We start from the raw sequence: 59215 nt of genomic DNA on the forward strand, positions 1-59215 counted from the left end.
ATTTTCTTAAATAAAGAAATTTCTGAAATTAAAGCTACAGAAATGCTGAATTTGAAATTAGCTCATGATGGCCCTTTTTCAAAAGCTCTGGGTCTTACATTCTACCCACCTTATAAAAATTTTTGTCCTCGAAAATTGATGCAAAACGAAAGAAATTTCATAACAGTTCACCCTTGAACACATTTAAGGAAGAAGCAAAAATATCTCAACATATAAACATATATACAGTTTTCAAATACTTGGATTATCTTATACATAAGGATACAAAGGTAGCAGTATGGTTGCAAAGCAAACATTACAAGATAGGCTCAATGCAAAAGGTGACATGGTTCAACATGTGGTAGAAGAGCAAGGCATCGAAGCCTATAAAAGAGGATGAGGTTACAACGACGTGCTAATCACCCGCACACTAATCTCGTACCAACCTCAAAGCTTCAACTTTCCAACTCCATCAAGCACCTTTCAATCCCAATATTCGATCATAAGCCTAGCAATCACAAACCCGTTCGCAAGGAACAAAACACCCATGACTCATAACGTTGCACACCTACCGCTTCAGCTTCCGCATACACATATCACGTCTTATAGAACTAACGCATCGCGTTACTACGTCTACAAGTTGCACGTGATATCAAAATAATTCTCGAGTCTACTCAGAAGGATACAAGATTTAGAAAGGAGAGACAATTGTCAAAGATAATACTCATACATTTGAGAGAATGTATCCAATTCCAGATAAACAAGGATGATCAAGCAAATGAAGTTTGCTAGAAGCCATTCAATTGACAACTTCAAAAATAACCCTTGAATCAAGGAAATCCAATAAGAAGAAAATCAGCACATTAGTTTGAACAAATCCAAGCTAAGTCGAAGAAGTATGAGGTTTATAGAGAAGAATTTCTCAAACCAAAGACAAAGCTCACAAAACTCAAGAGCACGATTAAAAATACTTCCAAATACATTGTTCATAAAAGAATCGAAAACTTGCAGGAGAAATCACTTCACACTCTAAAAGAAAAGTTAAGCAACAAGCCCTCTTCAAGAGAGGAATAAAAGCATGAACGTGGCTTTGCCTTAATACAATTTCATATTGGAGTAGATTATGTAGAGTTTTAAAAACAAAATGCACACAGGTTTGGATAAGAGCTAAAATATTTTCATCAAATATTTTAGAAAGTTAGTTAGGTGCATAATCTTAACCAAAAGTAGTCACAAAACTCAGAAGAGAAATCAAATACTTGTTCGAAAATTCCCAAAGTCCATATTTAAACAAGCGAGTATAAAAATTTTAGCAAGGACGAAAAGGAAAGTTAAACTCTATTTAGAAAAGAAAATCTGGGGTAAAAGTTTGCTTATAAATTGATAAAGGAAATAAGTGGTGCGTTACAAATGAACAGGTTTCCACTAAACAAGGAAGCTTCTCAAAACTTCAACTAAAATGGCGCATGCCAACTTCAAATTAACTTTGTCAAAATTGAACCATGGTTTCAATTAAAGTCAGGCAACAGAAAAGTAAATTTAGTTTAGAACTTCTTCAAAGAGAATTCAAAACTTCTTTAAACAAAGTTTGAAATAAGTCTTCAAAAGTATACTTGAAATCATCACCATCTCAAAAGGATATTCAAGAAAATTAGGATGTACTTAAAAAGAGTCAAGCCATACAAGAAAGCATCTTAAATCAAAGTAGTTCAAACAAGATCCACTAGGCATGAGACATTACACAAGCTTTCAATTGATCCAAAAGGATATAAAAGTCATAGGAACGAACAACTCAATCATTAGTAATTTCTGAAGGATAAATCTTTAACTAAAAACTCTGGTAGAGACAATGAGAACATAAACGATGCACGAATTGAAACAAATCAAGCTGACTCATGTAAGGATGAGATTCACAAGAGAAGAAAAACCAAGATCAATGGTAATGTTCATAAGATGTAAAAGATTAGGTGGAAACAAAGTCAAGCATGACATTCATGGAGATGGAAGGCTTAAGAGAGACTTTAGTCCATTCATAAGAAGCTATGAGTCCAACATTTTCAAAAGAAACAGCAATGGCATAAACAAGGTAGCATGCTAAACCAAACTCAAATTAAAATAAATTAAGTGAAGTTTATCAAATGAAACTCAATCGGAATAAAAGCGAAAAATCCTTCCTTTCCAGAATTTTGAAAAATACCCAAATACATGATCAAATGAAGATGTGCATTGGGACTATAGTAAAATTACTAGAAAGTCAAAATGTAATTTAAAGTAAATGCAGTTCCACAAAACTAGTAAAAGTACGAGCGAGGTATTAGAAATAAATAGTTGTTAAACTGTATAAGAAATCTTCAAAATTTCATATATAGATAAGTGTATATCTAGTCAACAGCAATTTTTATAAAAATCTCAAAATTGGCTGTAATCATTGTCAAATAAGAGGAAAACTGAATCAACAAGTTCTCTAAGAATGGACTCAGATTCAGGAGTTAAAATACACAGCGCACTAAGACAAGTTCAAAGCCATGTCAAAGAATACAGGAATCAGGAAAAACTCAAACAGAGAAAGATAGATGCAACAAGGATTGCAAACAAGCATATGCAATTAAGATCGAACAAGAATGCATATGCGTAGAGGAATAGAGTTGAAAAAAACCAAACTACTTTTCAAGAGGATTAGCAAACAAGAACTTCAAGATAGGATATGAAAGAATAGGGACACACAACTGAATAGCCTCGAGAAAAAGCTTATAACATTCCCGAAACCCGCGATTCGCTTTGCTCAAAACTCGTATATCATCTATGATAACCCATTAGTGCTTTCATGTACATAATTCACTAGTATTAAGCCAGCCAAACTTAATACCAAGAATTATGCAATGCAAGACTAACACCATTAATCAATAGACCGTCATGTGCATAAAGCTCTAATTCTCATCATTCGACAAGACCTAATACATGACAAATGCTCAGAGTATACAATTGAAGCATAGTCGGTCCATTCCTCAGGCTCTACAGGAAAGACCGCTCTGATACCATAGTGTAACACCCTAACTACCAAAGTACACGCTTCCGACTGCGCGACTCTGATAGATCGGACATTACGACGACTCTTATACTATTTATAATTTTATATACTAAAATATGAGCCTGTTTAAAACTTTAAACCGCAAAGCCGATCCAAAAATACTTTTACTATACAATGTACATCCATACATACAATACACTTACAATAACTCATAAAGAGTACACACGCACACACACACACACACACACACACACACACACACACACACACACACACACACACACACACACACACACACACACACACACAAACATATATATATATATATATATATACATATACATAAATAATATTACAAACATTAACCAATACAGTTCCTATCCCTCTTACAGAATATATCAAGATAAAGGCGAGGGTACAAAAAATTATCTAAAGCAATACAGAGCATTTCAACAACAGCTAAATAAACTCTTCGTGACTTCTGCTCCCATATCTTGAAGGGGAAAAAATGTAGGGGGGTGAGAACATCATCCTCAAAAGGGTTCTCAGTAGAGGGTTTTTGGAAATTACTATAATAGGATACGTGAAGATAAACCGTACCAGTGATTAATAACCGTCTTATCCCTCTTTTCAAAAATCATGGTTTACAACAAAAGTAAAGTCGGAAAATCTTTTCTGAAAGAGGAACTGTTCAATTCTCAAAAACTCAAAAACCTTTCAAAAAGGTTTATCTATGCTGAACCAAAATAGCCTTTCATACTTTTCCAAATCAGAAGCACGAAACCAAAACCAACCACCGGTCCATCTCATTTGAACCACGGCCCTAGGCCCAAACAATCCAACAGCGGCCAATTCACCACAATCCAACAGAGTCTCAGTCGCAAACACAAGTAGGAAGGTTCAAGCACAAACAACAGTTACAGCAAGTAGAACAATTAATAGTTAATCACAAGTAATCACAAAGGCAAACCAAGTATAATATACACACCCAAACAATGTCACATAGATGCATATGATGCATGCCTGTCCTAGTGGCTGATGATATCATCTGTCGGTTATAGAGCCAACCCGACAAGTCGTGGTAGCTAACCATTGGACTGTTCCTCTGTCGTGCATCCCCAACTTGAGTTATACTCAACATAAACTTGATCATAATCATGATCCATATCCAACACCCTCACTGGTGTATATCACGGGGGCGAGCTCATCTGGGGCTTTCACAGTGCCCGGCCACCCATATGACATAGGGTCAATAGAATCTCGAGTCTCCACCTGGAGCACGTGGTGGCTAACCACTGCTTTCTTCTAGGGAACTCGTGTCTCAGATAGTGGAAGTGCAAAATCACAATTATCAATAACTCAGCATATATGCATTCATTCTCAATTATGGATCAACATCCATCTTAGCCATCCGGCTTAAATTCATAATTCAGAGCCAGCCATACAGCTTATAACTCATTTGGCAATCAGCCATAATTCAATAGCATACACAGCCATTCCGGCTCATAACAAAATAGCACTTCCACCATTCAACATCATCAAATTCATAAAATCGGCATTTAAGCCGTAAATCACTTTTTCTCAATTCATTTCACTTTGAAATCAAGTTTTAACTTCTTTCAGCCTTGGCTTTAAAGTTCCCATTTCTCAAATCATCTCAGGCTCATAAGCCTCTTTTTCTCAAGGTAAGTACCCTTTTAAAACAAAGCCACTCTCGTCATCCTCTTTCCAAAACTTCCAAAACCATGGAAAGTTAAAGATTCATTTTGAAACATTCAAAATTGTCCATCCAACAACGGGATTTCGTATCAAAAGTTCCTCGACAGAGTCTCAAGTCTTTAGAGTAGAATAACATAACTCATTTCGTCAAATTCATTTAAAATCATGAAAACCTTGGCTTTCCAATTTGAGTGATAAAATAGGATCTAAGCCAAACCGAGTCATGTAATCAATTATTCCTTTCCAAGCCATTTCCTTTACTTAAACCAAACCAACTTCAATTCCATGATTAAATTCTAAAGCGTTTCAAAATACTAAGAGAATCATTCTTGGTTGTGTTAAACTAGAGTTCAAAGGATACTCTGAAGCTTATTTAAAACGTCAAAATAATGAGGTTCATCAATCGAAATCCAAATCCTTTTAAAATCACCAAAACTCTTCCAAAGGACAATCTGTATGTTTAATAGAAAAAAACATAAACCCATTTTACATTTTAAAACAGCCTCAAAGTAAAGTTATCTTTCGTTTGACTTGCACCCAAAGACATTCTATTTTTCTTGGAAAATAAGGAGAAATCATAATTCTCTTTTCAATAATTCTTTCAAAGCATAGCTTCATCACTTTCATAATTGTTCTAAATAGAGATAGTAAAAGAAGCCCTAATTTCACAATCCTCCAAGTAAATAGGAAGGCATCAAACTCATAATTTTCCCAAATAACATTTCAAATAAAGACTCGGATTTTATAGAAATTTCGACAGCACCTTCCCTAAAACTTGGACTTTGCCACCCGGTTCGGGTCCCAACTCAACCATTCCACAATCCTTCTCAACGGTTCAAATCCAGAAATTAGGTTGAAAGCAAACTAAATGCAACAGTCATCTCAATTTCATATCTCAAGGAACCTTTTAAAAATCAAATCGTTATCAAACAATTAAACTCATTTCCAAAGCTTTAAAGAATCGGTTTAGCAACAAATCATTTATCAAAACCAAATCAATTAAAGCAAACCAGGCTGAATTTCAAAAAGTATTCTATCTTTCACAATATCAAGAGAGTCAACTCAACTCAATTCAATTCCAAACGGATTAAACTCAAGTTTCAAATCTTTAAATAATCAACTTAAAAACATTCTATTTCACTAGCCGCACAACAATTTGGCCAAACAAATATTCATAATCATTCAAGACAATCAATAATACATAAGGCTGCTACAACCCCCAAATACACATTGTCTCATATTAGTATCCATATGTAATAACTCCATACATAAAATAGAGTTTTCGGAAAGTGCCCCTACCTCAAAATGTGAATCCATAATCCAAACGCCTCGCAGAGTCATTTTCGTCTCAACCCAAAACCGACTGCAGCCAATAACTCAGTTCCACTTGCTTTCTCAACGATCTCAGCGACTCTAGTCGTAACATACAACAACCGAAACTCAATCTTATAGCAATTAATGCCACAAACCTCAGCGTATGATAACAGAACGGTAACTAAAGGACTTTCAAAATCGAAAACGCTTACCGAAATAACAAAAAGAAGCACCTGCAAATTCCGAACCGACCCGGCAACAGCTCCGGTATCGGCCAGAAGCTCCGGTGGATCAACTATAATAATCACGCACATCAAAACCTCCTCGAAATCCAAAAGGATAGAAACCTCAATTAAACATCCTTACCGGTAGAATTTTCGGGCGACGGCAGCGGGGTTGACAGGTTTCGATACCCGTTCTATTCCCATAGCAGTCACAGTGGTGGCTCCGGGCAGCATCCGGCGAGTCCTCCTCCCCTAATGGTGACGCATGTGGATTCTTTCTCCGTCACATCACCCTACGCACGCCGTTTTCCCCCGGTTCTCTCTCTCCCAGACGCGTCTCCTTCTCCAGCATCGGTGAAACCCTACCTACTTCCAGTCTCAGGTGCGAGTTCTGCGACGGCACTGCAGCCCCTGTCGAGCCCGTTTTGCCATCTGAAGCACGCTTCTCTTCTAGACTCCCAGCAGCAGATCCGGCAGACACGGCTCCACTGATGGCACCAGGAAACAGGATGCTGACAGCGGCGACGGCGACGGCGATGGGCTGGTCGACGACGAGGAGAACGGCGAAGTCCCCACGCTCCGCGACAGTGGTAGGTGGCGAAGGCTTCCCGCGGTGGCTCCCTTTCGCTCGTCCTCTCTCTCCCTGTGCAAGAGTCCAGTGGCGGCGAGGCAGTGAGGCGCGCCGCTCATCTCCCTCCTCAGTCAGACGACGGCGCGATGGTGGCGGTGAGACTGGCACGCGTCTTCTTCCTCCCTTGCAATTTGTTGGCGCTGCCATCCTTGGCGCGAATAAGAACCGATGCAGATCGAGAATCAACGACGTCCACTCTCCTCCTCCCTTTTCTATTTCTTTCTTTCTTTCAGGGAACAAAAGAAAACTTTGCATGTGCCGCTGCTAAGTTTTATGGGGAGGGTTTCGACGGCTAGGTTTGGGAAGCATTAGGATTTCATTTTCAAAAGTTAGGGTTAGGGGCATTTTAGTAATTTCACATAAATTTGGGAATAATATAGTAATTGAAACCCAAATTAAATTCAACACTAATTGTAAATAGAAAATACCATTTTCACCTCAATTTTAGAATTTATTTTCAATAAAATGTCCAAATCAAATAATTAGAAATAGTATAATTAAATCCTTTATTTTTCCAAAACAGTAGTATCAATATATATTGATTGTTTAGTCCAAATCATATAAAAATCCTTATTATTTCACAACTACCAACTTTATAATTTGAATATAGAAAATAATCTGATAATTGTAAAATTGGATAATAAATCCTAATTTATTTCAATTTCAGTTAATCAAACTTGCTTTAATTTTCTTAAATAAAAAAATTTCTAAAATTAAAGCTACAAAAATACTGAATTTGAAATTAGTTCATGATGTCCCTTTTTCAAAAGCTCTGGGTCTTACATTAGACAAGCAAAATAGTGATTTGTGTTGAAAAGCATTAAATAGTAATTCAGGAATTAAAAAAGCAAACACTAAACGAGTTGTGAAGATTATATGGGAAAATAGTTAAGGTTTCAAAGATATTTATTTTTCCGGATTAACAATTCTTACTAACTACTTTAATCATGCAAGATTCAATTCATGGCAAACTTTAGTTGATTAAACCCTAATTCCTTAGTGATTTAATCTCCTTTTACCTAATCAACTGTCAATTCCTTAGTCACTTAATTTAGATTAAAGGTTTAGGCACAATTCTAGTTTATTAGCAACAAAAACCCTAATTACCCAAATATAAGATGATTATATGTCGTGTATCACCTTAAGTCCAAGTAATTAGTGGTTTCGGAGAAATTACTTTCAAGATGTTACTCAAGTGACTTTTTCCAAGATTCAACAAGAATTCATATAGAAAAAGAGTTATCTTCAAATATACTCAAATTCATAAGATGGAGAACGAAATTAATCCTTGAATTTAAATTACTGCATTAAATAAAAGTAGAATAGCAATAGTATTAATCCATAGAATAAACAGAGCTCCTAACCTTAACAGAGGAGGTTTAGCTGCTCATGACTTAGAGAAAATTAGGATTTTAAAAGTGTGTAGAGTGTGGAATGAAGAAGAGAGAGAAGAGAAGAACCTGAAGCGTTGAATCTCTTCCCCTTTTATATCTAACCAAATTGATTTGAATCTAAAATAAAATAATACTTACTAAAAGCCCAAAAGATTGTGTTTTGTTTTAACTAATAATGAAAAGAAAATAAACAATTAATTAAATCTTCGGCCACGAAGCCTTTCTTTGGAATCCATGTACGTACTACTGGCGCTAAATGCCAGGCTCGGCATTTAGCGCCGCTGAGGCTGAAAGGAATTGTAGGTTTGCTGTCTTCTTGACGCTAAATGCCCAACTTAACGTTTAGTGCCACTAGCATGTGGTTTTGGGCACAAATTACGGAAAACCTAGCATGGCATTTAACGCCAACCCAACAAAATCATTGCACGCATTACGGGGTGCCTGGCGCCAAACGCCCAGTAGCTACATTTAGTGCCAATTTGGCAGCATCAAATTTATTTCTTTTTCTTCTGCACGAACTCTGCCTAACTCGCTCGAATTTTTCCTGAAATAAATAAAACCACAATGCGCCTCAAAGTAGCATCCAAACAGGCTTCAAACACTAAAACCTAAACAAAACTCAACAAATTCATATAAAAAATAAGGAGAAAATATAGAAAAGATGCTCACGCATCATAACACCAAACTTGATTGTTGGTTGTCCTCAAGCAACTGAAAATAATATCAAACTAAGAGGTGGATGTGCCTAAGAATTGAGCTTTCAATTAAGCTTCTATCTATTCTCTGAGTGGGGTTAGTGACACTATGATCCTGAACAGTTTCGGTATCTCACAATCCTTTGAAGTTCAGGAATGTTAATATCCATCGGAACTAGAATCCAGATAACATTATGAATTCTATTTCTTTTTAACCTCTGATCAATCCTTGAACACAGCATTTTTTTTGTTCTTTTCTTTGGTGGTTTGCACCTTAAGTCTAACCGTGACTCTAAATATTTTGTCTCAAACTTTACTTGACACAAAAACACCACAGGCACTTAACTGGAAACTCTTTGAGCTCTAATTTTTCTTTTAAAATTTTCTTTGTAAGTGGTGCTTAGAGCTTTTGGCATACTCTTTAATTGCACTTGGCTTTGACTCTAAGTGCTTAGTCTCAAGCTTTACTTGACACCTTTACCCCACAAGCATATGGCTAGGAAAATAACTCTTTTGAGCTTTTGATCATACTTAACCTTCCTAGCCCTTGATGCTCAGAGCCTTGAGCCTTGAGCCTTGCTTTTTATTTTTATTCTTTTTCTTTTATTGTTGTTTCTTTTACTTCAAGAATTGATTTCTTGTTTAATTTAGGGAATTCATAATATTTTGCTAAATTCTTGTACTTCAAGAATTAACAACCTTAACTCCAATTTGAAATATACATTGTTCTTTTCATACATTCAAAACCACAAATAAATACCACCATATCAAAATGAATAAGATAATTCAGAATATATAAACTCAAGTTCTCATGTATTATACCACTTCTTTTCTTTTTCTTTTTTTTTCAAATTCAAGTTCAACGGCCGATACATGAAACAACTCTCTTTTTTTTAAACTAAAATAAAAATGCTAAAACAATTAACTAAAAATAGAAAAGCTAAAATCACTACTACTCATGAAAAGGATTGAAAACAATTAGTAGAAGATAGGAAAATAATAGCTGAAAACAAAAATAAGGAAATAACAATAAAGGAACTCAACCACCTCAATCGCCTTAGTGGCTGCCTCCTCCCAAAAATCCTCTCTAAGCTCCAAAGTCACGCCTCATCTGAGCCATCTGGTGCGGAATTTACAACCACAAACTAACCGACAAGTGCACCGGGTTGTACAAAGTAGTACCTCAAGTGAATGAGGGTCGATCCCACGAGGATTGATGGACTAAGCAACAATGGTTAAGTGATTTACTTAGTTAGACAAACAGAAAATGGTGTTCGAGAGTTCAAAAAGCATTAAACAGGAATCTCAGAATATCAGAAGAAAGGCAATAAATAAGTTGGGAATACAATATGGAAAAGGCAGTTAAGGCTTCAGAGTTATCTATTTTCCGGATTGACTTTTCTTATTCATTTATTTTAGTCATGTAATATTTAATTCCTGGCAAACTATATATGACTAAACCCTAATTCCTTAGACCTTTTTAGTCTCCTCTAAAATTTATCAACCGCCAATTCCATGGTCAATTAATTCCAATTAGAGGGTGAAGTTCAATTCTAGTTATATGCCACAGAAATCCTAATTACCCAAATATAAGGGGATTATATGTCACGTATCCCGTTAAATCCAGATAAATTAGAAATTTAGGAGAATATATTTTCAAGTTGTTGTTCAAGTAAAGAGCTTTTCCAAGTTATACAAGAACTCAATTAGAAAGAGGGTGATACTTCCGTTCCACCCAATTTTATAAAATAAAGAACGAAAATAATTCTTGAAATATAAATCAGTATATGAATTAAAATAGAAAAAACAAGAAACAGAATCAATCCATACAATAGACAGAGCTCCTAACCTTAACAGTGGAGGTTTAGTTGCTCATGGAAAAGAGTGAAAACTAGGATTCTGGTAAACTGTGAATTTTTGGGATGAGATTGAATATCCTAGAAGAGAAGTTTCTTTTCCCTTTTATATCTAATCCTAATAAATTTAAATTATATTTTTTAAACTAAATAATATCTTTTCCTATTTTTAAATAAAAATAAAGTTTAAATTAGAATCAATTAAAACAATCCGTGCGTCTTCAATTGATGAATGGGGACTACTTGCTTCGTAAGGAGACACACCTAACTTTGCATCAAGCCACGCCTTACTTGAGGTATGTAGTGATTGAAGCTACAAGGCTTGTGTTGCTGTGCCCTACTTGAGTGAAGCAAAATTAATGTGGTGTGCTTTTGTTGTGGCATGCGCCTAACTCAAGCTTTAGTGCGCCTTACTTGGAGCCACGCTCATTGTTGCGTGTTGTTGATTCTGTCTTGCGCCTAACTTGAAAAATCTCAAGTTAGGCGCAGCCTTGGCCGAATTGGTGGGAGAGAAGTGTGAACTATTATATATCATTGGAAAGCTCTGAAAGTCATCTTTTCAAAGCCACTGAAATCACGTCCATTGGACCTCTGTAACTCGAGTTATTCAGGTTTGAGTGCAGAGAGGTCAGGGTTGACAGCATCATTTGTCTTCTTCTCTTTTTCTGCGAAAACTCCGTCAAATCCAGCCAAATACTACCTAAAATAAACAGAATTACACACGACTCAAAGTAACATCTATAGTGGCTAAAAGATAACAAATTCTTGATTAAACTCAATAAATTAAATGCAAATTCACTAGGAAAAGATAGGGAAGATGCTCACGCATCACAACACCAAACTTGAATTGTTGCTTATCCTCAAGCAACCAAATTAATATAGGCTTAGGATGTGAATATGCATGAGAATGAGAGTTCGATTAAGCTCATGTCTCTTCTTATAGTGGGGTTTATAACTGCAATCATGAATAGGTTTGGCATCTCACTATCCTTTGAATCAGAAGAATGTTACTGTCATATGGAATTAGAATAAGAATAATATTATGAATTCTCTAGTCTTTTATACTTCAGTTTAATCCTTGAACACAAGAAATCTCCTTTTGATTCTCTTTTCTTTGGTGCTTTGCACCTTGAGCCTATCCATTACTTTAAATGTTTTGTCTCAAGCTTTACTTGACACAAAAATACCACAAGCACTTAACTGGAGAACTCTCTTTAAGTTCTAATTTTTCTTTCAGTTACTCCCAGACAGTGATACTCAAAGCCTTTGGCATACTCTGTTAAATGCATTTGATCTCAACTCTTAGTGTTCTGTCTCAAGGATTACTTGACACAATCACACCACAAGCATATGACTAGGGAAACAACTCTTTGAGCTTTTAATCATGTCTGACCTCCCTAGTCATTGATGCTCAAAGCCTTGGATCATGCTTTTATTTTTCTTTTGCTGTTTTTTTTCAAGGATTAACTTTCACTTATTGCAGAGAATTCATAATAGTTATCTAAATTCCTGTTCCTTGTAAATCAACATTCTTTGATACAAATTTAAATATGCATTGTTCATGTCATACATTTAGAGTCACAGAAAATACCACCACATTTGGATAAATAAGACTACTCTTAAAATTAAACTCACTTTCTCATGCACTACATCTTTTCTTCTTTCTTTTTGATTTCAAGCTCATTTGGCAATACATGAGGCACCTTTCAACATTAAAGCAAATAACAAAAAAATTCAAAATAGTAGAAATAAACTAGAACCTAGGAATTTATCTAATAAAGGATCATGCAATAAACGAGACAAAATAGAAGAAAACCAGAACATAACATAGTAAGAGCGGGAAGGAATATAGAATGAAAGGAATTCAACCACCTCAGTTATCCTAGTGGCCGTTTTATTCTTCAGGCTGTGCTGTTCCGTGAAGATGATTCGCCTCCCTTTGGTACCATAAAAATAAACAGAAAAGCCATCAGTGAAGCAAAAACACCAAACTTAAAGGTTTGCTTGTCCTCAAGCAAAGAATAACTGAAAACAGAGAGGGACATAAAAAGACACACATAAAAATAAAAACAAATAGTATGATAAAAGAAGAATAAAAAGATAAAAGAACAAAAGAGGTTAAAATAATTAAAATAAATAAATGATCTTTTTGTTTTTTTTTTTGTTTGTTTTTTTATTTATTATTTTTTTATTTATTTTTATTTTATATATATAGTATATAGTTATTGAATTATTTAAAAAATATATATATATATAAATATATATATATATATATATATATATATATATATATATATAGAGAGAGAGAGAGAAAGGGGGAACATATATGTATATAATGAGGGGGTAGGCGGGGGTGATTACGGGAATAAGGGGATGAAGAAGGGTGTTGTGGGACTAGCTTGCATGTTTTTTTTTTTTCAACTCACCTACGCTGAACTTGGAGATAGGCAAAAAATTTTCGAAGTGTTCGGTTTCTGTTCTAAAATAGTTGCATGATCAAAACACACGTAAAATAAAAGAAAAATAGTAAAAACTCAATAAAAATAAAATAAATAAGAAAACCACTACTACGAAAAATAACTAAGAATACGAAATTATCAGGTTGCCTCCCAACAAGCGCTTCTTTACCGTCACTAGCTTGACGGTAAGCTCCTCTAAGGAGGAGGATCATAGGGGCTCAGCTCTTCACCCCTTACTTTGAAATTCTTTCCTGTGTCTCCATAAAGTAGCTCAATATGCTCCAGAGAGAGGATTCTGTTTACTGTATAAATCCACACTGGATTGCTAGTCAACACCACTTTCATTCCTGGGGAGAAATCTTCAGTGGGGATCTTTTTGTTTCTCCATCCTCCGGGTACTTTCTTCTTTTTGGGAACCTCCTCCTTGGTGGATGATGCGTTTCTGACACCAAACTTAGGTTTGATGTCAGGAGAAATTTTATTGATTGTCACCAAAGGAGGTTTCAGCTGCAGATTCTGCTGTGCATCATCAGGGGGTTCTTGAAGGTTTGGATTAATGAGCTCAGTCTGCATGCACCTCTCTTCTTCACCTGCTGAATATATATCTTTGAAGACATGAAAGACCAGTTGCTCATTATGCACTCTAAGCACTAATTCACTGTCTTCCACATCAATTTGAGCTCTCCCAGTGGCTAGGAATGGTCTTTCTTGGATTATAAAGGCATTCTCATCCTTCCCCGTGTCAAGAATCACAAAATCTGCTGAGAGGAAGAACTTACCCACTTTGACCAAGATATTCTCCACTAATTCGTATGTAGGCTTTATAGATTTGTCTGCCATCTATAATGCTATCCTTGTGGGTTGTGCCTCTTGGATTTGCAGCTTCTTCATCACAAACAAAGGCATTAAATTGATGCTTACTCCCAGATCACATAACACTTTCTCAAAGGTTGTGCTTCCAATGGAGCATGGAATTTGAAAGCTCACTGGATCCAGCATCTTCCTTGGCAAGTTATTCTGAATTATGGCACTACATTCCTTAGTTAGGACCACTGTCTCATCTCCCTTTAAAGGCTTCTTCTTTTTGGTAATAACTCCTTCATGAATTTGACATAGAGAGGCATTTGCTCCAAAACCTCAGCAAAAGAAATATTGATTTGCAACTTTTTGAAGACTTCCAAGAACTTTGAAAACTGATTGTCCTTGGTCTCCTTTTGAAGTCTCTGAGGATATGGCATTTTAGGCTTGTACTCAGGAGCCTTTGGCAATATAGAATAAGTGTCAAGAGAGTCTGGGAATGGGTTGTACGCACGCTTTGGAAGGACGTGCTCTACTTCTTCCTTCTTCTCCTCTGGAACTTCTTTTTCAACTGGCTCCTTAGTAACTTGTACTTCCGTACTTGCCACTTGTCTACTTATCAAGGTGATAGCCTTGCATTCCTCTCTTGGATTCACCACTGTATCACCAGAAAACGTACTTGGAGGCCTTTCGGGTATTTTCTTGATCAGTTGGCCCATTCGCACCTCCAATTTTCTAATGGAAGCTCTGGTTTCCTGCATAAAACTCCTGATCATCTCCCAATTAGAATCTTATTGAGGTTGAGAATTTGCCTGCTGAGGTGGTTGTTGTTGATGAGACTGAAATTGGTGGTTATTATGATTGTTCTGTTGGAAACCGCCCTGAGAATCATTGTTGAAATTCTGAGATCTATGAGGTTGGTACCTCCACCCAAAATTTGGGTGATTTCTCCACCCCTGATTGTATGTATTAGAGTATGGATCATTATTGGGGTTTTTAGGACCACTCCCCATGTAATTTACCTGTTCAGAAGTAGATTGAGCATAATCATAATTTTCGTTTTGTATAACATTACCTGACATGTCGTAAGGGACCTCTTGAGGTGTATTCTGGGTGTTGATAGCTGAAACTTACATTCCACTCAACTGTTGAGTAATTAAATTCATCTGCTGACTCAAAATTTTATTCTGAGCAAGGATAGTATTAAGAGCTTCTACTTCCATAACACTTTTCTTCTGAGGAGCCTCAGAGTTCACAGGATTCTTGTTAGATGAGTATAAATATTGGTTGCTAGCAACCAACTCAATAAGCTCAATAGTTTCCTCCGGTGTCTTCTTCATGTGCAATGAACTACCCGCAGAATTATCTATGCACATCTTGGATATTTCACCCAAGCCTTCATAAAAGATATCTAGTTGGGTCCATTTGGAGAACATGTTCGGAGGGCATTGCCTAGTCAGTAGCTTGTATCTCTCCCAAGCTTCATAAAGAGTCTCACCATCCTTTTGTCTGAAGGTCTGAACCTCCACCCTAAGCTTAGTCAGCTTCTTAGGTGGGAAAAATTTAGTAAGAAATCCAGTAACAACCTTGTCTCAAGTATCCAAACTCTCTTTAGGTTAAGAATATAGCCATAGCTTTGCTCTATCCCTCAGAGCAAACGGGAAGAGCATGAGTTTGTACACCTCAGGGTTCACTCCATTTATCTTCACAATATCACAAATCTACAGAAAATTAGAAATAAATTGATTTAGGTCTTCTTGGAGAAGACCATGATACTGGCAGTTTTGTTACACCAGGGTGACCAATTGTGGCTTCAACTCAAAGTTGTTTGCAGCTATAGGAGGTACCACAATGCTTTTTCCATAAAGATCTGCAGTAGGAGCAGAGTAAGAGCCAAGCACTCTCCTTTGTTGCTCATTCCCATTCGAATTTGCCACATTGGCATTAGCAGCATTATTAGGATCCATAGTGGATTCTGCAGCCTTATAAAGTCTTGTTTGTTACAAGCGCCGCCTGAAAGTCCTTTCAGGTTCAGGATCAAAGTCTAAGAGAGGTTCCTTTTCTCTGTTCCTGCGCATAAATAGACAAGTGACAAGAAAAGATGGAACTCTCTACGTCAGAGTGTAGAAAAATTCCAGTAAGGTAACCTGTGTAAAGAGATAAAAAATATTGAATAAAATAAACACTAAAATTCGAAAATTACTAGTAAAATTAAGACTAAAAATTTTCGAAATTATTAGACAAATTAAATAAGAAAAATTAAAATAAGACTAACTAGGGAATACCAATCTTAATTTTAGAATTAAAAAGATATAGTTGAGCAAAATTTCGAAAATTAAAAGCTTAAAATTTAAATGAGACTAATTAAATAAGAACAATAAAAATAATAAAAGAAGATAACAAGGAAAAAATGAAAATGAACTAAAATAAATAAATAAAAAGAAACGAAAGAAGGTTGAAACACTCACAATGGAAGTTAAAGGAATATATAAAACAAATTAAACAAGATAGGGCTGGGTGAACGAAAAACGAAAAAAAATAAAGGAAAAAATTGAAAAATAAAAGTTAATTATACTAAAATAAAACTAATTAAAAGAAAAATTATCTAATTTAAGTAATCAAATAATGAATAGTTGTCAATCACAATCAATCCTCGACAACGGCGCCAAAAATTTGGTGCGGAATTTACAACCACAAACTAACCGGCAAGTGCACTGGGTCGTACCAAGTAGTACCTCAAGTGAATGAGGGTCGATCCCACGAGGATTGATGGACTAAGCAACAATGGTTAAGTGATTTACTTAGTTAGACAAACAGAAAATGGAGTTTGAGAGTTCAGAAAGCATTAAACAAGAATTTCATAATATCAGAAGAAAGGTAATAAATAAGTTGGGAATACAATATGGAGAAGGTAGTTAAGGTTTTAGAGTTATCTATTTTTCAGATTGACTTTTCTTATTAATTTATTTTAATCATGCAAGATTTAATTCCTGGCAAACTATATATGACTAAACCCTAATTCCTTAGACCTTTTTAGTCTTCTCTAATATTCATCAACCGCCAATTCCTTGGTCAATTAATTCCAATTAGAGGGTAAAATTCAATTCTAGTTATATGCCACAGAAATCCTAATTACCCAAATATAAGGGGATTATATGTCACGTATCCCGTTAAATCCAGATAAATTAGAAATTTAGGAGAATATATTTTCAAGCTGTTGTTCAAGTAAAGAGCTTTTCCAAGTTATACAAGAACTCAATTAGAAAGAGGGTCATACTTTCGTTCCACCCAATTTCATAAAATAAAGAACAAAAACAATTCTTGAAATATAAATCAGTACATGAATTAAAATAGAAAAAACAAGAAACAGAATCAATCCATACAATAGACAGAGCTCCTAACATTAACAGTGGAGGTTTAGTTGCTCATAGAAAAAAGTGAAAACTAGGATTCTGGTAAACTGTGAATTTTTGGATGAGATGGAATATCCCAGAAGAGAAGTTTCTTTTCCTTTTTATATCTAATCCTAATAAATTTAAATTATATTTTTTTTAAAACTAAATAATATCTTTTCCTATTTTTAAATAAAAATAAAGTTTAAATCAGAATTAATTAAAGCAATCCACGCATCTTCAATTGATGAATGGGGACCACTTGCTTTGTAGGGAGGCACACCTAACTTGGCATCAAGCCACGCCTTACTTGAGGTATGCAGTGATTGGAGCTACAAGGCTTGTGTTGTTGCACCCTGCTTGAGTGAAGCAAAATCAATGTGGCGTGCTTTTGTTGTGGCATGTGCCTAACTCAAGCTTTAGTGCGCCTTACTTGGAGTCACGCTCATTGTTGTGTGTTGTTGATGCTGTCTTGCGCCTAACTTGAGAAATCTCAAGTTAGGCGCAGCCTTGGCCGAATTGGTGGGGGAGAAGTGTAGACTATTATATATTGTTGGAAAGCTCTGAGAGTTAGCTTTTCAACGCCACTAGAATCACATCCATTGGACCTCTGTAGCTCAAGTTATTCAGGTTTGAGTGTAGAGAGGTCAGGATTGACAGCATCATTCGCCTTCTTCTCTTTTTCTGCGAAAACTCCATCAAATCCAGCCAAATGCTACCTAAAATAAACAGAATTGCACAGGACTCATAGTAACATCCATAATGGCTAAAAGATAATTAATTCTTGATTAAACTCAATAAATTAAATGCAAATTCACTAGGAAAAGATAGGGTAGATGCTTATGCATCACCATCTCCTGCCTTTGACTCTGCTGTTCCTCTAAAAGCTGCTGAAGGAGGGCAGAGTGGCCCTCATGATTCATTCTCAGCTACTCAATAGATGATGTCAGTTGTTCCCAATACTCTTGTGGAGAAAAATAGTGTCCTTGAGGCATCTCAGGCTGCTGTGGCTGAGGTGGGAGAGCCGACTCCTCTCTCAGGGCTCTAGCATACTCCCGAGCATACTCCATGGTCTTCCTGAAGATGGGAATCTCAATGGAAATGAGGATATCATGATCAATCCACACTCTAGCAAAATCACAGAGGTAGAAAATCAGGTGTGGGAACGCCAGCCTGGCACTGATTGAGGCATTCGTAGCCGCACTGTAAATCTCTTGTGGAAACACTCATTCTGCCTCCACCACTTTCCCGAGCATGATACAATGAGTTATCTCTGCTTAGTCTATGGTAACCTCAGAATGGTTGCTCGTCGAGATGATGGAGCACTAAATGAACTCCAACCATCCCCTAGCAACCTCCATTGGGCCCCCAGAAGGCATATGTTTGCAAGAATTTGCTCGGTCCTCCGGTCTTTGTTGACTCTCTCAGTATAGGACCCGCCATCATCCCCATTCTGTGGTAAGCAGAGTGTCTCCTTCATACTTTGTGGACCAAAATCAAGGACTCGTCTTCGGACCATGGTACGCCAGTTCTTGGGGCTAGAGTTTACACCCTTCAAATTCTTGTAAGTAACCCAAGCATTGGCGTATAACTCTTGGACTATGAGTTGGTCCACCTCAGTCACTGGGTTACACAGTGTGCCCTAGTCCCTCCTCTAGATCTCAACCTGTATCGCCGGATACTCGTCTGATTTAAAATCAAAGCAAACTTCATGGACCTTAGAACTGAATTGATATGAATCAAAAGGACCGGAGGAAGAATTTCTGGTTTTGGGAGCCATAGAAAATAATGAAAGAGAACAAATGGTGCAGCCACACCAAACTTAAGAGTTTTGCTCACCGCGAAGCAAAGAAAAGGAGAAAATAAAACGGGGGAGAAATGTAGAGGGTGGTAAAAGAGAATAAGAAAAATAATGCTTCAGGGGTTGAAAATATGGATAAAAGGAAAATAAAAATATAAAAAGGGTGATGAAGGATGTGGTAAAAAAAGAAATGGAATGGCATAGAAGAATGAAGGGGGTATGGATAGTGCAAAAAAAATTGTGATTGGAAGTGGAAGGTTTAAAGAGAGATAAGGATGGGGAAGTATTGTTTTTTTTTTTGGTAAAAAAGGGTGGGGTAAAAAGGGGGTTATATAGGGAGAGGAGAGGGGGGCTTGGTTATGGTAAGGGGGAGGGGGAAATTGAACGGAATTTATTTGGGGGTGGTTAGGGTTGGGGTAGTTAAGAATGGGAAATGGGGTAAATAAAATGGGGGAATGAAAAAGTAAATGGGGAGGGGGTGCGACTGGGTGTGTAACGGTAGAAAGAGAGAGAGAAAAGAGGGGTTGGTGGAAACTGATTGGGAGTGGGTTGGTGGGAATAGGGTCCATGCCTCCTAACTTTTTTAAAATTTAAACCCCCTTTCGATACAGATCTCTAAGCACTACTGGCGCTAAACGCTAGTCTCGATGTTTAGCGCCGTTAGCACGTTTCTTTTTTTAAAGATGAATGGCCTGGCACTAAATGCTAAAACTGGTGTTTAGTGCCCATATGAGAGAATGCAAATTCCAAAATATAGCACCCTTGGCGTCAAAAGCCGTTCCTGGCATTTAGCGCCACTAAAGAAGTGGCAACTTCTTAGGATTCGTGCACATTGGCGCTAAATGCCCAGGTCCATGTTTAGCACCAGGGAGACAGAGAGCAATTCAAATTTGATTATGCTTTTGGCGCTGAACATCCAATCTGGCGTTTAGCACCACCTCCACTATAACGCTGCCTCAATTTACATGCCACCCGGTGCTAAACGCCAAGTTAGGGCATTTAGCTTCACACTTCCAGTAACCTCTCCTTGGTTTTCGTGCTCCTCAGTGCTAAATGCCCAGCCTGGCAGTTAGCGCTAGAGCACCTGAAACCAATTTCATTCAGGGTGGTCAGTTTTTCTTTCTGATTTCTTCTGTTCCTATTTTCAACACTTTGTATGACTAAAACACACATCAAAAGGTGGAAAACTCCAGAAAATTAGAATAAAATAAATAAAATACCAAAACAAGAATACTATAAAACTAAGGAAATAGGTAGTTTGGTTGCTCCCAACAAGCGCTTCTTTAACGTCACTAGCTTGATGTTTAGCTCCGGTAAGTCAGCAGATGAGTGGACCTCTGACGATCAATATCACCTCCAAGATAGTGCTTCAACTTCTAGTCATTGACTGTGATTCTTCTATCTGAGTTTTCTTCTTAAAGTTTCACATGACCATATGGCGAAACCCTACTTACCACAAAAGTTCCTGACCACCAGGATTTCAACTTCCAAGGAAAGATCTTGATCCTTGAGTTGAATAATAAGAATTTTTGGCCTGGCTCAAAAGTTTTGGTGGCTATCTTCTTGTCATGCCACACCTTGGTCTTTTTCTTGTAGAGCTTGGCATTCTCATAACTGGACTTTCGGAATAATCAAGCTTATTCAGTTGAAGGAGCCTCTTTTCTCCTGCATCCTTGGCATCAAAGTTCAAGAACTTTGATGCCCAATATGCTCTGTACTCCAATTCAACTGGCAAGTGACAGGCTTTATCATAGACCAATTGATATGGGGATATTCCGATAGGAGTCTTGAATACCGTCCAGTATGCCCAGAGAGCATCATCAAGCTTTCTAGCCTTGTTCTTTCTTGAAGTACTAACAGTCTTTTTTAGAATCTTCTTGAATTCTCTGTTGGAGATCTCAACCTATCCACTTGTCTGAGGGTGATAAGGGATTGACACCTTATGACGGACTCCATATCTCTGTAGAAGTGAGTCCAACTGTCTTCTGCAGAAGTGGCTTCCTCCATCACAAATTAGTATCCTTGGGACACTAAACTGGCTGAAAATATACCTCTGAAAAAAGCTTAGCACCACTATGGCATTGATAAAGCATTAATGTTGGTTTAGAATTCCTCAATAGAATTTCTTCATTGGAAACATAATAGTCTAAACCAACAACTAACTCTCAATCAAATTTTAATTCAAAGATGTCACAATTAAAATCAATTAACCAAGAGTTTTAATTCCCAGGTCGCTCTCCCTAGGAATTATAATGAAGTGCTCAATTATCGGCTTTGAAGGGATGGGGGTTTGATGACAAGAGACAAGTAATGTAAATAGTATGGAATTGAAGAAACAAACACTAACTAAATATCAAAAGTAATTAAACTCAAGGCAATTAATCAAAAGAAAGGAAAATTCAAGTACTAAGAAACCTCTTAGCGAGGATTGAAAGTTAAGGTTACTTATCCTAGCCATTGACCACAAACGTATGATGATTATGAAGAGTTAATCCTACTTAGTCAACCTTAACATCGAAGATAAGTCAAATAGGCATAAGTGATCTCAATCCACAAGCCCTAACCAACTCACTAATTAGCTTAATGAAAGACTAGCGTTAGTGGAAACCAAATCAACTAACTACCATAATATATCAACCAAGAATGGACATCAATAACTCAAGGTCACCTAAGTCTTCAATTCCAAGCCAAGAGTGGGAAAAAACTACACGAAAACTAAGCCAAGCATTTTTTCAAATACTTGGTGTGCATGAAAACAAAATCATATTAAATTGCAATAATAATAAATTCTAAAGCTACCAAAAGGAAGAAAATAATAATAACAACTCAATTAAATGACAATAAACAAAGAAATATTAAATTGCATTAATAGAAATTCAAATTAACAAGAGTTCATCAACAATAAAATAACCAAATAAAAGGAATAATAAGTAAAACTAAAAGAAGTAAGATGATAGAACAAGAAATAGCAAAGAAACTAAATCAAGAGAAGAATTAAAGCATCAATCTAAGAGAAATTTAACTAATCTATCCTAGATTCTAAAGAGAAGAGAGAGCTTCTCTCTCTAGAAATAACCTAAAACATGTCTAAAACTAAACATAATTTCTCTCTCCTTGTTTTCTCTTGAATTCTGCTTGAAATAGCTTCAGAAATGAGTTGGATTGGGTTTTAGAGGCCTAAAAATTGCTGCCAACGTTTTGCAATTAATGAAGCCACGTGCCAGGACTTGTGCGTACGCACACTTGCTGATTTTCTTCTCGTGCATACGCACGCATCACTGTGCGTATGCATGACTGCACGAATTTCAAAATGTGCGTACACACTCATCCATGTGCGTACGCACACTTGCTGAAAACTCCAAACCTCATTTCTTCATGAATTCTCCATTTTTGCATGCTTTGTCCTCACTTCTTCAACCCATAATTTCCTTACAAGCTTGAAATCACTCAACAAACACATCAAGGCATCAAATGGAATTAAAGTGAATAAAATTTAGTAATTATAAGGGCTAAAAAGCATGTTTTTACTTTCAAGCTCAATTTAGGAAGAAATAATGAAAATATGCTATTGCAATGAATAAATGTGGGAAAAGTTAATAAAATCCACCCAATTAAAGCAAATAAATACCATGAAATGTGGATTTATCACATTTCCACACTTAAACAATAGAATGTCCTCATACTAAACTCAAGAAAGAAACAAGAAAGGGGTACCAATATTTATTCAATGCAAGTAAACTACCTATATGCAATCTATCTACATGAATGCAACTATCGGATGTGAAAATGAAACCAGCAGAAAATAAAAAAATATAGTGATTGGCTGTTAAAAATTGGTGATGGCCTAATAAAAGATAATATAGATGGAGAGTCAAAAATTGAGATTCCTATGATATGATAGTTTCAAATTTTGAATAGGCATTTGATGACTTAATTAACTTTACTAGTGCCGACCGTAGACGTTGTTAACAAAATAAATAGTCAACTACTATTAATTATTTCTTCAAGGTTGTAGAAGGCTTAGAGAAGAGGGGGTTGAATCTATGACCTTCTTTTGCTTTAACAAAATACCCTTTTAAAACAAACTTTTAGTCTGAATCTGTTTGAACTCAGCAGCGGAAAATTTATGAGACAATTTCATTTTATCTCATGAATATCAGAAAACAAAACAGAGAAGGGAAGAGATAAGCTGACACCATCATGTATCCTGGTTCAGTTGCCTTATACAATGCAACCTACATCCAGTCTCTACCACAACAGTGGTGGAATTTCTACTATAGTTAAAGTATTACATACACCAATCCACAGGATTGACACAATCCTTTCACTCTCAAGTTCTAACCTAACTTGACTTGGTTATGCTAATATCTAACTCTTCACTCTTAGTGCTAACCCAACTAAGAAAGGGGTACCTCACAGGTACAAGATGCAAGACATTGAATCAACCTAAAAAAATCTGAAATCACTCTAGGCTTTTCACTCAAGTGTATCACTCTGCCTTTTGTCACTCTTTGGCTTTTTCATGAACTCTCTCATTCAGCCTTTTTTCTCAAGAAATTATGGAGAGATAAATATTGAAAATGAAATTACAGTCTATAAAACATGAAGGAGATTAATGCTTCAACAGCATCTTAGCTATGTGATGAACCGGATTTGCTTGTCTCTGATTTAGTTCCTCATTTTGGCAAAATACTCCTTTGATTAGGAAACACTGTCCAAGTTGATGAACTTCTTCAGAGAACTCTTCTAAGAACATAAACCTCAAACGCTGGTTCTCTCTCCTTTCTTTTCAGTGTGAACAAAAATTTTCTTTTCGTATCTCCTTGCATGTTGCTGAGTATCTTTCTTAAAAGTCAACTCCTTAAGCTGTGCTTCCAACTTGTCATATCATTTTTTTAGTTAATCCCCAAATTAAAAATTTAACATAGATTTCTTTTTCTTGACTGAAAGCCTCAAAGCATCAAAGAAGAAGTTTTCAATGGCAATTTCACATCTGAACTCTTGAGATGCTACTTGGCCTCCAAGAAACAATCTTGGCCTTTGATTCACACTAGTGTATCTCTGAAATCACTCTTTCCATATCTCGAAATGAAGTAGCAGAGAGTTGGAGAAGGAGGAAAGAAAGTAAGATGCATGTAAAAGGAAATGAATCACCATTAACATCTGACTTAGCTTGATGTGGTTTGATTTGCGTGATTAGACCTTAACCTTTCTTGCTTAATCTTTCTCTTTATTTCTTATTTGGTGAATAGTTAAAGAACGAAACTTTCTCTCTCTTTCCTCTGAGTTCTGACCGAAGTGAAAAAGTGAATATTGCTTTGGAGGCAACAACTTGGAGAGATCAGCATGAGAGAATTCAATTCGGGCTTGAGTTGGTTTTGATTTATTTGGCCCAGCTAAAACATCTCTTAGCTTTGTTTTTTTCCTTGGGCTTTCTTGTTTGGACAGCCCATCAGCAGATTCAGTTTGTTCCATATTGGGCTGCTGCTAAGTTTGCTAATTATGGCCTGCATCACTAAATCAAAAATAATCAAAACTAATTGGGTGATAAACCTACTAAAAATAATGTTTGTCATCATCAATTTAATTTAGTTAATTTCTTAACTCAATATTTCTGGTGATAAAAAAGTGTATCTTAGTTTAGACAATCTTTGTGTTGAGGAAGGTAATATGAAAAGTCACTTGAAATTATTTGTCTAGAAATATTGAATACTCTTAATTATTTTTGTCTTCTATCGCATGAGCCCGTACTTATTAAGATTGGTGTTCCGGTGATGCTACTTAAGAATATTGACCAGTCAAATGACTTTTGCAATGGTACACAACTACATATTAGAAAACTTGAAAATTACTTGGTTAAATGCAAAATACTAACAGAGATCAAAATAGAAAAAATTACATTAATCCTAAAGATGAATATGGTTCCAAATAATGACTGCATTTTAATCAAGTTTTAGAGAAGGCAATTTTCATTGATAATTGGTATGACAATCAATAAGGCTCAAAGACATATGTTAAAAATTGTGAGTCTATATTTATGAAGATTGATTTCTACGCACGTACAGTTACTTATATGTGGCACTTTCAAAAATTTAGAGTATCCAAGGGATAAAAGATTTAATTTAGAATTATGAGGGAATCTCTAAGAATTACACTATTAATATTGTGTATAAAGAAATTTTCGATAAATTAAAATGATCAGGTACTGTTTAATCAATTAGTATCTATTTATTGTTAATTATTATAATTTTTTTGTACTCAAATAAATTTTTTTATATAAATAATATTTAAATTTTATTTAATACAGGAACATATATATTGCTTATAGATGTGTGACGATCATTAATGGAGACAAAAAATCTATACACACATTTTTTAATAGAAATTAATACATTAATTTATTGCATATTATACATTTTTCTTTAATTAATCCAATTTTTTTGTAAAACTTTTTTGTTATGTACAATTGTTTAATATTCGCATGAATAAAAAAATAAACTACACTTAATTAAAGAATATTTTTTATTAAAAATAATTTAAATATAAATAAAATATTATATATTTTTTTGCATACACTAATTTTTTTAATCAAATGAAGAAGTTCTAATCTTTAGTCAGGTTTCGATAGATCTAAAGGATTATAATAAAAATTGTTAATTTCTTTAATGTTTTGCTCTAGATCACACGGTGATAAATTTATATACATACAGGATTCAGGATTGTGCATGCTTAATTATTAGTTACTCAGATCATAATCTTACTTCTTAAATGCTGAAAAGATTCCGAAATCATTTTAAAAAAAATATGAGTAGTAATAAATTTATAAACTACTTTGTTCAGTGTCAGACAAGTTTTGAAGTGAACATGAAAGGAAGAAAAAACAAACCTGTCTAGTTCCAAAGAAATTCAAAAAGTTAAAGTTTAGAGAAAAGAATAAAATGAGGAAGAAAACAAATTTGTCGAGATCGAAACACCAGAAAGAGGTGGGATCTAACACGTCGTTGTTAAGATAGCATGTGCAAGTTCATGATATGAATAAAGAATAATAAAGAATAATGAATAATGAAGAGTTAAGGAAACCAACAAAAACCACCCTTCTTCAGCCTGGACAAGCATGCTGTGTTCTTTCACGGTCTCCCTACTTCAATTCTTTCGAGACATGTTATTTGCCAATAATATCTTTAAATTGCATCGGATCCTACGTTTCATTTAGCTAGCATTGATCCTTTTCTATTTTATATATATAATAATCTAATATACACACACAGAGACACACAATGTTACATTAAAAATTAGGCTTCGAATCAATTATTATATATTTATATATAAATATATTTATTATTTAACTTATTTTTTAATATATATTTTATGTTTTAATATATATTTTATTAAAATATCTAGATTAATAATTATTTTTTTAATTAATATATACATAACTAAGATTGTAAATTCTAAATTATTTTATTAATTATTTAACATATTAAATTTTATCAAATAATATCAACTGATTTTTTAAATTATTTTATTAATTTTAATTTTAATTTTAAATTATTAATTTTAATTTTAAATTATAAATCTAAAATTTAAATTTCACTAATATTAATTAACTAAAATTTAGTTTTCTATATATAATACATATATGCATTTAGATCCTGATAACCGGACCCAAATTCCCGCACATATGTTAGTGATTTTCCGTTAGGTTTGTTTTATTTTTAAATGTTCTATGAAAATTAGCATAAGCTTATTGCGTTACATATTTTTCTAAAATAATTAAGTACTATAATAATTAAATATTTTACGATAAAATAATCAAATTTTTATTTTCATCAACACTAAAATTAGTTATCAGTTTTCCATTTTTAAATTTATACCTTATTTATACTTTGCCTATAAATGTAATTTGAAATATTATTTATAAAATTTGATTATAAATGTAAATATAAATTCAAAATCCAAAATCAGTAATTAAAGAAATAAAATACTCACTATTTTTTGTGAAAGTATAAATGTAAATTTTCACAAAATTTTAGGTTCAGATAGGGAAGTTGCTATTTATTTGGAAACGCCGAAGAAAAATAGAGTCCTAACAAAGGAATACATAAAGAGGCTCACTGAGGAGAGAGCAGAAGAGATAGTGGCTCAAAAACAAGCACAAGAAGGTGTTCCACTGCAAGCAAAAGAAGAGAGAGGGACAACTCAGTAGCAATCTCATCGTCATGGTATATAAATCTTCACCTGGTAAGGCTTCATGAACCAAACTCCTCGTATTAGTTAATTATGTTATTGTTGCATTACTTTTGAATCAATATATCATTTAGTTGCCATCCATATGTTTTCTGAGAAAGAATTTAACCTAATTAAACAAGAAACACCACTAACTATTAACTAATAATTTCGTTACACACACACACACATAAATAATTAACCACAGCTTCGTCGAAATCAAACTAGTAATAATACCCAAACTTTATCTAACACCATTCGATCATGAAGCTTCTCATATAGGGTGTATTACATGAAATCCTATTGAAAAGTAGGATCTCCTTGAATATACAAGTTTTGATTAAAAGGCTAAAGTATTTGTTATTTTGACCAATCCATGTTACTGCACCTAATTGTAATTTGTAAATCTATTGAAAATTGTCTACAATAGGGAATATTTTGTCACGGGTAATGCTAAGCCGACACCCAAAAATTAAGGGTATTTTCGGGGCAACTGACGAATTAATATTAACCTTTAGGAGGCTTTGAACTAGTTTGAAATATTGTTTTTTTGCTGTTGAGATAAACTTGGCTTCAATCCCCCACGTTGGTGGTTACGGTGAAGATTTTAGGGATAACAAAAAAAACTCTTGTTGGTAATGTTAGAAAAAGTAATTTTTAAATCATGACGAGAATAATAAAAGTGAGATAAAAAACTGACTCAAACTTACTAAAATAATTATAAAAAATCGTAAACTTTTTGGTGTCAAAATAATTGTTGGGATGTACAACAGATGCGTTGAGCCGCCTGGTTAAATCAAACCTAAATTCAACTTGAAATTGTGACATTCTTCTTAGACCTACCACATTCCAAAACATTAAATAACTTGATTAGTAGCTGGGTCAACCCAACTTTAAGATATTATGGATTGACTAGACACAAGACATACATGATGAAAGAAGTCATAAAAGGGGTTATAATATTTCACATTCTGCATATATAAAAAGATATATCAATATTAAAATAACAGTTTTATTATGCAAGAACATTAAAATAACGTTATACAGTATAAAGTACTAAAGTGTAATAATCAATTATGAAATTTTATAATTTACCACTAACTATTTTCTACAAATGTAATCTCCAAAATATTGATTTGATGATTCCAGGTTGGATTGGATTAACACAAAACATAATCAGAATTAGGTCCAAATATTATTTTGGGCCAAATTGTAGAAAGCAAAACTTCACAAAATAATGTTTGGGCTAGATCCATTTACCAAGATAGGTCAGATTGGGTCATGAATATCCCTAGGATCTTTTTCAAATTAAGATTAGTGATGATGAAATACTCGGGAGTGGGGGAGATAAATATAAGATACATATGCTTTGACCAAGAGTCAAGTGACATTTATAATTATCTGCAAGTGGTTTTAGAATTTAAAGATAAATTTCTATTTGATAAGTAATTATAGAATATTTTTCACCTTGTCGTCACAATATAAACACACATACAAGATCAGAATTTCTCACTTATGTTTATTTTGGTTGAAATGTTTTAGTGGATATCGAATTTATAATTTCATGTTATCGAAAAAAATATCATTGAATAAAATATAGACCTCACATCTACCTGGTACGGTTATTCGCGACAATAAGTATAGGATAGATTTGGTTATTAGAACAAATAAGATAAGATATACAAAGGACAGATGGGCAAAAATTAATATTTTTATATCTTAGTTAGTAATAAATTAAATATAAAAAAATAAATTATAAAAATTTAATTTATTTTTATTTTTTTTAAAAAATAAAAAAATATAATTATAAAAAATTAATATAAAAAATAAATTATATTTTTACTAATATTTTTGTATTTTTTTAATATACAAAATATATTAATTTAATATTTTAAGACAACACAATGTATGTATCTATACATAATTTTGTATAATTTTATATTTCTATAAGTACTTTATAAGCAAATGAAGTTATATATATTTATAAGAAAATAATATATTTATGTATAAAATATATTTTATTGTAAAATTTAATTATAAATGTAATTATGTGATTCTCTTGTAATTTAATATATATCTCTATGCAAAAAGCTAATTTTTTGTATTCATATATTAAATTTGTTGAAAAGTTATTTATACAGCTCATTCAGAACGACCATTCTATATAAATGTAGTTTAGAAGCACATGACCTTTGTTTGAATAAACAATTTTGAACTTTTTTTGCAATTTACAGCAACTTACAAGTATGTCCTTGATTTACGCTGCCACAATAGACGGTCCCTTTTATAGTTGTCTTAATTATCTCTTACACGCAATTTGTTACGTTTTTCTTCTTTCTTATTCTAAAAAGATAATCATTAGCACATTGAAGATAAATATAGAAGAATTCAAGCAAAAGCAATAACAAATATAAAGAACAAAGACAAGTTTGTTAGAGTTACACTTCCTAGGTTAGGATGACAGGATGTAACCATCAAATCATCAAAATAGTTAAGGATATGTTTGTATAAGGTTGAGCATTTTAATTTTTTGTTTGGTTATATTTTTTTAAAATGTGTTCAAATTCTACTTCATTAGAATTAATAAATTATAATTTTTGCGTTCAATTGTTATTTTTAAAAAAATAATTAAAAATATTTTTTAATCAATTTTTTCTTTCATTCTCATTTGTAATAAAAGACATTAAAAAATCTTGTATTTATTTTTTTTATGATTATACTTACAATTATTGTCTTCTAAATTTTGATTTTTTGTTACCAATTTTTCATTTTTTTTTTCATATGATAAAAGTTTTTTTTGGGGCTTTTTCTTTAATATTTTTTAATGTATATTGTTATTTATTTTTTATAAAATTTTGAGTACTCATTCTTTACATAATATTTTTTAATTATTTATAGAACCTTTTTATTATTTTTTCTGTTTGAATTTATATATTTTTTACCATGTGTTCTTGAATTAGTATGTATTTATTTATTATTATTATTTTTTATAATATAAATATGGATTTCATTAGAAAGACTAAATTCTATAAAAGAAGAAGAGGACTAACAAATTATGATCAATTTATTTATTTATTTCTATTTATTTTTTTGTTAATTTTTTTATGTTTTAGTATTGTATAATTTTATAATGACGATTTTTTATACTATATTATTTTCATCTTTTTATAATATAAATTATTGATCCTATTAAGTAGAGTAAATTACATAAAAAATTAATCATATGAAATAATAATGGTAAAAAATTATAATATATTAGAAAAGAGTATTAAAGAATATTAAAAAAAATACTATATAAAAAATATTAAAAGAATTAAACATGCTTGCAAAGATAACATATTTGATGAAATATTATTATGTATATAATTCTATGTTTTACCATTCAAACACACTAAAGATTGTTCAACCTAAAAATAAAAGGATGTATCCTATGCATTTATGCAACACATATGTAGTATAGTTTAAGAATAAGACTTAGGAAACCTAACTTCATTTTAGAATTGGTCCAAAATGTATTAAATGACCAAAAATATCTGAATGGCTCATATGAGTTTGTTTTATTCTAGAAACATGTTCTAACTTCTAACTGTCTCATGAAAACGTGGCTTAAATTTTATCATTCATGAAGAGAACATGAGCAAAAAAAGAAAAAAAAATTAAAAAAAAAAACAAAAAACAAAAAACAAAAAACACAAATAGAGAAAATCAAGTTGCGATAATCTCTATCACATGTCTACTTGGACAAACGTTTCTCCCAAACAAACGTCATCTATCCTTTATGTTCTTTCTTTCAATTCAATAATCCTTATTAGAGAATTATTTATTTATTTTTGTGACAACTAGCTATAGATTTTTTTTTCTTCTATGATACACTGTGTTGTGAAAATTAAAGGAACACAATCCTTTAATCTTATAATAATCTCTGACAAAAGGGTGTGATTTGGGATGAGGAAAGGTGAGATGAAACTTGAGGAAGATCTCGGCCCGGATCGGGAGGACGACTTCCAAACGGACGACGAAGAAAACCAGGGGAACAGGGTGTTTGATAATTTGGATGATGATTCTGAATCGGATTCATCAGTTCTTTCGCAAAAATTGTCCAATGATAATATCATGCCTTCTTGGCCTCAAAGCTATCGGTAAATCTTCCTTCTCCTAATGGTTCTCTGTTGAGATTGTTTGTGTTTTACTTTATATTCAGAATGTAATGATGTATGTTTCAATAGATGGATTGTTCATATACATTGATTTTTTTTTTTTTTAATTAGCCTCTCTTCTCATTCTACTCATTGTGGATAATTAGTTAGAGTTTACATTTCACTAACATGCATAATGTATAAGATAAATTCTGTTTAAAGAAATTAATTTCAAGCATAAACTCAGGGTAACTATCATTAGTTGTTTGGAATTTGTATTTGGAATATTGAATTTCAATCTGTCTCGTGCAATTCGTGAATGGTTTATGGCGATGAACTTGCAACTGGAGAATTTATTTGCCAAGTGAATCTGAATATGCATGTGAATTTATTTTCATGCACGAGTACACTACTCAAAAAACATTGATCTAATAAAAATATTCTGTAACTAAAAAATACTAACTAAAAATTGCTAAAACTTATTATTTTTAATTTTATTTAATATATTTTATAATAAATAATATTAAATAAGATAAATTTAGACTATTTAAAAATAATTATTTTTTTGTCTTTTTAATATTACTAAAATTTTAATTTATCTACACTAAAAAAAATTGTCTATCTCAAGATATTGGTATATCTGAAGATAAATGTTATTTATTAAAAACTAAATAATCATCTTTTCATGTTAAAAGATAAAAGGCAACAAAATTATTTATAAAATACATAAATTTATTTAGGATTATGTTATATGTACATCAAAATTAGTCACTAAAATCAGTTACCAGTATAAAATACATGCTGAAATACAAATACACTATGAATATAAATTAAACTACACATGATTTATACATAAATATATTGGTGACTGATTTTAGTGGCTGATTTTGATGTACAAATAGCATTTCTCATTTATTTTTTAGAAAATGAATTATGTTTGGAAAAAGTATACTTTTTCTTTTAAGAAATCAATTAACACCACAATCTTCCCTTCTTTTTAATTTCCTTCACCCTTTTTCCTTGCTAACCCTTCTACCATCAACATCATAATTCATAACCACCAATAATACCAATCTTAAAATATCAACACCAACGCAAAACCCCCAAAGCAGATCTGCGTTCATCACTTCTATAATCTCTAACCGACACTTCTTTTGTGTCTCTCCATCAACATCTTCCCATCATCCCCCACAGTGAAGCTTTTTGCCAGGCTCTCACGTCCCACCCCAACAACTCTTCCTCAAACTCAGGACCATGCTATCGTGGGGTGAAGGTGCTGTATGTTGGCAGTGGTGGCGGTAGAGTGGTGATAGTAGTTAGTGGCGTTGTTTATTATTGTTGTTATTGGTGGAATAAAAAATAATGTTTTACTTTTTTTTTCTTAAAATTTCTGTTGGTTTTTTTTTCAAAAAATTTATTATCGAATTATTAGAATTTAATTTTAATGTATTGTCAATGTAAAAAAATTTTATGTTTATTAAATAATATAATATCAAATATGTGTAAAAATAACTAATTTTTATATTAACCATGTAAATATTCATATAAAGAAATAGGCGTGATTAATCGGTACATCAAAATAAATTATACCTTGAATTTATAAAAGTTTTTTAAACATTTTCTAATAACACACTGAAATGTTTATTAAAATTCTAAATTCGTTGAATTTGTTGAATCTTTGTTCAGGCAATCCATGGACATGTTAACGAGTGTAACACCACCTGGAATTAGTTTCATAAGGCGAATTGGCTCAAAAGGAAGTAGTAATAATCAGTATTTGACTACAGCATTCAAGAGATCTCAAGAATGGAAGCAAGAGGATTCTTCTTTGGCTAAACCTCTTGTCTCGGATCAACTAAAAGAAGTGGAGAATGGTGTTTCAGAAGAACAACCTGCGAGACAGCAGTCAAGTGTATTTCAACATTCCAAGTTTTCTCTTGATGATTTGCCACCACCACAACACCAATGCTCATTTGCACAGTCAGTTATTAATGGTTATGATCATTCATTCTTCTACAATTTTTTCATCTTCAAAAGCATGCATTATTTGGTGTTTCTTCCATGTTCACTACCAACTTATCTCATATTTTTAATCTATCTAAGTCATATTTTAAATTTGCAAAACACTTGGTTGGCTGTTGTGAATAAAAAAAATAAAGGAAATCTATTTTTAGTTATCTAATATTAGTCAACATTTTTTTAGAATTTATAATTTAGTATTTAAAATTATTTTTTTGTTTTTTAAGTCTTGAAGATTTTGTGATTCAAGAAATAAAAGCAGGTGAAAAAATAAACAAAAATATAATTTATTATTTTTTACATGATCTAAAATATAAAAACTAGTTTTTTTATTATTTGTGAGAATGAGTAACAAATAGATAATCATTTATTTCCTTTCAATTACTCAAAGCATACAAATGTGATTGTATGTATTATGCACAACTGCCTTTCTTAATTTTTTTTTTCTTTTTATTTTTCTATAAAGGAACGAATATATTATGTGGGATAGGACTTCTTACGATTCCATATGCTATAAAAGAAGGAGGATGGTTGAGCCTTACAATCCTTATATTATTTTCTATCATTTGTTGTTATACTGGAATTTTACTGAAAAGATGTTTGGAAAGCAACCCTGGACTCAAAACATATCCAGATATCGGCCAAGCCGCCTTTGGAGTAGTTGGTCGCTTAGGGATTGCGGTGAGTAAATTTCGAAATATAAAAATGTTATGTACTCATAAAAAATTCGTTACTGTATATTTGTGTATAAATATATATGTTATTTAATTTATTTTTAATATATATTTTATACAAATCACTAGTTTTATACTTACAACATAGTTGTACATATTGTGTATAACAAGTTCTTCACTTTTTAGAGTATGATGCTCTTGAGCTCATTTTTAATTGATAATTTATAATTCGTGTAGATAAGTAAAACAAAATATATTGAGAAATTGAGAAACTGACAGCTCTATTTTATCAAATGCAGATATTCTTGTACATGGAATTGTACGTAAGTAACAAGAATTTCTTCTATTTTAGTATTTTTATTTTTATTTTTATTTTTTGCATTGATACACACATGTATTGAAAGGTGAATAGTTCTTGCGTGTAGGCAGCTGCTGTTGAGTTTATAACACTAATGAGTGATAACCTCTCATCACTGTTTCCTAATGTCCACATCAAAGTTGGTGGGATAGATTTGGAGACTCATGTGTTTTTTGCAATCACTGCAGCTCTTATGGTTCTTCCTACTGTTTGGCTTCGAAATCTAAGCCTTCTTTCTTATATCTCAGGTTCTTATTTTTCTTGTTGTATCCATGTTAAATATGCTCACTTTATTTTTAATAGATATCATGCCAACTCATTTGATAGCTATTCATAGAGTGTGAATTCAATTAGAATCTTGGTGTATGACCATTAAATCAATGGTTGAATTCACATGTAATTGATAATTGAGAATCATTAAATGATTTAGCATGTTTAATTAAATTATTATTTAATAATTTTTGAAGTGAAAGATAATCACATCTGAATTTGCACCTTAATACTGTATCATTTGCAAAAGGGAGAGTTTCTTAACCCACAAAATGATCTTTCGAATATATGTGAGGGAGAGAGAAAGAAAAGGAAGGCTAAGAAAAGGAAGGCTAAGAGTTATTATAGGAAAGTTTTGTTTCTATCCATTGAAATTATAGCATATAACCACTATATAAACGTTTGTAGAATTTCAATTCAATCATCAACAATAACAATTACATTCACATCTTCTCTTCATATTATTATTATTTTATTTTATTTCTTTTTCTCTTTAGTAATTATATAGTGAGTGTATTATTGTGAGTAGTGTTCAATTTCATATTACTTTGTAGCTATTAGAAGTCAAAATTCCGCTGCAGACTCAACAATTGGTATCAAGAGCCAACATTATATTATTCATTATTTGAGTGGTAAAATTCAATTTTGAATATAATGGCTTCTACTAGTAGTAATGTCAAAGTAGGCAAATATGAAATCGAGAAGTTCAATGGAAAAAATGATTTTTCCTATTGGAGGATGCAGATGAAAAATCTGCTTATATCACAAAAGTTACACAAGGCACTAGCAGGAAAAGAGAAAAAGCCGGAAGGAATGGAAGATGAGGATTGGGAAGAATTAGATCTTGAGGCACGGGCTGCAATAATCTTATGCCTTGAGAGGGATGTTGCTTTCTTGGTGAACGAAGAAGCAACTGCAGCAGGCGTCTGGTTAAAGTTAGAGAGTAACTTCATGACGAAGACTCTAACTAACAGGATCTACTTAAAATCCAAATTGTATACATGCAAGATGGAGGAAGGCACCTCAATCCGAGAATATATCAATAAGTTCGACAGGATCATATCAAACTTAAAGGATATAGATGTGAAGGTTGATGATGAAGACCAGGCACTCATATTGTTACTTTCATTACCGAAGTCCTATGAAAATCTGGTGCAGACATTGATGCTGGTGGGTGACACTCTGACCATGGATGAGACGAGGGCATCACTTTTAGCAGATGATCTACGTAAGGTTGCTACAAGTGTAATGTCATCTTCAAATGGAAGAGAGTATAATGATCAAGCACAAGGATTGTTCGCGGCTAGAGGAAGGACTAATGAAAGAGGAAAAGGTAATAAGCGTGGAAAGTCTAGGACAAAATCTAGACCTCACGCGGAGAGAACATGTTTTAAATGTGGTGAGGCTGGACATTTTAAAGCAAATTGTCCAAATAAGAAGATAACTTTCAAGAAACAGAACAACGACAACCCAAAAGAAAAGCAAGAAGCAAGCTACGTCTCAAATGATGAGGAAGATTGTTACTCTGTGACAGAACAATCTTATGAAATCTTCGATAAGTGGATTCTTGATTCAGGAGCCTCTCACCATATGTGTCCAAATAGGAAGTGGTTTACTACCTATGAAAGCATAAATGGTGGCACAGTTTTAATGGGCAATGATCATGCTTGTAAAACTGTGGGATTGGGTACTGTAAGAATCAAGATGCATGATGGTGTCGTAAGAACCTTAAAGGATGTGAGACATATTCCAGACTTGCGGAAAAATCTGATCTCCATAGGTTTGTTGGAGAAAAATGGTTGCAAAATAGTTGCGAAAAATGGAGTACTGAAAGTTGTTCGTGGTTCTTTGGTAGTGATGAAAGGAGTTCGTCACGGTAATCTTTATTCCCTTTTGGGGACAACAGTTATAGGTGAGTTAGCAGTTGGAATCGGTCGAAGTAGAGATCAAACAGATTGCACGAGAATATGGCACATGCGGCTTGGACATATGTCAGAGAAAGGTCTATCATTGCTTTGTGGACAAGGTTTGCTGAAGAATATGAAGAAACCACAAATGGAATTTTGTGAGCATTGTGTGTATGGAAAGGCACATAGGGTGAAGTTTTCTACAAGCAAGCATAAAAGCAGAGGGTTGTTAGACTACGTGCATACTGATGTTTGGGGCCCGGCTAAAGTTACTTCCAAGGGTGGTTCCAGGTATTTTGTTACTTTTGTTGATGATTATTCCAGGTATGTTTGGATTTACTTCCTCAAACATAAGAATGAGGTATTCGATGCTTTTAAGCGATGGAGAGCAATGGTTGAAAACCAAACAGGTAGGAAGTTGAAAACTCTACGATCAGATAATGGCACAGAGTACACGGATGGAGTTTTCAAGTTGTTCTGTGATCGAGAAGGCATTGCAAGACACTGGACAGTTAGAGAAACACCACAACAGAATGGAGTCGCCGAACGAATGAATCGTACGCTACTTGAGAAGGCAAGGTGTATGCGCTCTAATTCCGGGTTAGGCAGAGAATGGTGGGCAGAATCGGTTGCTACAGCTTGCTACATAGTGAATCGATCCCCACATTCTTCTCTAGATGGAAACACACCTTATAAGGTATGGTCAGGGGAACATGCAGATTACGAGAAACTCAGAGTCTTTGGATGCACAGCCTATTATCATGTCAAAGATAATAAGCTTGATGATAGAGCTAAGAAGGCAATCTTTTTGGGGTATCCAAGAGGGGTTCAAGGCTATCGCCTTTGGAGTGTAAATGATTCTAAGTTTGTAATTAGCAGGGATGTTACCTTTGATGAACGATCTATGGTAGCTTTGTCTAAAGATGTGGTGCCAGATGATGGTGATGTTGGAAAAACTTCAAATACTCAAGTGGTGGAGATAGAGTCTAAATACCAACAAATAGATTCTAATAATGTTCAGGTGGAGCATCCTAATGCTACTCGAGATGACGTAGAGGATGAACTTGATCATGAGAAAATTCAGCGAGAAAATGCACATGCATTACAACAGCAACAGCAGGATTCTTTGGCATCTACTAGACCAAAGAGGAATTATAATTTTGTTCAGAAGTTCGGGTCAGACAAGCCTTTGAGACATTATGGGCAGCTAAACTTGGTAGATTATGCACTCTCAGTGGAGGATGATGAGCCGGTCACCTTCAAACAAGCTATCAAAGACAAAGATAGAGAGAGTTGGTTGGTCGCTATGGAGGAAGAGATGCAATCTCTTCATAAGAACAAGACATGGGATGTGGTCCCATTGCCCGTGGAAAAGACTGCAATTGGTTGTAAGTGGGTGTATAAAAGAAAAGAAGATCCTACTAAGTCAAATGGTACAAGATTCAAAGCTAGGTTAGTAGCAAAGGGATTTGCACAGAAAGAAGGTGTTGATTACAATGAGATATTTTCTCCAGTGGTGAAACACACTTCCATACGGGTGCTTTTAAGTCTTGTCGCTCATGGTGATTTTGAGTTGGAACAACTAGACGTGAAGACTGCATTCTTGCACGGTGACTTAGAAGAAGAAATCTACATGTATCAACCTGAGGGTTTCAAGGTTGAGGGTAAAGGAAGTCAGGTATGTCGCTTGAGGAAATCGTTATATGGATTGAAACAATCTCCTCGGCAATGGTATAAGCGATTTGACTCCTTTATGTTAAAACAAGGTTTTTCCAGAAGTAATTATGATTGTTGTGTATACATTTGTAAGCTTCCTGGAGGTGATTATATCTATCTTCTATTATATGTGGATGACATGCTTATTGCCTTTAAGAGCAAGGTAGAGATAGATATGTTAAAGGTTCAACTTGGTAAAGAATTTGAAACAAAAGACTTGGGTGCTGCACGAAAAATATTAGGCATGGAAATTAAAAGGGAGAGATCAAGCCAAAAATTGTTCTTGAGCCAAAGAGAATACATTGAGCGCGTCATTGAAAGATTTGAAATGAAAAATGCTAAATCAGTGGTAACGCCGTTGGCTCCACATTTTAGGCTCTCTGGTAAACAATCTCCCATAACAGCAGAGGATAAGGCTTACATGGAAAATGTACCTTATGCTAGTGCAGTCGGTAGCCTAATGTATGCTATGGTATGTACACGCCCAGATATTTCACAGGCAGTCAGTGTCGTTAGCAGGTTCATGGCAAACCCGGGTAAGGCACACTGGGAAGCAGTCAAGTGGATATTAAGATACTTGAAGGGCACCATTGACACAGGTTTATGCTTTAGTGGAAAATCATGTCAAATCAGCGGCTTTGTTGATTCTGATTATGCTGGTGATCTAGATAGAAGACGTTCTACGACTGGTTATGTATATAAAATACAAGGTGCTCCAGTTAGTTGGCGATCGATGTTACAAGCTACAGTGGCACTATCTACTACAGAAGCTGAGTACATGTCAGTAGCAGAAGGGGTGAAAGAAGCATTGTGGCTAAGAGGTCTTCTAGATGATTTGGGGTTGAAGCAAGATTGCGTGGATCTGAATTGTGATAGTCAAAGTGCAATTCATTTGGCTAACAATCAGGTTCATCATGCTCGTACCAAGCATATTGATGTTAGATATCACTTCGTGCGTGATGTTATGGAGAAAGGTGACATTTCTCTTGTAAAAGTACACACGGATGAAAATCCCGCTGACATGTTGACTAAAGTGGTGTCAGGAAGCAAGTTCCAACACTGTTTGAAATTACTCAATATTGTTCCATGTTAGGCAGTCATTGTCAAATGATGCAACCGAATACGAATACAATTCTTTGATCGTCCAAAATTTGCATAGATTTCAAATTGTGAACGAGGTGGAGAATTGTGAGGGAGAGAGAAAGAAAAGGAAGGCTAAGAGTTATTATAGGAAAGTTTTGTTTCTATCCATTGAAATTATAGCATATAACCACTATATAAACGTTTGTAGAATTTCAATTCAATCATCAACAATAACAATTACATTCACATCTTCTCTTCATATTATTATTATTTTATTTTATTTCTTTTTCTCTTTAGTAATTATATAGCGAGTGTATTATTGTGAGTAGTGTTCAATTTCATATTACTTTGTAGCTATTAGAAGTCAAAATTCCGCTGCAGACTCAACAATATATTATAATTTAACTACCATCTAGCACTTAGTTGACTAACAAAATAGTCAACACTTTTGGCAAATCTGTCAACTTGAATCGGTGTTTGAGATATTTTCAGATAATTATCGGTCTTGAAAGAATTATTATGCAAATTAATCCTTTTAATGCTAAAAATAATAATGATCAATTGCAAAAAGTTTCAATATTTTGGAAGCTCCTCTTTCATGTTTAGCTACTAACAGAAATAATAAATGTTTTTTTCCAGCTGGAGGAATATTTGCAACAATAATGGTGACATTATGCTTGTTTTGGGTTGGGTTGGTTGATCATGTTGGATTGAAACCAGGAAGAAAACTTTTAGACCTTGAAAACATTTCTGTATCAGTTGGTCTATATGGTTTTGGTTTTGCTGGCCATGCTGTTTTCCCAAATGTCTACTCTTCTATGCAGGATCCATCAAGATTCCCATCAGTTCTATATCTTAGGTAAGCACAACATCTAGTATTAAATTTCCCATAGCTTCAATCCAATTCACTTAAGCTAACACTACTGATAACTTAAGATGCATAAATACGGGTATGCAAGTACAAAAAAAAAGAAAATAAAAATGATTTGGGGATGGGAGGATATATTATTATGGAATATATAAAAATGTTATATTCAATTATGTCATTTAAATGTAAATTGAATAGTTTACTATAAAATTTAATGTTTTACAAAAACTAATTTATATGATTAAGAAATATTTATGAATGTTCAATAAAAACTTGTACAAATTACAGTATATATTTATTAACTGATACGAGTATGACAACTATTTAAAAATTTTTATATATCGTAGATGATAATAAATTGGTGAGTGCAAAATGTTTTATAGTGTCAACCAATTAAATTTATTTACTTAGATGAATTAATTTTTTGCTAATAAATTGTTATTACAATAGTTTTGCTTAAGAGCATTGTTGCTTTGTTTTCCTCTTTTGCAGTTTTGCCTTTTGTCTTTTTATGTACATGAGTGTTGGTGCAGTTGGATATTTAACTTTTGGCGAGTCAGTTGAGTCTCAATTTACTTTAAACATGCCCAAAGAGTTATATGCATCAAAGATTGCAACCTGGACAACTGTAAGATATCCAAATTGTTCCCCTTTTATTTATTATTATTTATTTTAATGTGACAATTTTTGACAAAAATAATTTTTTTTGTTATGTTACATATATAGGTTATAACACCATTGGCAAAATATGCACTAACGATATTACCCATTGCATTGAGTATAGAGGAACTTATCCCTAACAACAAGCTAAGATGTCATGCCACAGCTATTGCTATTAGAACATTTTTAGTGATTTCAAGTTTGGTTGTGGCCCTCTCTGTTCCTTATTTCGGTCAGTATTATTTACATGCTACGATCTTCTCTTTCTTATCTTAAACATACATATCAACTCAATAGTTGAAGTTATATTTAGAATTATGTCTCGTCAAAACTAGAAAAAGGGATAAATATTTCATAGGTTAATTTATTATTTGGACAATTAATTGTTAGTTAACATCCTTATTATTTAAAAAAAAAAAAACAAACAAACATCGTTATATGTTAGAATAAAACATTAAATCATACGTGAATATTCTACATTACAAGATACGTTTTAAGTATGTCAAAAAGTAAGGTGTTCTACTATTTTTTGTCATTGATTTCAACTATAAATATATGATCAAAGACTAAAACACTAGACAGATGAAAATCTGATAGGCTATTTGGGATTGATCTATACATAATTATGTCATTAGTCATAACGTAACATCACAATGTAACTTTAGAAACTAGATTGACATTTTTAAAATGTTACCAATAACTAAAATTACAAATTATGCAAGACCAAGTATGATAATTAGAGTACCAATTTATGTTATTTGATGATATATTCTTTCAAATCTGCTCTGCAGGTGCTTTGATGGCGCTAATTGGTGCTTTTATGTCAATGACAGTTGTAATCTCTCTCTCTCTCTCTCTCTCTCTCTCTCTCTCTCTCTCTCTCTCTCTCTCTCTCTCTCTCTCTCTCTCTCTCTCTCTCTCTCTCTCTCTCTCTCTCTCTCTCTCTCTCTCTCTCTCTCTCTCTCTCTCTCTCTCTCTCTCTCTCAAACAGCATTATATATCTAGTTGTTTTTTTTTTGGTGGTGCAGGCACTTATTTATCCTTGTGCGTGTTATCTAAAGATACACAACGGTAGATTATCAAAACTTGAGGTATAGAATGTCAACTTCTCTTTCAAATCATCTTTGAAACATTTTTAATATTTCTATGACCAATTTTATTCATCAGTAACTTTTTGTTTTGTTTTAATTTTTCAGATAACAAAGTGTGTATTAGTTATTATTGTGGGGGTGCTAAGCTCTATCGTTGGAACATATTCTGCTCTATTAAGAATAGCTAATGGAGACGACTAATTAGGAGAATGTTTTTTTTTTTTTTCCTTGATCTAAAACTCCCCTCTTTCGAAATGTTGTGCCAGATATTTTAGCATAAAATATTTGGACTTCTCTAGATAAATTACGTAGGTCATTTTATTAATTTGTAGTTATGTTTTCTAGTTTAAAACATTATATAGATTATATACACATGGGGTGATCCTAGTATTTTTGGAAGAAACATGCACAAGTAACGTGGTTGTACGTACTAAGGATGACTTGAACATTACCACCAAAATCTCCCCTCCCTTCTTTTTCCTTTGCAAGAAAGATGCACTTTCACTTGTAATATTTCTAAACTTTGGAGTCCATGGTATCAAAAGATTTTTAATACATTTTACTTATATAAAGAGGATTCAGACCTTTTAAGAAATAGAAAAGAACAATCATAGAGAATGACATGTTGCTCTCTTCATATCTTATTTGTTCTTTATTTTTCTATCTTCATTATATTCTTCTATTTTAGAAGAAAATTTCTCTCTTTAAGTTGTATTCTAGGAAAACCATTGTTTCATATCTTACATCAGATCATTCTTTTATAATTTTGATATTATTAGTCCATGTTCGTTTGTATCATCTTTGTGGCAGCTCTATGATATCTTATCAAATATTTTGAGGATTAATAAACTCAAATTAATTGTTATTGTCATTTTCTTGGTTTTGGTAGTTAGATTTTATTTTCTATGCAATTTAATATTATTTTATTTTCATGCACACTAAGTGTTTGATAAAATGCTTGACTTAGCTTTTACTTAGTTTTCCTCACTCTTGGCTTGAAATTGTTGACTTTGGTGATCCTTGAGATATTGATGTCCATTCTTGTTTGATACATTAGAGTAGTTAGTTGATTTGGTCTCCCTTGACTCTATGTGACCCCTTAGTGTTGACATATGACTTAGGGATTGAAATCAACTATGTCTATTTGACTTATTTTCGATGTAAGGTTGACTAAGTAGGATTAACTCTTCATAATCATCATATGTTTGTGGTCAATGTCTAGGATAGGTAACCTTAGCTCTCAATTACTTGCCAAGAGGTTTCTTGCATTTCAATTTTCCATGCTTTGACTTTTATTGCTTGTTTGACTTTTATTTCTTGCATGTTTAATTTTCACACTCTTGGTTGAGAAATTGGTTGTTTATGTGGAATTGAGTTATGGATGTCCATTCTGCATTGTGTGAGGATAGTTAATTAGTTTGGTTTCCATTGATGCTAGTCTTTCATTAAGTAATTAGTGAGTTGACTAGGACTTATGCATTGAGATCAATTGCACCCTTTGACCAATTCTCAAGGAGGATTGACTAATTTGGATTGATTCCACATAATTGCCATGTTTGTGGTCCACAACTAGGATAAGAAACCTAAATTCCCCAATTCGCACCAAGAGTCCCTTTTACTATTTAATTTCCATTTGCATTGCTTTTACTTGCTTGCATTTAATTTCTTGCATGTTAAGTTAATTTCTTGATATTTACATTTCCTTGCCTCTCTTGCTTTTCCAATTCCCCATGCTCTCTCTCTCTCATAGCCAATAAATGTACATTTCATTGCAACTCCTAGGAAAGACGACCGAGGTTTAAATACTCTCGATTAATTAGAATTTATAAATATTTGATTAAGAGAATTCATTGTTGGTTTGGACTATGCTACCAACGAAGTGATTCATATTTTTTATTGATTCCAAACTATACAATAAATTCTCTCTCATCAGTATGCCTCAGCAAGGAATTCTAGAGATTGAGTTGTTTGACATATGGGGCATAAATTTCGTGGGGCCATTCCCGCCTTCATACTCAAACACCTACATCCTTGTGGCAGTAGATTATGTGTCTAAATGGGTTGAAACAATAGCAACACCCACTAATGACACTAGAGTAGTAATGAAGTTCCTCCAAAAGAACATCTTCGGCAGATTTGGTGTCCCTAGGACACTAATTAGTGATGGAGGTACTCATTTCTGCAACAGACAGTAGAATTCTATCTTAAGCCGTTACGGAGTTTGCCATAAAGTAGCAACACGGTATCATCCCCAAACAAATTGGCAAGATGAAGTCTCAAATAGAGAACTAAAGCGAATCTTAGATAGGACAGTATGTACCTCCAGAAAGGATTGGGCCAGAAAGCTTGATGATGCTCTGTGGGCATACAGAACAACTTTCAAAACCCCCATTGGAACTTCACCATACCAGCTGGTATAGGGAAAGTCCTATCAAATGCCATTGGAACTATAACACAAGGCCTATTGGGCCACTAAATTCCTCAACCTTGATGCTAAATAAGCAAGAGAAAAATGGCTGCTCCAACTAAATGAGTTGGATGAATTCCGCTTAGCTACGTTTGAAAATGCAAAGATCTATAAAGAAAAGGCAAAGAGGTGGCATGACAGGAAGATAGCTTCCAAAGTCTTTGAACTAGGACAGAAGGTCCTACTCTTCAACTCAAGACTCAAATTCTTCCCTGGGAAACTCACATCCCGTTGGAAAGGACCCTATGTGATTACTAGAGTATCTCTTTATGGGCACATAGAACTTCAAGGTAAAGATCCTGACACAAGGTTCACTGTCAATAGACAGAGGGTCAAACATTACCTTGGAGGAGATATTGAGCCAAGAGGCTCAACATTGTTACTAAGTTAAGTACAGTGAAGTCCATCTAAAGACATTAAAGAAGTGCTTGTTAGGAGGCAACCCAATAATCACTCATATATATTTCATTTTCTGGTTATTTCTAATTTAAATTAGTTTTCTTTTTAATTAGCTTTTGATTATGTTTTAAGTTAATTTTAATGTTAGTGATCATGCACAATGCTTAAACAGAGACAGAATGATGCAGAACAGCAAACAGAATACCCTGGAGTAAGGATCTCTCTTGCGTTAAACACCAGAAAGGGAAGGCAAGTGGGCGTTCAAACGCCCATGGAGACAGCAAGCCTGTCGTTAAATGCCAGCCAGGAAGCACTGGCTGGGCGTTTAATACCCAAAAAGGAGCACATGCCTGGCGTTAAATGCCAATCAAGGAGCCCTAGCTGGGCGTTTAACACCCAAGGGGGAGGATCACTCTGGCATTAAACGCCAGAATGCTAGCATTCTGGGCGTTTAAATGCCAGCAAGGCAGCATGGAGGTAACTTCAAAATTCTCATCTTCTCTTGATTCAACTCATCTTTTTCCAATTCAATTTTAAATATTCTTTGATTTTCAAATGAAATATTGTTCAAGTATCTCAATTTCAATTTAAGTTCAAAATTAAAACATTTGTTTCAAAACTTTTCAAATCCTTTTCAAAATTTCATATCTTTTACAACTTGTTTTCAAAATCTTTCAAAATCTTTTCTTATCTTGTTCATATCTTTTATTAAACTTCCAAATCTTTTTCATACTTGTTATCTTACCTTTAAAGCCTTTTCTATCTTTTTTTTTAAATAAAAATATTTTCTTATCTTTCAAGTTTAACAATTTATCTTTTTCTATATTTTTCAAAAATCTTTATCTTTCTATTATGATTATTTTCGAAAATCCCTCTTCCCTCCCTATATATATGCATGTCCGTGCCCCTCTCCCTCACTCACCACCTCTCATTCAAATTCTCTCCTCTTTTTCTTCTTCTACTCTCTTTTTTTCTTCTTCCTTTCTTACGTTTTGCTTGAGGACGAGCAAATTTTTAAGTTTGGTGTGGCAGGAGCCTTGTTCTCTCATCAAGAATTCAATCCCATGGCTCCAAAAAGTGGCAAGACCGCCCAAAGAACAAGAAAGAAAATAACTCAACAGTTATTTTCAAACCTGTTTGATTCCTTACCAAGCAACATGAAGAACATTATCACAAGATAATGAGTAAAAGGCCAGTAATCCCTGAAGTGGGATTCAATTCAAGAGAAGAAGAATACTCGGAGATCCAAGAGCAGATTCGAAGGAGAGGCTGGGAGATTCTAAGTAATCCCGAATTAAATGTTGGATACAGCATGATCCGTGAATTCTATGCAAATCTGTGGATGATAGATAAGTAAAAAAATGATGGAACAACCTTACATACTTTTCACACCATGGCCAGGGGAAAGATCATGTATTTTCACCTGGAGAGGGTGAGAGAGATCTTCAAACTACCTCTGCAAAAGAATGACCATGAGTCATACAACAGAAGGGTTGTAGCCAACCAAAAATTGGATCAAGCCCTTAAGGACATATGCCTGCCCAAAACTCAATGGATTGAGAATACAAAAGGGGAGCCATGCCAGCTAAAAAGGGCGAACCTCAAGCCTGTTGCTAAAGGATGGCTAAACTTCATTGGGCATTCTATACTCCCCACAAGTAACCGCTCTGAAGTCAATATTCCAAGAGCTGTGATGATTCACTACATCATGATGGGGAATGAGGTGGAAGTCCACCAAATAATCTCCCGTGAGATTTACAAGCTGGTAAACAGGGTGTCCACTAATGCAATGCTAGCTTATCCAAATCTCATATTTCGTCTATGCCAAGAGGCTAAGGTTATGATCCCATCGAAAATATTTATTCCAGTGGTAAATCATATCACCAAGCAGGTAATGGAGAGTTCCAAGATAGAAGAGGATCAACTCAAAAGGAAGGCACCTGAGCCTCCCTAAGAGATCCCTCCAATGGAGTATTGGGACCTGCTAAAGGCATCTGTAATACATTTGCATAGCACTTTAGATTAGCTTAGAGAGGAGCAGAAAGATCAGACTAGCATAATTTACAAACTGATCAAGGAGCAGGAGAAGCAAAGGGCGTGAGCTAGAGGAGCTGAAGCGCCAGAAGTCTTCTCCTGAAGAGCCTAGTGCCCCTCAAGTTGAAGAGCCATGCACCCCACAACCTGAAGAACCCAGCATCTCTTAAGCTGAAGGTTGTTGAGTTTCAACTCTGTGGCTATTCTAATTCCTATTTCTTATATTTCTATTATTCTAATTCGTATGTCTCATATTTAGGTTACATGATCACTAGTAGCATTTAAGTCTTTATTTTTATTTTTATTTTCATTTTTATGTCTTTTAAATTTTAGAGTTACAGAAGCATTAGCAGTAATTAATTTTTATTTTTTTATTATTCCAATTAGCTATAAATTATTCCTCTTATCATCATTAAACAATGAATAAAATAGTGATTTTTTTAGAAGAATTAAATATGCATAGATTTTTTAGTTTTCCAATAAAGAATAGTCAATTATTTTGATGTGGTGGTATTACTTTAGTTTTCTGAATGTATGAATAAATAGTGCATATTTGAAGTTGGAATTTTAGGATGCTGGCTCTTGAAAGAATGAAAAAAAAAAGGAAAAGTATTATTGATGATCTGAAAAATCTAAAATTTGATTCTTGAAGCAAGAAAAATAGCCAAAACAATTAGCGAAAAAATGAAAATAGAAAAAGAAAGAAAAAGCCATTAGCTCTTTAAACCAAAAGGCAAGAGCAAAAGGATCCAAGACTTTGAGTATTAGTGGTTAGGAGGGCCTAAAGGAAATAAAATCCTGGCCTAAGCAGCTCAACTAAGTTGTCCCTAGCCATGTGCTTGTGGCGTGAAGGTGTCAAGTAAAATCTTGAGACTGAGCGGTTAAAGTCGTGATCCAAAGCAAAAAAAAGAATGTGCTTAAGAACTCTGGGCACCTCTATCTGGGGATTCTAGCAAAGCTGAATCACAATCCGAAAGGGTTCACCCAGGTAAAGTGTCTGCGACATTTATGTATCCGGTGGTAATATTGGAAAATAAAGTGCTTAGGGCCACGGCCAAGACTCTAAAAGGTTGTGTTCAAGAATAAAACAGAGCTGAACTAGGAGAATCAATAATATCATCTGGATTTTATGTTCCTAAAGATGCCAGTCATTCTGATTTTCAATGGTTAGTGAGATGCCAACACTTTTCAAAAGCAAAAAGCTACTAAGTCCCGCTCATCTAATTGAAACTGAGCTTTATTGGAAATTCAGAAATTTATTGCATCCTAATATTCTTTTCATCCTATTTTATTTTTAGTTACTTAGGGACAAGCAACAGTTTAAGTTTGGTGTTGTGATGAGCAGATATTTTATACGCTTTTTGGTAAAGTTTTCATATAGTTTTTAATATGTTTTATTTAGTTTTTACAAGTTTTAGTGTTAAATTCACATTTTTGGATTCTACTTTGAGTTTGTGTGTTTTTGTACCATTTCAGGTATTTTCTTGCTGAAATTGAGGAGCTGGAGCAAAAGTCTGATTCAAAGACAGAGAAAGCACTGCAGATGCTGTCCAAATCTGACTTCCTTGCACTCGGAAAAGCTTTTCTGGAGCTACAGAAGTTCAAATTGAGCGTTCTCAACTGCTATGGAAAACTGATTTTCATAGCTTTCCAGCAATGTATAATCGTCTATACTTTTCATCGGATTAGAAGGCCCAAAGAGGACCCCCTAGCCAGCATGTCACGCCTAAAAGACCTCATAATACATGGATATCATTAAAGTTCAGGCCAAACACTCACCAAGTGGGCTCCAGAAGTGGATTTTAGCACAAAAAAGACTGTTTTACCCTTACTAGTCATTAGTTTAGTATTTAAGGGATCTAATTTATGTTATTCGACATCTTTATGATACTTTTACATGTTTACCATTGTATTTCCTTTCAGTATGAGTTTCTAAACCTCCTAGGTTGAGGGGAGGAGCCCTGCTGAGTCCTATGAAATAATAAAAGTATTACTATTTCTCTTCGATCCGTGTGTGATTAATTCTAAGATGTATATTCGTACTACAACATGGTGAATAGGATGATCAGTGACAATCAGCTCTGTTCATCATACTAAGACGAACGTGCCTGACAAACACCCGCGTCTACTTGGGTTCGTGTGAATATTTCAGTGGAAAGCACTAACCGCCAGCTTGAATCATACATCTCTCAGACGGCTAATCCATGACTTCGTTGGGAACTTCTCGAGACACGAGTTCAGCTAATTTATGGGGAGATTAGGGTATCTGTGGTAGAGACTAAAACCCTAAGATGCAGCATTCTTTGATCCGAAAGATTCAACCTTGTCTGTGGCGTTTTGAGTAGGATCATTAAGGAGAATAGATTGTACGAGCTTCACCCTCAAGCAGAGATGGATTCATACTAAACCTGAGGTTCAGATCCGGAGAAGTATTTTGATGACCTCTCAATAAAGGCGTTAATCACTTACAGCCTGCCATTGAAGAGATCACTCACAAGCAAAGAAGACAGTTAAAGTTAATTCAGAAAGACAAAGCAACTCCAATCCTTTACCTTATTCCTATTACTGATTTTAATTTATACAATATATTCCTATTATTAATTGCCCTTGCATTAATCCAACTGAATTCTGAGTCTACCTGACTAAGACTTGTAGCATAACCATAGCTTGTTTCAAACCACAATCCTCGTGGGATCGACCCTGGCTCGCTCAGGTATTACTTGGACGACCCAGTACACTTGCTGGTACAGCTGTACGAAGGTGTGTGGATTCGTGTACCAGTTATTATAACATTACATGTGGCCAAACTATGAAGTGATGACATGTGTCACTAATGATCCATGTCATCAAGCCACATCAGCATGCCATTAACAAAAAAATGGGTCAGGAACTAACGTGGTACACTTTTGGCATTCTCAGAAACATAATTGATGCAATTAGAATTTCATGGACGATTTTGTTGCACATTGTCAATTTCTAAGGGTGGAGCTAGGTTGAATTTTAGGGAAAGGGTAAAAGTAAAATTTTTAAGGAGGGCTAAACTAAAATTTGTACACAATTTATAAAAAAAATTGAAATTTTAGGAGGGGCCATTGCTCCTTTTTTTATATATGAGGCTCCGCCCCTGTTAATATCAATGATCACTTTGAGGCTTAACTCAAAAAATTTCGACCATCTGGTCATTTAATAAGGAATTGACGAAAGCCCTCAACGAAATGGTAATATTTCATAAACTAAGTTGGGTTGGTCGAGTAGTCAACTTACTCGTTCACTTAAGCAAGTGTCGGAAATTCGAATCCCGCCTTGTGCATGCAAAATCCCATTGGTCAGTGACAAACCCTTAAATAGAGCACAAATTTGCAATAAATTAGTTCTTAATCTATTGAACTGAGAGATATCGTGGACAACAAAAAAATAGTAATACTCTTGTGAATATGATTCATCTTTGTAAAATAAAATTTTCAAACTTGTAACTATTTTTCTAAAGTGTAAAATAAAATTAGTGTGAAGCAATGTATAAATTGTCAGGGGCAAATATATCTATGTTTATATAGTTGCTAAAGATTTTCAAAACATTAGTGGGGCATGTGTTGCCATCCAGGTTTAGAAAACCGAACTGATCATCGAACTGTTTTAGTTATTAATTTATTGGTATAATAGTTCAACCGATTTAATCGTAGTTCAACTAAAATAATCGTTTTATAGTAAAATAATAAATAAACACATTAAATCATAATTATATTCTAATATAAACTTGATAATATCATTCAAATAAAAAATACTACATCAACCACAATATTATAATCTCATCTAAATACAAACTCAAAAGTCAAATAAATAACAAAAGAAATAACCAAACATAAAATGCCAACATCAAAATTTGTCATCAATAATCAAAATCTGCAAAAATTTATTACAGATTTACCAACAGCCTAATAATAGATGTAGAAGATATAGTGAATAAAAATCATGTGAGCAAAAATTTAAAGGCCGAAGAGAGCTATGAAGATAGCAACAGAAGGCTAGAGAATAATGATGAAAGAATTAGCTAGGACAATCAAATTCACCTATCTGAGGTGTCAGAAGAAAGCAATATTGTTGTTCAGGACCATGAACTATTGGAGGAAGATCAAGGAAACACCAATAAGCTCCAGTACACAAGCTGTACAGGTGGTGAAGACCTTAACACGAGCAAGAAAATAAAGCACTAGACAATGGAGCAAGATGATGAGAAGCTGCGAAAGATTAAATCGCGAAAACCAAATTTATTCCTTATTATCATCTTTCAGCAACATATGATTTCATAATTTAAAATCTTATTCACCAGCTTTTCTTCTAACTCATCTGGAAGATGCGTAAATGCACTTCACAGTATCTAAATATCCAAATACAATAACCTAATAATCTTAAGTTCTCAGCTCTCAAGGACATCAATAGGTACACAACAAAAAATTAACAATGAAAGACATAAGCAGAACCATAACATAATCAAACATAATCAGTCAATCACTATAAAAACTAAAATTCAAAACAGAAATTAAAGACAATAGAACCACATAATATCAATCCTAAACCACAGACAACAATAGTTGAAGAAGAAAAATGAAAAATCATTAAATCACAAATTAAAAATTAAAAATCCTAAAAAATGTACCTTCTAGAATATAGAGATGAGGGAGCACCGTAAGACTAGATGGTGGACGGTGGTGTGAGGCGAAACTGGAGTAGAAGACGGTGGAACGTGGCAGGAATGGAGTAGATGAGGGTTGAGCATGGCTGAACTAAAGCAGAAAAGGGCTGGAGCACGGTTGAACAGAGCCAACACGGCCGAACAACAGTTGCTCGATGGACGAACAATGAGATGACGACAAAGTTAGGGCTTGAGGGTGCCTTCTAGAGTACAGAGGTAAGGGAGAACTGGATGGCTAGACCAAAGAAGGGTTGGAGCATGGTGGTTTAGTAGAATAGAGCTGGCGCAGCAAAACAACAGCTCTGAGCGACGGAGGAACTACACGAGATGAGGACAAGTGATGGAGTGATAGAGACGACAGTGGACGAGAATGACGGAGTGATGAAAGCAAGTGGACGGTGGCTGGGGAAGGCGGCTTCAAGGTTCGAGCAGTTGCAACGGCAGTGACTGGATGGAGCAATTGAGGGAGTGATAAAGGAGCTCGAAGGCGAGTATGCGAGATGCTACTACTGGTTGTTGAGTGAGTGACTGTTCAACGAAGGGGAAGGAGATTAGGGTTTAGGGGTTCACCCTTTCTTTTTTATCTCATTAATGAACAGAACAACACTATTGGTGAAAAATATGAAAACCAGCTGGGTCCTGGTTTGATTCAACCGAGCAATTTCCAACCGATTCGGCGGTCTAATAACAATTTTCAAAAAAAGTGATTATGATTTTTGACCAAATCAAAATATTCACCGGTTCACGGTTCGACCTATTCAACCGGCCAATTCAAACCAATTTTCAGAATTTTGGTCCCATTCTCTTCCAAAAATATCTATGGCATAGCTTAGTAAAGAGTTATGGTTTTCAAAAAAAGTGTATTCAATTTAAATGTTTAAAAATAGTTTTTTAAAACTTGTGAAAAATAAAAATAAAGTGATATTCAATACACACAAGTTATAAAAATTTTGTTTGGTAAAGTTGTTTTCAATATTTAAAAAGATTTTAATAGCCATAAATATAATAAAGACTAAGAATCAATATAGATATTTACTAGTATATAAAATCATATTAAATATTTTAATTTTAAAAATAGCTAGTTTATTTTGAAAATATTTTAGAAGAGTTTTAAAAAGTACTCATAACTTTTCAAAGTTAAAATGTACAAATACTTAATTTTCTTTATTAAATACAGAATATGATGTTTATATTTTTTAAAAACATAAGCACTCCTTTAAAATATTTTGCCAAACTATTGTAATAAACAAATGAAATAGAATTTTAAATTTGTCTCATCTACTTTTTAGTTTAATATATTGTCGTAAAATTTCAGGATATCATGTCAAATTTTTAAACGTATTATAATTGATTTTAAATGTTAATGTGAATAATAATTTGTTAATTAATTGAAAATTTTTTAGTGGGCAAACATTTTCATTGATTAGGTAAAGGAGAATATTAGGAGGGGTCAACATTTTTAATTAAAAAAAATAAGAGTTGGTTAATATTGTTCAATTGCAAGACAAATAAAAAAATATTAATTATTACCTAACATTTCTCTTAAATAAAAAAACCTTGCCAAAGAAAGTAAAATTCCAGTAACTTTGGCCCCGATGTTGCAATTTGTAGACAACTCTTTTTTCGGTTTCGCTGCAATTTTTAAACAACTGAACTCATGTTGTTCCCTTTCAACAATAACTAATTAAATTTTTCATTGTGGCCTATTAATATTAGATTGCGGCGAATGAGAAACATGCAAATCAAAGCTCATCACAGCAAAGATAAGAGCCATTGGCAACAACATCAAAAGCCGCTAGATTTTGCAAAGCACCAAATTAACAACCGACACATCTAACGAAACAACAACTACTGTTCTCTTTGTTCCTTTATAAACAAGTATTAACGTTAGGAGGCTGAGGTTTACCTCGCACCCAAGTCCATCTAACCCTGTTTGTGATAATCAATCCCTTTCATTCATCAACATTTTGTTCTGTTTAATTGTTTATTTCGCACATAAATTAAAGTTCATAAAAAAATAGAAATACGTTTAATTTAATTTAAGATAAAAAAAAAGACAAATAAATCTTTGACTTTTTTATTTACAGATATTTAAGTTCTTGAGAATTTAAAATTACATTTAAATTTTTGATGTTTTTAAAACTTGGATATATCAATTCCTCATATTCACTTGGGTCTATTAGATTAACGAAAAATCAAATAAATACATATATGAAAGAATTTTTAAATGAATCAAATTGAACAAAGATTGATGTGTCTAGATTTTAAGAGGTTAGGAATTTAAATATATTTTTAAATTCCTAAAAACTTAAATGTTTGCTGACTAGAAAATAAGAAAACGATTTGTCCTTCTCTCTTAATTTTATTGGATCAAAATGTCCTTGGATATATGTCTCAAATTACACCTACTGTATATCTACCTTGGTAACAAATTAAAGCGACAAGAAAGCATTATATATGTTAATGTTGAATCTTTGTGACATTTAACATTGCGTCTAACTAATTGTGTTGTAAAAACTCCCTTGAGTTCGATCAATTGATGTAGTGTTATAACTTGTGTAAAATTGATCACATTGGAAAATGAAGTTACATAGTATCAGAGGAAGTTCCACAATCAAATTATAATCTGGCTTGAAATGTACTCTATATCCTAACCATAGCCAGCGGAAATTAAAGCCGATGCAATAGTTCAAAGATTGCAACATTGTGGGCAAAGGAATTATTAGTATGTAGTCTGTAACATCTCATTTTCAATCACCTAATTAATTATCATAGTCCCACTAATTCCATTTCTTCTATATAAGCTGCCTCAGTTTGTTGTTTAATCCATCCAAAGTAAAAAAACAAGAAAACACAATAAAAAAGAAGCTTTAGAAGATTAAAAGAGAAAAGGAAATGTGTTCTTCGCCAAGCATGCCGGGCTTCTTAAGGGTTATGCTCGTTGTGTTATGTGCTGTATTCATTTTTCCAAATCTAACGCATGCAGAGCATGAAAGAGTTACAAGGCACTACAAGTTTAACGTATGTGTACACAAAATATCACTGCCACATTTTTAGTCTATGATCTATAGTCACTATTTTTTACTCTCTGACTTAATTCACTATAATCGTAGCTCTATGGTCACAGCTTTTTCACATTAATAATTCAAATATGTGCAAATTATTTGTAATGTCAATGCAAATTATACTGATTTACTGTCACGTATGTGTAAAAACTAATAGGATGTAAAAAATTTTGGCGTGCTTATCTAAATATTGTTGGCGCTCTAGAATTTTTTTTTTTAACTTGTGTTTCTCAATTTGAATTCCTTTTTGTGCAGATCAAAATGCAAAATGTGACAAGGCTTTGCAAAACAAAGAGCATCGTGACTGTGAATGGACAGTTTCCAGGTCCTAGAATAATAGCAAGAGAGGGTGATAGACTTGTGATTAAAGTGGTTAACCATGTTCAGCACAATGTGACAATTCATTGGTATTAATTAATTAACTTCAATGGTAGCATACTAACAATTTTGCTGCACAATTTAATATGATAAACTATATATACATTTTTTGGCAGGCATGGAATCCGGCAAGTGAGAAGTGGTTGGGCAGACGGACCGGCGTATATAACGCAGTGTCCGATTCAGAGAGGGCAGAGTTATGTATACAACTTCACGGTGGTTGGGCAGAGAGGTACACTGTGGTGGCATGCACACATCTCATGGCTCAGAACAACTCTCTATGGTGCCATTGTGATTCTTCCAAAGAGACACGAGGCTTATCCATTCGCCAAGCCCTTCAAAGAAGTCCCCATCATACTTGGTAAGCCATGATATATATTAGAAAGTAAAATGTTGTTTCTAAGCTGATATATTTTGATATTATATTGCATAAAAAACAATGGCAGGGGAGTGGTGGAATGCGGACACAGAAGCTGTTATAAACCAAGCAACGAAAAAAGGATTGGCGCCTAATCTGTCTGATGCTCACACAATCAACGGCCTTCCAGGTCTTCTCTCTAACTGCTCAGCCAAAGGTATGAATGAATCACTAAAACAACTTGCTTTTATACCTTGTTTGTAAAAAAAATAGGGATAGGGTGAACATTTTTTGTATTATTGAATACTCGCTTTTTATACGAGACAACCTAATTTTGAAAAAAAAAAAAAGTGATGGTTTATTTGTTGTAGAAAAATATTGGGCAGGTGAAGACTTACAACTTACATGTAATTGTGTTTTTGTAAAGTTAATAGTTGAAAGTTTTTAAATAAATATTCACTAAAATATATCAAATTATCTCATAATTTTTAACTAACAATTTCATAAAAAGATAAATTGTAGGTGAATTTTTACTATATTGTACATAAAAAAAACAGCCCACAAATCAAATTACTATATATTTATGTATAAATATGTGCTATATAGTTATTTTTATTTTAATATATATTCTATATATTTTACTAATTTACTGGATAATTTTTACAAAAAATATTATTTATATATTAAAATTGATCACCAAAATCAATCATTATATATTTATGTATAAATATATATATTATTTAATTTATTTTTAATATATATTTTATATTTTATTACATATTTTATATTCATAACTGATTTTAATACCTACCTAATATGATTTTAATTTTTACCTTTAACATGGTTGGTTAGAATATAAGACATATTAATTTCTAATAAAAAACAATAACTTAATTCTAATATTTGTAAAAACGTGTCAAATTAGTTATTAGTATAGTAAAAGCAAATAAATTATCTGAAATTTTAAAAGATATATATAAAGGAACTAACTAAATTCAAACAATTTCGTAAGAAAAGTTAAATCATACAAACATTTCTGTATTTTTATGTTTTTATAACTGAATGGAGAATACTATTGGCAAATTTTTTTGTGGAAAAGAAAATGAAATTGGCCATTTGACTGTGTGAAGAGACTTTCAAGCTGAAGGTGAAGCCTGGAAAAACGTATCTGCTTCGGCTGATCAACGCTGCACTGAATGATGAGATGTTCTTCAGCATAGCAAACCACACCCTCACCGTGGTCGAAGTAGACGCAGTGTACGTAAAGCCCTTCGCATCAAACATTGTTCTCATCACACCAGGCCAAACCACCAACGTTCTTCTCAAAACCAAACCAACCCCTCCAAACTCCAGATTCGCCGTCGCCGCAAGGCCCTACGCCACCGGCCCCGCCGCCTTCGACAACGCCACAACCACCGCCCTGCTTGAGTACAACCACCCCGCACCCTCACTCTCCAACACCAACAACCTTCCACTTTTCAGACCCCCACTCCCCAAATTCAACGACACAGTCTTTGCCGCCAAATTCAACAACAGAGTCCGTAGCTTGAACACCAAAAGGTTCCCAGCAAAAGTTCCAAGAACCGTTGACAGACGCTTCTTCTTCACGGTGGGGTTAGGGATCAGTAAATGCTCCAAGAACGAAGCGTGTCAAGGACCCAACAACACGAGAGTCGCGGCTGCCGTTAACAACGTGTCGTTTGTGATGCCAAACACGGCCTTACTCCAAGCACACTTCTTTAACAAATCAAAAGGGGTTTACAGCACTGATTTCCCTGCGAACCCGCCGGTTAAGTTCAACTACACCGGCACGCCGCCGAGGAACATCATGGTAAGTAGTGGGACGAAGGTGGTGGTGCTGAAGTTCAACGAGAGCGTGGAGTTGGTGCTGCAGGACACAAGCATCATCGGAGCAGAGTCGCACCCACTTCATCTTCATGGATTTAACTTCTTCATTGTGGGTCAAGGCAATGGAAACTTTGACCCCAAAAAGGATCCTAAGAACTTCAATCTTGTTGACCCCGCTGAGAGAAACACTGCTGGCGTGCCTTCTGGTGGATGGCTCGCTCTGCGCTTCCTTGCTGATAACCCAGGTGGGTACTGTACTACTAGAACAAATTAGTTTCTGTTTCGTAGAATCATTACCATTCTTTTTTTCCACTAAATATATATTAACGATAAACTTCAGGTCAGTGAAATGGGAATTTCTTTTTTATCGAAAAGTTTTGAAATTTCTAATTATCTCCTTCCTATTAGTAATTAGTTCACTCGGCCGTCTCTCAAATAGATATTAGAATTCAAATTTCACCTTCTGTATATTACATCCTACTAATTAATAAAAAATCTTTAAATAAAATTCTAATTCACAATCAACTAGTTGTTGGCTTGTTGTGAGATCGTAGACAACCATATAACAAATATTTGATCATGAATAAAAGAATACATATTATTTTGAGGTCAACTGAACTTTATATTAGTATAAATACATAATAGTAGTGATAGATGACATCTCAATTGTATTGTGAAGTATATATATATATATATATATATATCTATTTTTTGTGTAAATTTATATTAAATAATATTCCTAAGTACGTTTGCTGGTTATGCATGAACAGGGGTTTGGTTTATGCACTGCCACCTTGAAGTGCATACAAGTTGGGGTCTCAAAATGGCTTGGATTGTCCAAGATGGAAAAAGGCGCAATCAGAAGCTGCCACCTCCACCATCTGATCTTCCCAAATGTTAAACATTTACCCATTCATTTTGTTTTTTCTTAGTCTATTTTCTCATTGAATTGGATTATTTTCTGTCGTGTTTCTATACATTTTTTGGTAGTCGTTACCCATGAAAGCTTCGGCTTAGTCTTTCTTCAATTTTGGTCACTCTTTAATTAGGAAACTAGCTAGAATACATGAGTTTTGCATTTGTGTAGTCTATGGAGTTCAACGAAGTATTTACTTTCAATTTGATAGTGTACCATTTCTGAGCTACGATATTCATAGAAAATGACGCTCATTTAGAGTCGATTTTTGTGTATATTTTGCAAGTTGTCTGGAATCTTCAATAAATTTGGCAAAGCTCAAGTATATATATATATGGCCACAACCTCTAACATACTCTAATTTTTTTTAAAAAAAAAGAACTCGTATTGAAAATTTGATTTGATCATTTTCTATAAGAAAGTATTAAAAGTATAGTAATATTTTGTAGGATAAAGCGAGTATAAAAATATCAATACAATAACACATAAATAAAATTATATTTATGTAATCATCATAATTTGACTTTTGAACTTAAAATCTCAGGATATAAAATTATTGAATTATTTAAATTTATTATTAAGAGTATTTTTTTTCAAATTCAAAGATACTCTAAAAGCTTGAATTTAAAAACAAACTGTATAGCAATGTGTTCTTGCAGCTTATTAGTCCAAACTATAGGTCGGTAATCCGCTGGGACTGGTCTCTATAATTCCGCTGAAACTCCTCAGACGATATGGGTACCTGCTAAAGAAATTCCATCC

The 59215-nt window shown here is 33.9% G+C and overlaps 2 protein-coding genes across 7 annotated transcripts; both read left to right on the top strand.

Annotated features, from left to right (window-relative positions):
* The first annotated feature begins 27327 nt into the window (after positions 1-27327).
* Positions 27328-42935, top strand: LOC112796939 (amino acid transporter AVT1D). 6 transcript variants are annotated; one of them, XM_025839623.3, is made up of 12 exons: positions 27328-27531; positions 31449-31655; positions 33339-33646; positions 34138-34352; positions 34645-34668; positions 34771-34951; positions 40319-40538; positions 41040-41175; positions 41274-41439; positions 41999-42042; positions 42236-42298; positions 42404-42935. In XM_025839623.3, exons 2-12 carry the CDS (start codon positions 31462-31464, stop codon positions 42497-42499), a joined length of 1647 nt encoding a protein of 548 aa, XP_025695408.1. In that variant the 5' UTR covers positions 27328-27531; positions 31449-31461; the 3' UTR covers positions 42500-42935. The 6 variants fall into 6 exon arrangements, with proteins under 6 accessions (XP_025695408.1, XP_025695407.1, XP_025695412.1 ...); XM_025839622.2 differs by having other exon boundaries at positions 31472-31655; XM_025839627.3 differs by lacking the exons at positions 27328-27531; positions 31449-31655 and adding an exon at positions 32586-32925.
* Positions 42936-54717: 11782 nt separating this feature from the next.
* LOC112796940 (laccase-17) lies at positions 54718-58780 on the top strand. The gene is made up of 6 exons (XM_025839630.3): positions 54718-54909; positions 55209-55360; positions 55448-55692; positions 55778-55906; positions 56820-57782; positions 58308-58780. Exons 1-6 carry the CDS (start codon positions 54784-54786, stop codon positions 58436-58438), a joined length of 1746 nt encoding a protein of 581 aa, XP_025695415.1. The 5' UTR covers positions 54718-54783; the 3' UTR covers positions 58439-58780.
* The last annotated feature ends 435 nt before the right edge of the window (positions 58781-59215 follow it).

The sequence above is a fragment of the Arachis hypogaea genome, chromosome 4 (assembly GCF_003086295.3).
Source record: "Arachis hypogaea cultivar Tifrunner chromosome 4, arahy.Tifrunner.gnm2.J5K5, whole genome shotgun sequence".
NCBI lineage: Eukaryota > Viridiplantae > Streptophyta > Magnoliopsida > Fabales > Fabaceae > Arachis > Arachis hypogaea.

Coding starts and splice junctions, on each gene's coding strand:
- LOC112796939 (XM_025839622.2), top strand. CDS start 27,510: ATGGTATATAAATCTTCACCTG. Junction 40,539..41,039: donor CCATCAGTTCTATATCTTAG/GTAAGCACAACA, acceptor CCTCTTTTGCAG/TTTTGCCTTTTGTCTTTTTA. Junction 42,299..42,403: donor GTAGATTATCAAAACTTGAG/GTATAGAATGTC, acceptor TTAATTTTTCAG/ATAACAAAGTGTGTATTAGT.
- LOC112796940 (XM_025839630.3), top strand. CDS start 54,784: ATGTGTTCTTCGCCAAGCATGCCGGGCTTCTTAAGGGTTATGCTCGTT. Junction 55,361..55,447: donor CACAATGTGACAATTCATTG/GTATTAATTAAT, acceptor ATTTTTTGGCAG/GCATGGAATCCGGCAAGTGA. Junction 57,783..58,307: donor CTTCCTTGCTGATAACCCAG/GTGGGTACTGTA, acceptor ATGCATGAACAG/GGGTTTGGTTTATGCACTGC.